Raw genomic sequence first — 72,089 nt, forward strand, 5'->3', positions numbered from 1 at the left:
ATAAATGAATTAGACGAATTAAGGAATTATGCATACTCTAACTCAGAAATTTATAAGGAAAGAATGAAAAATTTACACGACAGATACATTAAACCTAATGAATTTCGAGTGGGAGATCAAGTTCTATTGTTTAATTCACGACTTCGAGTATTTCCGGGCAAACTAAAATCTAGGTGGTCAGGACCTTTTTCCATCACCCATATTTTTCCTCACAGTGCAGTAGAAATTAAATCTCGGAATAGAATCCCATTCAAAGTCAATGGCCAGCGGCTGAAACTCTATCAAGGATCCATTGAGGATGAAGAGGAAGAGATCTCGCTTCAAACGGCTGACGAATAAAGGCATCCACATCATACCTGGTATGTTACGAACAAGTGGGTAAACATCGAATTCGGTAAGTCTTTTAACCAAGTTTTTGGGAAAACAGGGCACTCACACAAGCACTTAAAAAAAATTCAAAAACTTTGCTCGGCATGGGGCCGTGTCCGCTGGACACGGGGCCGTGTCCGCGCAACTGTCGGGATAAAACCCTCTTTTCATATCAGTTACACTATTCCACACGCCCCGTTTCCCTGAAAAACGCTCTGGTTCAGGCGATTTTCCGCAGATTTTCGACGTCTCCTCTCATTCTAACAACATCAAGGTATGATTCTATCATCATTAGTAGTTAGAGTAGTTTCTTGCATGTAGTTAAAACATCAAAAATTTGGGGAAAAATCTAGGGTTCTTAAAGTTCATCCGGATCAAACCTCAAATTTTTGCAATAATCTGTTAGCATTAGTTTAGATTAGTGTAATGGGTAGTAAATACACTTGTATTGTTGATAGATTTGGCCGATTTCTCATGAAAACCCCATACCCTTGTTTTTGAACCGAAAAAGATGAAATTGAAAGGGTAAACGGTTTGTTTTGGGAAAAATGGCACTTGGGGTTTCATTTTTGGGGGAAACCGCACCTACTTGGCCAAAAATTTTCAGATTTTCGGAACTGGGTCGAAAAATGCAATTTTTGAGTAACAGACGCCTGGACACGGGGTCGTGCCCACTGAGCACAGGGCCGTGTCCAGCTCACTGTTTGCAGTTTCTTCCGAAAATCTCACTGTTTCATGCTAACTTTTGGTGTATTCTTTCAGATGTCGAAGAAGTTCACAAGATTCAACGCAAATGAGCTCGATGCTAGGGCCAGATATGACATACTTCAAACAAGACCCGAAGAATACCCAAGGAAAGCATGCACGGACCTCTTAGCCATGGTGAACCAACTTGACCGGTTCAACAACCTCGTTACTGGCCCACTAAAGGTTGCCCTAACCACTCGACTACGATCGGTACACGAGTGCACCATGGAGTTCTACAGCACCTTCACTTTTAACTCAAGGTGCCACCCTTTCGACAATGAGGGTGTTGCATTTCGGTGTGGTGGAACTAGGTACTCGATCTCTATGGCGCAATTCAGGCAATAGTGGGGCTGTATACGGAAGAGGATTCGGGAAGTGAAGAAAACACTGGGGGAATGCGAGAGTTGGATGAAAACGCACGCCAAGCCGCATGGGCTCAGATTGGGGAAGGATTCTACAATCCGAGCAGTACTAAGAGCACTAAGCTAAGGGATCCGCTCTATCGCTACATTCATAGGCTCCCTGCTTACTCTCTTAGTCAGAGACATGACAGCAGCGGCGTTGTTGGGTTGAGAGATTTGGTAGTCCTCCACTACATTCACACCCGAAGACCCCTCGATGTTCCATTCCTCCTACTCCGGAACATGCATCTGAACCGGCTTGCTCATGCACCAATCCCTATTTTCTTCGGGGGATGGGTGTACCGCCTCTTCAAGCACTTCACGCGCATACCTAGGTCTTTTGAAAGGAGCCCATGGTCAGGACGGGTTGATATACACATTTGTCGCTCCATGAACCTAATCTATGAGGCGGAAGATGGGTCGGTAAGCTTTCAGAGGATGCAAGGTCATGCATGGAACCCGCAAGAGGCGCTAGTCCTTCACGCTCCACCTCCCCAATACCAGCACCAACCCCACGGTGAACCGGGCCAGTCCTCCTCACAAGGAGGTGGTTTTCCTAACTTTCAGAGTTTACATGATCTTTTGCAGGAAAACCTTATGTGCACCAGGAACACCTACAACCTCGCCAACAACACATACCACCGGGTCGGAGCCATTGAAAGGAACATCACCGATATCCAACATGACATCGGAAGCATCCGGGAGTATATGGCGGGGCATGAGGAAGGAGGTGATGACAGTGATGAAGACATGGACTAGGCGGGTGGAGCAGGAGTAGGAGCGGCTGGTTGGTGATCCCACAGGTTAAATTCCCTTTCTATCGAACAGTTTCCGGCCTGCGTGCCGAAGTGTTGAACAATTTACTTTTCCTAACTTATTTTTATTTTCTGCTTTTGTTTTTAACTTGATGGTTTGGATGTTTAACTTGGTAATTTAGGACGTTTGGTATTGTTTGGTGTGGTATTTACTAAAACAGGTACAAACGAGGCTTAGAGTGCTAAACATTAGTACTACTAAAGCCAGGACAGGAAAACCGGAGAAAGAAACTTGTTTTTCAGCCTTGCAGACTGTCCACACGGGGTCGTGTCCGGCCGACACGCCCCCGTGCCCACCTCCCAGATCTGCTGTTTGTTTAATTTCTGCAGATTTTTGCCAGACACGGGGTCGTGCCCAGCCAACACGCCCCCGTGTCCATCTTCTGTAAGTTTTCGTTACTGGCAGTTGAACATGGGGTCGTGTCCAACCGACACGGGACCGTGTCCAGGATGCCAGTAACCAAAAATTTTGCTTTTAACACCATTTTACACATTCAATCAACCTGAAAACTTATTTTTGGGACACACTAAGGACAATGTGTAATTTAAGTGTGGGGGGGATGCTAAAACCTTGAATCTTGCAAGTCCTAATAACAAGCCTTACACAAAACTCTATTGGAACCGCTAATCACCCCAATTTTTTTTTTCAAAAATTTTCATTTTTTTACTTGTCGAAGTTTAAGTTGGAAATTCAAGTTCTAACAAGGTTATATTTTTACAAGTTTACAGCCGATAGCGTCAGGATAAAAAGAACCAACATAAGAAAATTATGAAAAGGCATGACAAACTTAGTTACAATTTGATTATATACACTTGATCACATAAAAAACCCTTTCCCATAAAAGTGAGTTTTGAGCCTTTATCGAGCATACTAATACATATCTTTACACTAAATGCTCATTTTTCGTTTCTTGTGTGAATAGCCGCTTGGTTTGTACGACTCTAGAACTTGCCACAACAATACATTCCCGGTCCTTACCAACTTAAACCCGAGTAAGTAAATGATGGAGGCATTAGGACTAACCCTTTTTCTTTCTACACCATTATTTTTCATTTTTTTTACCACCTACCCAAAATCCCCCTAGTTAACCCCTTTGAGCCTAAACCTTTTCATTTCTTAACCCAAAACAATAACCCTTTTTACCCACCTAAACCTCTTTATTTTTAACCCTTTCTTTTAGTAACAACGTTCGGTTTTCTAATGACTCCTCCAATATATATATATATATATATATATATATATATATATATATATATATATATATATATATATATATATATATATATATATATATATATATATTGATGAAACCAAACTAACAAACAAGTTCATCAAAAATAACTTTGTTTGAAACAATTGGTTCATCAACATAAAATAAAAATATGAAAAATAAAAAGTCTTTCAAAAACCGACGTTTGTTACGATTTTCGCCCTTTTACTAACCACTAACCCAACCACCCACCTTTAGCCCAAGCCTAACCCTTCACCCAAAAAGTCCTCTTGATATTTACAAAGGTATATAGTTAAAAAGGAGGAGGATTGATTGCTTGGCAAGCTTATAGTAGGAGTAGGTTCCATGCCGCTCTCGAGTGATTCACTAAAAATACACCTTCGGCCGAGTTTTGAGTGATTCCCCGTGAGGTATGTGAACTTGTATATAAATGGAATTTAAAGAAGTATGTTATGCCCTAATAAGTAATTTATCTTAAGAAATGTTTTTAATAAATCATGACGAATAGGATTGTAAATAAATAAAAATAAAACCTAAATAGTCTTGAAAATCCCGACACTCTATGACAAGCCCAAAAAAACCTTCTCTTCTACCCATTCCATTTGGGAGTGAATAAAGCCACATTATAAAGAGTTTTGCGTGAGGACAAGCAAAGATTCAAGTGTGGGGGTATTTGATGTGCACAAAATGCAACATATAAATTACATCAATTGTGGCTTAAAACTAACCCTTTTTTCGTACTAATGTTGGAAAAAGTGTGCTTTTGTCTTCCTTTTGTATTTTCAGGATTAAATGAGCTCAAAACAACAAAAGAAGCAAAAAGACAGCTAAATCTGACATAAATACAAGAAAAGGAACAAAAGTGGCATGTCCGACCTCCCAACAGCATCTTCTCAAGCAAAACAAAGAAGACAGAAGACTGAACACGCCCCGTGCTCAGTGAGCACGGGGCCGTGCCCAAGTGCCAGTAGAAAAGACAAACTCATAGAAGCTTCTGTTGCCCACCACGGGGTCGTGCCCAGCGGACACGGGGGCGTGGTCAACTTCCTGCAGGCGCATTTATTGTAATTACGAATTACAATTAATGAAGAGAGAGTCAGATGGACACGGGGCCGTGCCCAGCGGGCACGGGGCTGTGCCCGAGCTTCTGTTCAGCCTATAAATAAGAGTGTTTGGAGCTCTTGCAACTCATCCCTTGGCACACCACCTCTCTCACACTTCACCCACCACCCACCACCACCATAACACCATCATCCACCACCATCATCCATTGTCCATCATAGAGTGTGTGAGTCGTCTCGGGATCCAAGATTGATCGTAAGAGTTCTTGACAATCAAAGGCCATGTTTGCCTAAGTCTCTTACATCACTTGGTAAAGATAAGTGTTTAGTGTAATACTTTTTATTTTTAATCGTTTGCACTTTTCAATTGGTTTTGTATTAATGACTTTAATTACTAGTTTCTTATGTTGAAGGTGATTCTTCCTTATCGTTTGTCCGTGGTGTCTTGGCATTATTTTACTGTCTATATAAAATAAAAGATTTTCACCATTCATATCTCTACGGTCTATATGGAGGTATGTTGGATACCTGGTCGGGGGTTAAGGGAACGGTTTGGTAAGAGTCTTGCCATTGTTCAGTGTATAGATCCTGCAAAGGACCTGGGTCAAATTTAGTAGGACCTCCTTCAATACCTAAAGGTATTGGATGGCGGGGGTCCAAACTCTTTGATCCCCTCATAAGTTAAACTAATATTAAAACTTTAACCCAGCTACTTAGGATTGTATCCCTGCTGACTCAGACTACTTAGCTGGGGGTAACGTCTCCTTCAAAAGAGGGGCCTACCACATTATGCATTAATAACTTAATTAATTATCTTTTAATAATCCCACCCTTTAGGATTGTATCCTTGCTGACTCAAACTACTGGGTTGAGGGTAACGCCGCCTTCAAAAGAGGGGCCTACTACAATAACTAAGATAATCTCTTAAACAAGTGCAAAAGTGAGAAAATAATCAACGGTTACACTACACACGAGTCGGATAGTGATTCATCTTGTCTATCTGTTTTTGTTTTTATTTTTATTTTATTTTTCAGCATTTTAGTTAGTTTTATTTTCTTAGTTTAAAACCTTTTTCTACATTTTGATTTGGTTAGACGTTGAGGATAAACCGGTACTAAAAGCTCTTGTGTCCTTGGACGACCTCGGTATCTTACCAACACTATACTACGTCCACGATGGGTGCACTTGCCCATATGTGTGTTTAGTGTTAGTAAATATTTTTTATAAATTTAAAACTTGGCTGAAAAGTGTAAAAAGGGCTTAAAATATATACCTAAATTATATTACACCTAATGCACATCATAGAGACATCGTGATAAGCAAAGTGAACATAGATCAAAACCTAGCAGACCCGTTTACTAAGCCCATGACTCAGGACAAGCATGATCAGCACATGGATGCTATCGGGCTTAGATTAGCTAGCATTATGTTTTGATTTAGTATTTGGATGTATGAACTTTTAACAGTTGTACTTTTGAATTGATTTTTGATTTACTGGTTAAATGCAACTTTGAATCTTATAACTGTGTTCGATTTTAATACGTTTAATCCATGAATCTTGCATTCTAAACTATCCGTAGTCGGTCAGACTCGTGGGAACGATTCTGAATTAAGACTATTTTGACTTTGGACTCAAGGAGTTGACTTCCAAATTCACAGACCTCATTGAGAATGACGTTGGATGTAACTCGCATCAAATCATCTCCATGGATCTTAGTCATAAGATGATTTGATATTGGTATACTCATTTAGTATCATTTGACCTGAGATACATATTATAACTTCCGTTTACCAAGGATTATTCTTTGATTATTGTCAACCACTGTCGCGTAACTGCCAGTCATAAAGGCTTTAATTGGGAATAGTTCTGAAGTTCAGTGGGAGTTGTATGTAGTCAATATGGGATTCTGTACTCTTACATGATATGTAACAGTTAGACATTGTGGCGCCCTCGTAGATTCAAACTGGTGAAGTGTAAGGCCTTACCCAAACTTACTGTGTGTTTCTTCGGACCACTTTGACTCTTAATCGAGAACAATAATAATTGAACACCATATGAGAATGAACTTAATCCATGTCTCATTGATTCAATTTATGTCTTTTACAGAAAGGATGAATGACAACAATTACCATAAGTCTATTGTCTTGCAATAGTAAGTTGTTACTAATGGCAAGGTGTTTTGGTTAATGACTTTAAAGTGTCATACCTTGTCGGGGGCAGCCATGTGCAGCTAGAGCGCCGCTGACTGTCTGCGTTGAGGATTTTATCGAAGACCGTCCAAGTGGGAGATTGTTGGATTTATATGTACAGGTTCGATAGGTCTACGCTACTGACCGAGCTATGACCCGTAAGAGTTACACCTTGGGCAACGAACATTAAATCCACTTAACTCGATTAACTGGTGATAACGAACAATTAACAGAACGAAATATATAATTCTCTAGAATAATTATATATCCACGAGAAACGGGATTTATTATTTATACGGTTATAAATAATATAACGTTTATTTACTTATTTAATTAAACTTTGTTTTTCGGGCTTCGTATCCATTTGGGCATGTAGTAGACGTGTTGGGCTTTAGTGGCCTAAGAGATAATTAGGGTTATTGTAGTTAACCTCAATATATACTATCATATATATTGTTTTAATTACATCTAATTTGGTACACACTTCTGCCGTAAGCAGAAACCAAATCAAAAGAAATCCTTTTTGTTTTGTGAGATCATCACAAAAAGAAGAAAAGGTTCCTCCACTCACAGAATAAATAAAGTGCCGCCCCCTTTTGTGGTTTTGTGTTATTACGACCGGCAAGCTACGCTGCTCGGTTCGTGTTCGTGTCTAGCACTAGTTCGTTGTACCTTGGTGTCTCACACGGTTAATTATTAACCACAAGGTATATTTAATCTCATCGGTAGATTAGTTATTTTATATTTCGTATTTGCATGTTTGTAACCATTATACTGTTCGATTCACTTTTGATGTTAATTATTTATATTTATTCCGTTGCGTTTTTATTAATTATATATTTAATTAATAAAATATGTCAAACCCGTTTTGATAAAAAGTAAAATTGACACCAATGAATCACAACAACATGATCCAGAAAAGAAAAAGGGGTCTATCGTCATCGTTATCGTCATCATCATCAACATTATCATCATCATCATCATCATCATATCTTTGTGATTAATATTGAATAGGGTCGGTTATTATGGTATGAAATCGAATCATAGCCTAGGTTCGGTTAAGTGGTGAGTCAGTTTGTGTAGCTTCAGCGCAACAATCAAAACATTGAGAATTAAGCCTATGTGGCTTAACCAAACACTCACTAATCTTACATTAAGCTTACATATGTTTTTAGGTTATTTGCAACCCAAGTAATAGCCAACTAAAAGTTCATTAAACTTGACAAAATATTAAACAAATTATAGTTATATTTTTGTGCTTGATATATAAGTGGTCCTTGGAATCTGAAACAAACATAATACATATGTATATCTTTTTTTCCTTTTATCTTCGAAAAAATTTATCTTTTATTCATCTTATACAACTTTTTTTTTTAATTTTACTTTTTCTATATTTGCAGATACACGATGAGGTTGTGAGTCTCGATGAACAACATTTATATATGACTCGAATTGGGAGTTCTGAGCTTCTACAAAGTATGTTACTTTATGATATTATGGTCTTCATCTTAAGTTTAGCAAATCATGAATCTTATTTAATACAAAGATTCTATTCATGATCTCAAAATGAATGGTATATAGGAAAAACCGTAATCCAAAGTTTTAACTTAATTTTACAGCCTTTTAATACGAGAATGCAGAAACTCAAAAGATGATCATGTGGCTGGAACAAGTTGCTGTTGCGTTTGTAAAAGGAGATATTAAATCACATGGAGCTTTTGCTATTTTACAAGGAAGAGATATGAAGTATTATTTAACAAGAGGTGAAATGACGATTTCTCAGTTCCATTTCTTTTCAATTATATTTCTCATTCTATCTTTTATACAGTTCATAAATTCAGGAAAAAGATTATACTAATTATGTTTAAAGTTTAATCTGTATTATGCTCTTGCATATAAAGTATATTGATGTTCCATTGTGTAATGCAGGGAGTGGTACTCTTTAGCCGACGTAAATAATACAATTGATGAGAACTTTTTGAAGACAAATCAAAGTAAAGAGAACAAATTATAATTTCCTAGAAGCCCAACCAAATTAAGAAGACCAATTTCTCTTTAAAGTATACAAGTCAACTCATAACGTTTCGTCGTAAATTTAGTTTTGAATTGAATGGGGTCAAATATAATACGTTCTTATTCCATGATATAAAGTCGAGTTAGTGTACGTTTCGACCCCGCCGCAATACGCTAGGGGTAAAACTTCAACCCTTGATATGAATATGTCTTTTAATTACACATGCCAGTTTTTCTTTATGCACGTTTTATGTTTTTTGTACGTTTCCTGTTTATGAGTTGGGTCATATATAAATATGTTATGATTGAACTGTATAAATTCGATTACCTTACATTTTGATCCAACCGCAATGCTATTGAGTTATATCGGATACGTCAAAACGCGCGTTTTCATATGGTGTACACATCACATAACGCTTATACTAATCCGTTCGATGTTCGCACTTTACCTGCGCCGCAATGCGCGTGGGTCTAATTACTAGTTTGTATGAGTTATTAAATAACGGTATAAAGTATAAACATTTATTAGTTATAACGAAAAATAATTATTTTGACTAGTTTTTTGTCTTTCACAATTCGCAAGGTATTATTTGGTTTTAATTCTTAACTTTGTATGTAACATGTGTAATATTTATTGTTATTATCTTTTGAGTTTAGTAAAGTTGCATGTTTTATAAATTGTATGGTTTTTTTCCGTGCTAAACAAAATCTATTCTACAGAAATTAGAATTTCATATACTATAAATACTTGCAATGAAATTCTCTTGTTTTTTAGTATTTATTTTCTATGAGATTGCAATGGCATTCTCTTGTTTTTTTTAGTATTTACTAGTAATAAGACCCGTGCGCGTTGTGACGTCGATACTTCGCAAATATCGAACGAATTAGTCCAAGCATTATGTGATGTGTTAACCATATGAAAACGCAGGTTGTGACGTATCCGATTGAACTCAATGTATCCTATAGTTGCATTGCGATTGGATCAAAACGTAACGTAAATCGAATTTATATCGTACAATCATAACGTATTACACGCGACCCGACTAACTTGAATTTATATCTTCAAGCCAAAAACTCTCGAGTGGGTCAAAGTGGCATTTACAAAGTTCATAAAAAGTTAAGTGGTTAAAAGTTGCATTTTCTAAACTTAAGGGCTAAGAAAGAATTAAGATAAAACTTGATAAAGTTTTGGGGTAAGAATGAATGTATAACAAAGTTGAGGCTGAAAAGGAACTACCACAAAGTTGGGGTGTTAAAAACAAGCTATTTAGTTTAGTGGCTAAATTTGCCATTTTATGAAACATTAAAAGTACCAAAGTCAAGGGTCTAAAATTACAACATCGTGAATGTTTGGGGGGAGGCAAAGCAGGTGGGGTTTGCACCGACTTTGCCATTTAAGAGTATGTATAATTTGCTATGAGATATTTTATTTGTTTATTGAAGAGGAAAATGGTAATTAGTTTACAAAAAGTTATATTCATCGTCTCACTTTGACTTTCTAGTTAGTAGAGAGTTGAAAACAAAAGAATAATTTTAAAAAGAAGAGGTAAAAAGTGATATATTGTCTAAAGCTATATGCAATTATAAAATTAACATAAATATTTGTAACTTAGGCTATCTCGTATGGTAGAACGCCTTTCGTCATGTGGTAAGGGGTTTGGCGTGGAAGGGTGGGGAACACCGCCGAAAGGGCACAGGAATGGGTGGGGTGGGGTGGGGTGGGTGTGGCTTGGAAGGGAAAACAACGTGGAGGAGGAATTGTGGTTGTGGGTCTCATGCCCAAGGGCTACTTTCTGATTTAGAAAACAAAATTCCATTTTAATTTTTTGTTTAATTATGTGTGTAATATGTAATTTAGGATTTTATAATAGTTTAGTCAGGGTGGGAAGGAATCCATTAAAAATGAGTTTTGCTTAGGTAGGCTAAGAAAGATTGTTATGATGATGTAACGTCCCAGTTTTAATAACCGAAGTGGTATAATCGGTTTGCATTGACAAGGTTACGAGTCCCAAGAAGACAAGCGATTACAGCCATGGCATTTATGATTTAACCGAATAGAAAAGACGTAGTTTCATAAATATGGAACATGGAGGCCATTTGGATATTATCCTAGACTTTTAAGGTGCTAGTATGTGTGGATTATCATACTTGGAAGGTACCTAATGAAATAAACATGTGTATATATATATAGAAACGAGATCGGGAGAAAACGATCAAAAGTGTGAGTACAATGAGAACGCTTCCTGGACCAACACGTGTCAGCCGCTTAGAAAAGGGCGGAGGGGCTTTTTTGTCCTTTCATCTTCTGCTTTTCCTGTTCCGCTTTTTCCCAATGTTATTTTAATTTTTGGTTTTTGAGATTTTTGACGTTAACCAAATTCAATAATTAATGGCGTTTTAATGGTTCCATTGTATCAACATTTTGGCGTTTATGGCGTTATTCACATCGTATTCCAATGGAACCCAGGGGGCAGGAAATCTATTTGAATGGCGTTTTCCAGGGCGTTTAAACAAGTTGGCCTGTTGATCTATTATTTTTTTATAAACATTTTGGCGTTTGTGGTATCTTGGCATTTTACTATTGTTAAATTATGTTTTAACCACAGGAAAAAAATACAAGGGAAGGAAATAAATTAAAAATCCTAATCGGATCTCTTTTCCAATCTTCAGTGTCATCAGTTTCTATCTTCTTTAATAGTACAAGAACTGTTATTAAATATATGGCGTTTTATGTAAAACTTAACAAACCCATGGGTTTGATTTTTTTTTTTTTGCCTGCTCGTCTGTTGAACTGTGTTTTTGTGTGGATGTTTGGGGACATAGATCTATGGCGTGTGAGTGGGTTTTTCGCTCTTTCTTTATCTGGATCTTCATCTTTTATAGTGAACCTACTCTTCAGTGTCATTGACCTCTTCTCCTCATCCAAACCTTCTTCAAGAATAAAAAATACAAAATGCCATATGACTGGCATCAGTATCTTTTTCCTGAAATTTTGTCCATCTCATGCAGCAAAATCTTTTCTAAGGTACTTCCCTCTGATAATAATTCATTCAGTTTATTTATTTGTTGGCGTTTTACAGTGGATGGTATTTAGTAGTATTTGGCGTTTGTTTTTTTTTTGTTTGATCAAATGGAAGTTGCTGAGATGTATCATTTTATAGGATGTCTTTTTGGCGCCTAAATTAGGCGGTGCATTATTATAATAAATTTGTCTTTTCAGATACTGTTTTGCAATTAATGTTTTTGATAAGCTTTTATCTCTGAAGTTTGTAACACGTCCCAACTTTCAAGTTTGGTATTTTAGATTCTTCGGTATTTAGTGATTTTGTATTTAGTGTTTCTAGTTAGATTTTCAAGTTTTCTTTTTATTTTTTTTCTTATTTTTATTTTTTTTTATTTGGGTTTTTTATAATAATTTTTCAAAGTAATTTTATTATAGTTTGGCAGTTTTTTGGTGGCGTTTTAACTGGATGATATCGTTTTAAACAAGCATTTTGGCTGTTTTGACGTTTTTATTATATATGACGTTTTTATTATATAACAATTAACGAAAAAGGAAAAAAAAGAATACATAAACAATTGATCTTCCAAATCTTCTCTGTCTCTAGTCTCTTTCTTTCTCTTTTTTGAATCATGTTAACTGGCTGGTTCGACTTTTGTATGATTCATTTTGTTTTTTTGTTTTTCAAGTAGTTTTTTGTGTTGCTGTTTGGAAGCACACAGTCTGACATCAGCATCTTTTTCTTGAATATTTGTCCATCTCATGCAGCAAAATGTTATTGAGTTTATATCCTTCAGCCAACAATCTTGAATTTTTACAATCAACGATGTTTGATTTTTTAACCTTTTTGGCGTTTTACCGATAAAAGGAACGCCACGAAATAAAATCACCTTAAACCTCAAATTTTGATCATGCTAAAATGAATAATGTTTTGCTGTATGAGATGGACAACATTGTTAATCCTCGGTTAAGAAAGATAACTGACAATGTTGTCCACCCCATACAGCTAAACTTTATTGACAACAAACCTCAATAATGTTTTTGTATGTTTTTGGCGTTATAAATTTGATGGAAGTTTAGGATAAGTCAATGAGATTTTACTAAATGAAATGGACTATATCCTCACTTTAGGATTTTGTCTATTTCATTGAGCGAAATCTTACTGACAGCCAAACTGAATTTAAAAAAAAAAAACATTTTTGGGGTTGAAGATATTTGATGTTTGGGTTTTTTGGCGTTTCTAAGGCAAATGGGTTATATGAAATATGGCGTTTGGGTTTTTGTGTGTGTTTTTAACTGAAGGTCTGAGATGTTGTATATATAGGATTTTTTTGGCGGTTTTTTAAGGCGGGATTTTACTATAATTAAGTTTGGCGTCTTATATTTAATGGCGTTTTACTTAGAATAGTCTGTGATTTTTGTTTTTGGCGTTTTATTTTATGATTTGGTGTTTTACGTGGAGTAGTCAAAAGACCCTTTTACCCTTAATGAAGCGCGTCCACGTAATAAAATTGATGTTATTTATGAAAACGCCACCCGCCAATCTAGTCCATAGATTGTTTTGATCGGACGATCGTTAAGCGTTCTCACCGTTCTCACACTTTTGATCGTTTTCTCTAAATCCCGACCCTATATATATATATATATATATATATATATATAACTTTTGGCTACATTTTGAAATCCAACTTAAGCTTTCGGAAAATCGAGGGACCTAAGTGCAAATCTTTAAAAAGTTATCCCATGATAACCCTAGCATTACTTTGGTGGTCGTGGATTGGATTTTTGCGGCAGTTGGCATTCAACGCACAAAGAAGCAAGGGTGTGTCGGCTCTCTTGATGAAGGAGCTTATCAGCATATCTTATAATTTTTATTTAAAATTTGAATTTTCTATTTTATCTTTTTTCATAGTTATAAATAGGGCATCTAGGGTTTATTGTTTTTCAGTTTTTAGTTTATTATTGAATAGAAAGAACTATGTTCTTGAACCTTTTGGTTCGTTTATCAGTCTTTGATTAGTCAATTGTTCTTGAGCCATTTGATTGCACGCGAAACTGCATCAGGTGGTATCAGAGCTTTGGTTCTCAAATGGCTCAACGTGAAGGCAAGTGTTTTCTTGTTCGAAGATTCGCCGACCGAGGCATCGAGAAGAACATTGGCGATTCACGTGCTCGTGGTGAAGATCGATACCCTACTCGCAGAGTCGCCGACCGAGGCAACGGTGGAGTCTATCTCGACCAACGGGATCTGATCATCCGACTCCAACGACGAGTTCGCGATCTCGAGTTACAACACGAGATTATGCGACTCAAGAAACGGATCTGGGATCTTGAGGCGTCACCGGTATGGGAGGAAACGGAACCAGAAGAACTCACCGGGGACGAGTTAACCGGGGATGAGGAGCATCCTACCCATCACGGCTTTATCTATCACTCGCTTCCTTGTTTTGATAAATACGAGGATGAAGAGGTGAGCCAAGAAGATTATTTATGGGTTACAAAAGCCTTGAATGGAGAAAACAACGAAGGTGACGATGAACATAATGGTGAAGAGGAGTTTCCTGTAGTTATTTTTGATGATTTTATAAAAAAGGAATACACCGTTGCTAGAGGTGATGAGGTATCTTATGGTGGTGATATGGTGGTTCATGGTGGTTCGGTGACTCCGATAGCTTTAGATGGCATTGAGACAATTAAGGAAACTAGTGAAGATTTGGTGGAAATTCCTTCTCAATTGCCGAAAGATGTGTTCGGTTTGAATATAGCACCCATAATCACGGGATACGGAGTTGGGAAAATCATTCAAATTGTTCATAATATTGTGGTTTCCATAATTGATGGTGAGAGAATGCCTCCTTTCCATGTTGATACCACACGTGGCATTCCTAAAAGTAAGGAATATTTACAGGAATTGCATTGTTTTAATTTTGAAGAGCATAGTGAGATGGTGGGGTCTACACCTAAGATTCCACCCAAGCCTGATCGTGGCCTAATTAATTGTAGTGAAATTCTGTAGCCAATAAGGCTATCCAACTAGATGTGGTGGAGAATGTGGAGGCAAGACCCATGCATGAGGATAGCCCACAAAAGTTAACACATGCGGCTACCATTTGTTGTAGGCCACCCATTTTGGTATCTGATGCTTGTGGGTTACGTTTAAAGCCCAATGTGGAAAAAGTTTCTAATTTAAATGAGATGCTTGCAAATTCTCTCGTGGGTTTACAAAATTGTGATGGACCAATTTTAGAATTAATTTGTAGGCTTGTGTTAAATAGTCCATCGAAGCTTAATGGTAGTCCAATTGGTGGGGATCCAAACGATGAAAGAAACGGGAGGTACATGCTATAGTTGGGTGAGATGACCTGTACAGTTGAGTTGTTTACACGAGTTTTTTTCGACGTTCCATACGACCCTGGTGGTACAATTTCAGAGTTAGGCGAAAAGGCCGATGAAGTTAAGCAGTTTAGACGGGTCATGATGATAATATTAAGTGGGTGTCGGGTTGATGTTCCTTACGATCCGGGTGGCTTTAGTCCAAAGGCAAAACTCGAGGACTAGTTTTTTCGAAGACGGGGAGAATGATGCAGGAGCTTATCAGCATATCTTATAATTTTTATTTAAAATTTGAATTTCCTATTTTATCTTTTTTCATAGTTATAAATAGGGCATCTAGGGTTTATTGTTTTTCAGTTTTTGGTTTATTATTGAAAAGAAAGAACTATGTTCTTGAACCTTTTGGTTCGTTTATCAGTCTTTGATTAGTCAATTGTTTTTGAGCCATTTGATTGCACGCGAAACTGCATCACCATCAATCTCCAGACGCGAACCGTTGATCGAGTAGGTCTCATTGCTTCATTTGGTGTTGTGTAGAAAACCCGGCCGTGGAGTGATTCCGGATGTGATCTAGATCGCGCTTTGGTTATCACGGCAGTCTCGAACGAATTCTATTACTGCGCATCAGATTTGATTCGTGGTCGTAGTTTTTATAAACGATCATGTAGTCTTGCGTAGAAGTGTGGGTGTTAATGAGGGTTGTCAACTAGGCGAGGTTGATGTGGACCGTTTAAGTGTCGAAGCTGCATTTTTATGCTTGGGTTCTTTGATGGTGAGTTCGGTTTGGATATGCATGAAAACCCAAACATGGTTGCGAAGGGGTGACGGTTTAGATGTTGACAATGCAACTGTAGGTTGGTTGGGGTTTTATTTTGTGTCAGACTTAGAGTAAACACAACAAGCTTCGGCTGATGTGTGTTGTTCTTGTTTGGTTCAAGAATGTTGAAGCTATATATGGGAGTAGAGGTTGATGATGATGGGTGGTTATGTACGGGGGTTACGATAGTGGTGATGATGACGACGATGTGGTGACGTAGGCGGTTGCGATGGTGATGATGATGCGTGAAGGTGTGTGGCGTGCAATGAAGGTGGTTGTCGTGGTTGGCTATGGTGATGATGGTGGTTGGTTATGGTCGGCTAGGGTATTATGATGAAGATGATGAGGGGGCGTATGGTGAAAGTAACGTAGAGTTTCTATGTTTTTTTCTTTGGTATCGAGTTGCGATGGGAATACAGAAAGTTACATATAATATGTATTAGCATTATACAGGTGTGTGTTAGAGTTGATGATGTTGTATATGCATGGCCTTTCACGCACGATGTATTTTAGTTTAGGTGTTACTTTTTTGAGTGATTAATATGTTGCATAAAACTTTGGAATGAGAACATGCATGTAGAAAGTGTATGGTGTGGATGAGTAAGGTATTCTTGTTTGGGATTGGTTTTAATTAAAACTAGAGTTTTGCATGTTAACGGTGGGTGCATGGATTCATGCTAAATTAGATAGGGTAATATAATAATTAAATAGATCATGGGAATGATGATGACGATGATGATGTATGAATAGGAGGAGCTAGCATTGATGAGCAGGGTTCGCGGATTCGAACGGGTCATGAGTGAACCGAGCTTGATAGTGCTCGAGTTACGGTTTCGTATGGATATAGATACGCAGATTTGGACGGTTCAGGTGATACGTTAATTATATAACTGGAGCGTAACCATGAGTTATTCGCTTACCGGCTTCATGACGCAGTACGAGACGGTTAGCTTGCGTATTTGGAATCTTCGCAACTAGTGAGTTCTAATCCCCTCTTTCTTAAATATTTTCGGGGCTAGCATGCATACTTTTCACATGTTTTCATACGTGTCATGAGTTTTATATATTAATGAGTTATGCGATAAAAATGTTTTATAAATATTTTTCCACAAACAATATTTTTATCCGACGTAGTGATTAATCTAGCTTTATTAGTCCTGCGTAGGCGTATGTTGTTTTACTTAGGGGGTGTTTGTTTTTGCTTATTACATCTGCAAAAAGCTTATGTCTGCCCGCCTGCAGACATAAGGCCTTAAAGACCGTTTGTTTTTTTTTTTTTTCAAACAGATCTTAAATTAGCTTCAAACATCTTAAAAAAGAAGCTTTGAAACAAAGCTTCAAACATCTGCACATGTCTTCTTCTTCCATTCTCACCTGCCACCGCCACCACTCCTCCCCTCCCACATCACCCACTGCAACCACTCCTCCCCTCCCACTCACACACCCAACCCCCTTTCTCCTAGCACCCCCTTACACCCACATCCATCAGAACCGTAGAGAGAGAGAGAGAGAGAACGATGAGAGAGAGAGGGCCTCCCTGTTCACGGCGACCTCCCTGTTCACGGCGACGGCCCTGTTCACGGCGACGGCGGGGAAACGACGGGGAGAAGGTCCGGTGAGTGAGAGAGAGAGAGATCGGTGAGAGTTCAAACAAAACCCCCAAATCGAACGATGACGGCGGTGGTTTGATCTGATGACGGCGGTGGTTTGATCTGACGGCGGTGGTTGTGGTTTCGCGGCAGGAGACAGGGGCTAGGGTTTGCGGTGGGTTCTTGGAGTGGGGGCTAGGGTTTACGGTGGTTGTTGGTTGTGGTGGTGGCAGGTGGACGGTGGAGGAGTGGTGGCGGATGATTGTGATGGTGGTGGTGAAGGTGGTGGTGGTTGTAGAGAGAGAGAGTGTGTTTGTAGAGAGAGAGAGCAGAGAAAACTCTTGTATGTGTGTTGTGTGTGTGTGAAGTTGTTTTTGAAGAAAAAAAAAAACAAACCCTTCTCTTTGCAGACTGCAGACATTTGGGCCACATCTTCTCTTGCAGATGCCTGCAGATGTGGTCTGCAGACTACAGACATTTTACATCTGAAAAAACAAACAGCACCTTAGTGATGTCGAGGTCGTATAGGTATGGGGCGTGGTAGATGTTGATATTTAAAGCACTACTTGTGTCATGATAAATTTTAATTGATAACTCTATCGTAGGTTCCGAACCTTAGTGGTAGCGGGAACGTGAAGGTAGTAGTTGTCGGGTAGTTAACGTGCGTTTAACCTTATATGTGTATCTATGTGTTTTATGTGAATTAGCATCCTTGGGGTGCTTAATGCGAATTACTTGTGATGGCGGCGGTACCTTCTGGGTGGCGTCAGGTCATGAGATACGGGTTACTTGTGATGGCGGTGTTACCTTTGGGGTGACGTCAGGTCACGAGATGTGGGTTACTAGTGATGGCAGCGCTACCTTCGGGGCGTCAGGTCACGAGTTGTGAGTTATTTGTGATGGCGGCGTTACCTTCAGGGTGGCGTTAGGTCACGAGAAACATCATTGAGAAGTTTAAATGATTAGCCCTTGTGGCAACGATGAACCCTTCGGGGTATTATGCGGGTGACGGACTCTTCAGGGTCAAATTGGAGGAGACGAAACCCTGACGAGGGCAAACAATGATAGCCTACGGGCTATGTGCTTATATGTTTTATGTTAGTTAAATGGTGGGTAAATGATGATTATTTGTGTACTTGACGAATGATGCTGAATGATGTGGGTGACGAATGATGTTTTATTATGCGGTTGTCGAGTGATGTTAGATTGTGTAGTTGTCAGACGAGATCAGGTTACAATTGAGTTTTTAGGACATTAATTGTTATGTTCTAAATACGAGTCGTTTGATTCATGGTCCTATGAATTAAGATGTGTTGCGGGTTATCCTTTGGTGTTTAAGTAATCTGATCCATATCGAAAAGGATTACTGGTAGGATGATTAGACCGAGGATATGGGTGGAGTTTTGGGTGACGAGTTGGAGTCGTTAAAATGATGTTAACGTATTTTAATAAACATTGGTGATTTTACAACGATGGTGTTTTGGTTTTTAAATAAAGCATTCACGATGTGTTCAAACTGCTTTTAACTTAAACTATTAGAACTCATTCAGCATAACTGACTTTTGCATGTATGTTAGATTGTCTTGCAGGCGTATGATTTGAGTCTGGGTTGCTCTTGGCTAGCGGATGAGATTACTCGTGTTATGGTGGAAGGCATTCGGTTTGTTAATGACAAAAAAAAACGTTTTGTGTTTAAATAAATTATGTACTATTTTTAATTGAAAATTTTCGCTGCGTATATAAATAAAGTTTTTTTATATAGTACATTGTGATGTGACCCAACTGTAGGGTGCTCGGTTTGGGGCCTTACAGATGACATGTGACACTTCTTATAAGTAGGAATGAGTGGCATTTTGGTACTAAACATTTTGGTCCTTATAAGGCTGAAGGGTGTGTGGGTCATGGATGGGACATGATTCGTCATGTACGAACATAAATGGAAGGCTACACCACCCCCTTGCCTAATCCACCATGGTTCGCATGAATTAAACCATGACAACCATGGTCCTCTTTTCTATTTTTCAAAATTTCCTTTCCTTTTCTTTAGACAAAAATAAATTAAAATAGATAAGGTGATAATGGTTTGTTTGACAGCTCGTACGTTTCACCTCGCCTTATTCCCCTTTACGTCTCATTGTACGTTGTAATTGTGCACGACTTATATAAGAACTTGGTATTAATATTAAATGTTTAAATATTTGGACTATATGTATATATATGTGTGTAAATGTTAAAGGGTTATTATTATTATTTATCAAAGCCGCACACCATGTGCAGTCGCACACTTCAATCCATGTCGCACACCTCTTTTGTGGGCCTCTAGTTGCTGAGCCCAGACTCAATTTGGGCCGCACACCCCACCCCGTAAGGATTACACATCAGGTCGCACACCAGAATGTTTAAAAAACCACACACATGTAAATTCACATGTGTGCGGCATGAATGACAGCTGGATCCCAATACAAAAGTGTGCGGCATCTTGTGTAGGTTATAAATACATACATCAGCCAAAACCCTACACCTTTCCCCAAAAACATTCTTGGCGGCTGCCTTTTCCGGAAACATTCCTCCCACAAATCAACCAAACATTCCTCTCTCATTCTCCTCATATTCTCCAAAGATCTAGGACATTATCCACTACCTGTTCATCATAGAAGCTGCATCTTCTTCTTCTTGATCCGAGGCATCATTCCTTCTAAAGCTTCCGAGGATCTCTTCTCTTCCTCCTTAACTCGCTCACTCCCCTACCTCACATTCCGGGTTAGTATAAACTTTCAAGTTTATTGTTAAAATTTGATGTAGATGAATGATTAGGGATGTTGTCTTTGATTCATGAATATAGGTGATTCTTCGGTAGTTTGTCACTAAATGAATGATGTGTTCAAAGAGGTGTTATTGTTGATGTATGGGAATGTTAAAAAGATATAAGTTTTGTATGATTATAATGTGTTAAGGAATCTTGTGTAATATGATATATTCAAAACACTTGGGTGACGATAATCGGATATTGTTAGAAATGATATAGGGTGATTCACAGTTTCCTTTATGAATGATTTGATGATGTTTGTTGAATAATGGATAATTAGGATTTTAGATATACTTTCAAAATGAAGTCGTATGATGAAATGATGATTGATTTACATAGGCTCATGTTAGTGAATGGTTTAAAGAAGTGATTAAATGATGGCTACAAGAATCTTCTTGTGATTGGTGATAAGAATGTTAGAATTTTATGGTGAATGATATAAAAGTTACAAGCTTGAATTGTTTGTTTGATTTGAACAGCTGGAATGATGTGAACTGTTTGATTATTCTTGCCGCACACCCACGTACAACCTAGAATGCATAAGGTACATTATCGTAATGCACACCGCACACCTCTAATGGCCGCACACCCTGGCTATACAATCCTCAGTGCACAACGTACAAGTACAAGCAGGTAAGGCCATATCGCACACTCCTTAGAACCGCACAATCCCTTCGTACAAACCTTCATGCACAATGTACTGCACCTCTTCTGCATGACCGCACACTTGTCAGTAAGCCGCACACTCCTGTGTGGGCCGCACACTGACAAGTGGGCCGCACACTGTCTACGTCTTGGGCCAAGTCTTAGTAGGCCGCACACTCGCAGTGGGCCGCACACTGATGAAGGCCCAAACCCTTATTAACCGCACATATCCGTTGTCCACTTTAATGAATGTTATGATACTTGTACATGTTGGTATAATATACAATAGTTGATACGTGTACATTACTTGTATACGCTGAAATCGACTCTTTTGACCACTTTACGATTTTATTTAGCCTTTCATGATCAAAGATGAAATGTAGAATACTCAAATATCTTTCCATCCCAAAAATAATCAACTCAATCCGAGCTTCCTAGAATTAATTATGATTTTTTCAAGATCAGCTCAGAAGTCAAAATGCTTCCAATCAACTTGCTGTCAAAATAGTTCTGCCGACTTTGGACACTGTTTTGACCCGTTCAACACCAGAATTTAACAAACATGTTCAAACATAAAACATAGTATGTTTTAATAGCTTTTTGAGCATATAAGGCTCAACCTCACAGGTTGTTCCAGTAATTTTATATGATTTTTTTAAAAACTGTTGCCCAATAATTTTTTAATCCCAATCAGCTTTGTTATCTCTTCTTGTTCAAGCATTTCATCAAGCACCTTGTGTGCAACACACAACATCAAATTTCTCTAGCCCAGTTAAGGGTTCTAAATCCTTAAATTCTAGCATAATTAACAAGGTACTAACATCAAACTTTAAATCTAATCATGCGTTCACTAATTCAAGTAGCTAGATACCACAAGAACAACAAAACATGGCCAATTTCATCTACCTTGATGAGTGCATCAAGTTTTCGATAAAACTCTCTTTACCAAATCATAAATTTAATTCATACCTAGAGTTAGATGAGCAATGCAGGGTAAAAATCCAGAATTTCAAGCTTCTAACACCCCATTTTAGTGAGGAAATGCTTGATTTGGGACAATGGATGAGTTTAGGGTTCCTCCCTTCTCCCTCTTGCAAATATCGACATATACACACAATGTGTGTATGTGTTCTTCAAGTTAAAATGCAGGGAATTATTAAGGTTTGGTCATTTGACGCTTTTGGTCCCTCAACTTGCATCTTAACTTAATTAAAAATGCCCACACTTAACTAACCATAACATGTGGTACATATTTTAACTAGGTTATTACCTAGTTAAAATCTCTATAACATATATCTATATATATATATATAATATGTACTATATATATAAAACTTTATGTTTTAGTTATTCATTTAAATAAAAGATTACTACTTTAATATTAAATTAAAGAGTTTACGTTTTGGGGTGTTACATAGTTACAGGTACACTTTGGGTTTCGGGTATGGATTGTGAAGATTATGACAGAAAACGGGATTGTGGCAGAAAAAGGATCGTGGAGAATTTTGAACTGAACGCTTCACTTGCGAGTAGTACATGAAATCGGGTATGGGTAGTGGTGATGACGGATGCAACGATTGTGGAGAAGGCATGATCGGATAGTACTCTACTTCACCCGTTTGTAGGTTTATTTGATATGGGTTTTCAGGGTCCATCAGTTGACGTTGAGCAAAACACAGGTGAATCGGGCTAAATGCGTTGATGTTGTTGTTGTTGGGAAACATGGTAAGAAGTGAATTTTTATAGAGATGTAACACCCGTCTTATAAATCAAGGTTTTAATAATAAAATACACACTTTAATGCTAAAATGTGACTTTACAAAAACTTGTTTTACCAACATTACCATAAATTACAACGTTTCAAAAACAATTTATAAGTGTTTACATAATTCACTTATAATAACACAATTTAAGATTTGATGTGGAAGCTTCATTGAACGTGTGTTCGGTTCTTGCTCGACGCTTGATCTTCATCTGGGGCTCTCGACATTCACCTATGATCAAAACCAACTTAGAAGTCCGTTTTGATAGTAAAATAACAAATACAACAAGGAAATTGGGCCAAATAATCGAAATAAATCAAAAATAAATTTTTTTTAACAATTCAGGCCGTCGCCACGCGCGACGGCCAAGGCCTTTGGCCGTGGCGTAGTGCAACGGACCTATTTTGACAGAATGTTCATGCTGGTTGCTGCATATTCCCAGCATCACCCGATTTCACGGAAACGAGCATAACTCTCTCGTTTTTAATCCGTTTTACCCGATTCTTTTTCCTACGTGTCCGTAATTTAATTCTCCATCATATGGAGTTAAAATCCAACATCCGACAAAATAAATTTTGAGACTTCTAAGCCTTCGACTCATTACCTTTTTACCGAATTTTAACCCGTTTATGCATTTTATCAAACAAACATATTTGTTTGATCCTTAATTCACATGCCCTCTTCAAATTAATGTTATCTACCACGATAGGTTCTAGTCATAGGCTTCTTACACAATTTAGACCCGTTTTCGCTCGTATGCTTATTTTGACCCGTTAAGGGTATTTACGCATTTTAGTCTAGAACTTGCTCTTTTCTTTTGACACTACAAAAATCCCATATCTAATTAACTACGAATATTCCACCACAACTATTTTGTGGTGGATTTAACATAATGAACCCCTTTTTCCCAATTTTACCCATCGGTTGGTTATTTTACGCAAATGACCATTTTTGTGCATTTGACCCACGAATGTGTATTCCTATAACTTTTATTCATATTTAATGATTCCATAATCTTAATGCAAGTTCCTAAATAACCCCTATGAGTCGTTTGCCCAATATACCCTTCAAGGGTGTTTTGGTCAACTTTAGTCCCTCACTTTACGACGAAGGACTTTCGCTAAATATTTGACCAAAAATTGTATGTTTAACTAAAAGCTTATTTATACGTACCTGGCTCGGGTCAAGGTATTGACTCGTTTACATAACTTTTGCTTTAAATCTTTCTAGTTAAAGCAACGCATGCTTATGTTATTTCCTGTGATTACAAAACTCAACAAGCGATTGTCAAATGTAATTGTAAAATGGTGTTAACAACACCATTCAACCCATTTAGTCTAACTGACCATTTATCCGTATGTGATGGTGTTGAATTACCATTTCATCCCTTTAAACCTATCCCAGTTTTCCCTTAAACTCGTTTTTATTTGTTCGTCATTACATGACTAATTTACCTTTTTTTACCCCTTTTACCATAATTCATGATTTCTTACCATTTCCCTTGTTCCGACTCTCATTGAATCGTGTCGGAACATCATATACCAACCACTTAGTAGCATTCATATACAATACTTGCAATTAAGTAATTTGTAAATAATGTAAACGGGCGTAAGCTTTACTTATCTCGCATCCAAATTACGCTTTTCTTTTCCTTCTTAAATTCGTTTGACCCGCTTCCTTCCCCAAGCTTCCACCTAGCTTGTTACGCGTCAAACTATCATCATCGTTTTCAAGGTGGTTAGTTAAATCATAATTTAAGACGATTATTCCACCTTACGCATTTTATATGCAAAATTATCCTTCATCGTTTTCTAGGTCAGTTTGACTTTTTAAGAGTCAAACGCCCATTAGTGTATTAGTGTATGAAATGCATAATCAAATCCATTAACTAGTTTAGGCATTCCTTAATTATCCGGTAGGCGTTATCTATTGGCCACCGTTTTAACCAATGTTCTAACCAAATTTATTATATTTTCAACACTCTAACTAGTTCAAGCAATTATCATGACTAGTTTATTCATTCATTTTTGCAAGAACTAAGGGTTCTCCTTTATAAGTGAGACCCGTTTCATCATATTATTTAGCATCCATCCGAACCCTTAATAAAATCAAGTTTCTTCACATGATCTAGTATATAACACAATTTCATTTATCTATTTATATGAACAAAATTACCAATTTCATCACTACATTCAAGACCCATTTCGAATCATGTATGGTTAAGTTCTCAAACTTGAAATTTGTTTAAGTACCTTGCTTTTACTATCAATTATGATGATTCTAATCACTAGTTAGGCACTAACATCATCATATTACAAAACCCACTTAGCTCATGCTTGATTAGTTGACTAATCACTAGTTTATGGAACAAATTCAACAAGTTTGCACCTAGGGTTTTGTTTCTAGTTTTATACTCACATCAATTTCACTAAAACATTAAATTTTCATACAAGAATCTCATTCATGCATGATTATCAAAATCTCAAAATGTCACCAAATCATAAATTTCGACATACCTTATGATCCCCTTGACTTGGTGATCGTTTATATACTTTTAAATCAGAATTTGGTCTTCGATTGATCCTTTAATTTGAAGATTTGGAGGAAACTAGGGTTTCACCCTCTTTTGTCTCCTGGAGATCGATGCACACACACTAAGTATGTGTTGTGTTAATAATTTTATTAATTAAAATTCTTGTTTCCTTTTTACGGTTTTGGTCCCTCAAGTTTAACTCTAATTATTTGGAGCTACAATTCCATGTTTTATTACTTATTTACACTTTACTAACTAGGTTAATCACTCCTAGTTAACTTAGTGGGTTTGGGGAAATCATGACCCGTTTCATTTTGAGTTCCGTTAAACTCGGGCCTTTTATGAACTTTATTTACTCAAAGCTTTTATTCTCTTTTATCTAATATTAGGTTTATTTATTTAAATCCTAATATTTACCGGGTTAATCTTTACCACTAACGGCATTTTACCCGTTCTTTAGTATCAACATGGTTTAATTACCAATCCCGATTTCGGGGTGTTACAAGAGATGGTAGAGGTTTTGTAGGAGGTATGTATATAAATTGTTAATTAAGATCCAAAAACTGGGCCGGAATCTAGCCAAGCTTGTCAGACCTTGAAACCTACCAGAAACTGGTCTTGCACAAGCAACAAACCGTCAGGCTCGTCGCATAGGTGGAGGGTCCACTCTGCGACCACTCTCCGGCGTGATGATAAGTGTATGTTTAGAGAGAGAAAATAGAGAGAGAAAATTAGGACGAAGGTTCAGAGATGTCGTACTTGAAGTGTACTTAGATAATGGTATTTATACTTGCTTGTTAGATAATGTCATTCGTCCATGACGAATCTTTTGTTGTGCGTCCTGTATGGAGGCCTAACATTTATTATGTTCTTCTTGATAGAGGAAATTGTTTTATTTTTCGGTGGCCGGACATGTAGTCCGGTTATGTATCTATAGTTAAAAAGTTTGGTTTTATATGGTATGGTTGTTTTCTTGAACTAAAAAGAAATTATGACAGTTTAACGCTCATCATCATTAATGGCCCACCAACTAGTCGTTGGCAACTACCCAACGAAACACTCGATAGACCCCCTTTTAGCGCCTAGGCACCGGTGTATTGGGGGCACCATAGCCCAACCTAGCTGGTGGTGCTACTCGACACCGCCTGGCTTTATCATAGAAATGGAGGTTCATATCATGCAAAATACATGTATTAGCATATAACAAAAATAGATTTAAAAGTATATTATTTCTTTTATAATGCTTTGTTAAAAAAACATATAATGCTTTATTAGAAAACATAAGGAAATTTACTTTTTAAGTCCCTGTGTTATAGTGGTTTTAACCATTTGAGTCTAAAATTAAAATGATTAACGTCTTGAGTCCCTAAGAGCTTTTTTCTAACATTTTGAGTCCACTTTTTTAACTCTGTTTGAATATCTGTTAGTTTCTAATAAAAAGACTAAAATGCCCCTATATTAAAAAATAGAAATAGAAATATAAATAAATAACAATCCTTATCTCACTTTTACAAACACTCAAACCCACTCATCTCTCTCTCTCTCTCTCTCTCTCTAAACACCACCAAGAACCATCATACACCACCATACAACACCTCCTCCTAGCAACTACAACCACCTCACCTGCAGGCTGCAACCATACATCACCATCACCACAATAAACAACCTCCGACCCACCCCCAACAGCACCATCACCACAATAAACCACCGCCATACACCACCTCCGGCCCCACCTCCGACACTACCATCACCACGATAAATCATCAACATACACCACCTACGGCCCCACCTCCAATAGCACCATCAACACAATAAACCACCACCATTGCCCTACCTCCGACAACACCGTCGTCACCAACAAAGCCGCCACCACTGAAACCCTAAAACCGCCACCACTGAAACCTTAAACCGACATCACCTCCGCCACCACTAAAACCCTAAAACCGCCACCACTAGAACCCTTAAACGACATCATTATCGTCACCTCTCCGACTAGATCTGGTGGTGGTCTCGATTGTTTATGTTTTGTTTCTGTTTCTATCATGTTAGGTGAGTTTGGTGGTGGTCTTAACTGCTTATGGTGATCTCAACAGTAGTGATTGACGGTGTGGAAGGTGGTGATAACGGTGGAGGTGTTGTTTGCAGGTGGTTGGGGGTCAACGGAAGGTGGTGATAGTGGTGGAGGTGCGGTGGGGATGGTGGTGGTGCATGTGTCAACGGTGTTGGTAGGTTCTGAGGAGGGATGGAAAGGTGTGTGTGTGTGTGAAATGTTTGTGTGTGCAGGTGTGTATAATAGTATAGGTAATTTATTTTACATATAATATTAAAATCTTTATGCATTAGACACTTGTTCCTTATACTTTTGTGCATATAAGAGTTGTACTTTGGGTGTAAATGACTAAATTGTCCTCCTGGTTAACCGACTTTGTGGATGGTGTTAAAAAAATGGACTCAAAGGGTTACAAAATAAACGTTTAGAGACTCAGGACATTAAACATTTTAATTTTAAACTCAAATAGTTATAATCACTGTAACACAAGAACTTAAAAAATAATTTTCTCAAAAACATATAATGCTTTTATTTTTGGTATCAAGGTATTCACACGCAACGTAAAAAGAACTATTAGAAAAAACAAATAAATTTTAGCATTGACATTCCAAGTCTACTAAACAAAAAATCACTTAAAAAGCAACGCGCTCATCACACGAGTAGCAAAGACAGCCAGCAACTCTAGCACTGCTGTACTTCCCTTCATCCAACTGCTTCACTTCCCTAACAGAATCCCGTCCCACACGCGCCCATTCCCGCGTGACCATTCTCCGCCTATAACCCATCCAAAGCACGCAAAACTTTAACATCCAATTAACTTTCAACAAATTAAAAAAAAAAAACCAAATCGAATCAAAATTCTCACAATCAACAAACTAACACATTAAAATCCCCAATTTTTTATACGTAAACCTCTCGTTTCGATTTACAAAAACCCTAATTTTCCCGTTGATCGCACACATTCTTCACAGGTATCTCCTAATTGATTCCATTACTATTATTATTATTATCTTCATACGTATGTATTCGTAAGGTTTTATGTGTTCAGTGTTCTTCAGATCCGTTGTTTACTATTACTATTTTTGTTGTACGTTGTCGATGTATGAAGTTACGTATAATAATTTGTGGAATTGTGGTTTATTGTATGTTATGGTTTGGGGATTGGTGTTTTGGATGAATTTTGTGATGGAATAATGCTTGTTTTGGTAAGGATTGTTGTGTTGTGGTGTTTTTGTTTGTGATTTGACAATGTAGTATGGATAATTCAGGTTAATGTATTAATTTTAGGAGTTAGGAGCTGAATGAGCATATGTTTATGTGAATGTTTGCGGCTGAATGGTCGTACATTGTGTTCGGTTAGTAAGAGGTGAGTAGAGTGTTTGTTTTATATTGGTTAGCCGATTAGGAAACCCTAGGTGCTGGAAGAATGTGTTATTTGAGTGATGTAGTATTGTAGTTTACTGACTTGTTAAACATACATTAGCTGCTAATTTTGTTCCTACTTTCCTTATTATTTATATATGATTTTGTCATAGTTATCAAAGGCATTAGGCGCACTCAAGGCGCATAGGCCTCGCCTAGGGCCTAGGCGCAAAGCGCAAAAAAGGCGCTCGCTTGCTGCGCCTAGGCGCAATTTTCAGGCGAGGCGCAACCATACAGCCTTGTGCCGTCAAAGGCACTCAAGGCGCAACCATACCGCCTTGTTTCAACTGAAATTTTTGTTACAAGACAGCAGAACTGCTACGCGTCTCTGTTCAGTTCTCGAAACTTTTTAATTGATGCATTGATAAATATAAAGTTCATCGCGCCTCCTATTTGCCCATCATTAATAGCAGTTAAAGTTTCTACATTAATCAAACTAGTTCTTTGTGCTTAACTGCCTTTCTGTAAAAACGTATAATGAAACATCTTGAAGTTGTTCTGTGTTTAATGGTAGGCAACTAGGCAACTAGCCATCCGGTTGAAAGCTAAAGGAAAATTTCAAATTTGTATATTGGAGCTATACATTAATCGTTAGTGAGTTGTCGTTGTCTAATTCTATATCTTTCCAGTGATAGATGCGAAGATTGATATTTCTTTTCTATACTTAACACTATATGATTGGGATTTAGTGTGATCGAATGTTGAAATCTTTATGCTATTTCATCACAGGGAATGTGTCTTGAGCATCATGGACATGGATGATAAACTCGTTGCTAAAGGTGAGAACTTGACGTCTTCATTTTCTTTCAGTTGTTTATTTTTTTTTTCATTTTCGCAATTTTGTGCCACTTGCTAATGTTCAGTTCCTTGCATTACAAAATTGGAAGGGAAGATAGAGCTGGAAGATAGCAATCTAGCTTACCAAACTAAATCATCAAATTAAGTACTTATTATGCTTTTGAAGACTTAACTGATTTATCTTCTAGATAGTCAATTAATCTCAGTTGTATGTTTCATTACGTTAGTAACCAGATATAACTGAATTAGTGAATAACCGTATGAAAAGCTGACGACCATCCAGTAAGTTCAACATAAAAAAGTAGTTATCTTGAAACCTTTATGAGGCTAAATCCTGCCGTTCCAAAGGGCGGAATGCTAATTTGATAAGATCATAAGAACAATGAATGTTAATAATATGAATGAATCCACAAATATTCTTCTAAGAGCAAGGATTCCTGACCAGTTTTGGGATAAAAAAATTTATTCATGTCGTTGTAGTCCTTAGAGGAAGGATCAGGTGATCAACCTTCTTGTCGGTAAAATTAGTCCATCTCTCTTGCTATATTCCTTAAGCTCGTTTTGACTTTGAATCACTTTCCTTATAAAGGATCAATGGTGTATCTGAAAGTTCCAATTTTTTTATGTTCTTTTATTAACTCCACAATCATCTAAACTTCAATAATTGATGAATTAGATGTCAATGTGCATAAGTGCATTTATGTCGAGTGCTTTGGTCTTATCTTTTAATCGAATTGAAACTTGAATGGGGGCTGCTATATAGATATTTGACTATTATTTCACATAATCTGGTAAAGGTATGGTACTAAATTACATAAACTGCTATGGTATGAAAAGCGATTCGCGTTCTTGTGCCACGATGATCTTTGCTGAATATATGATGCTCTCATATTGATCTAAAATCAAGTTCGGAAGATAGTAATTAAGCATGCACTATGGAGAGAGTAAGAGTATACTCTCTCTCTCTCTTCTGCATTTTGTATTTGATTCAGAGAAGTCATCTATGTCTTAAATTGATTTACGTTACATCAGTTTTCTCTTTGCCTTCTTTATATCCTTTAAGTCCCATAAGGCTAAAACTCTATGCCATAAAAAGTGGTCTTTGAGATTATAGCCCTTTTTCAAATCTCTCTTTATTCTAAGTGTTATCTTCCATCCTGTGAAGCTTCACATAACATTTCTTTGCTAGCTTTTAACCACGGGAAACACATGTATAATTTATCCTGTTTGAAACAGACCTATAATCAACTAATGCTAACCAGTTCATGATGTAATTGAGATTTTGAGGCACTTTTTCCTGGAATCCTTGATCAAATGTAGGCTATATTGTCTCTTGGCAGTAGTTTAAAGCTGTAACTCGGCAACTGAATACTAATTGGCAAAACAAATGTTGTATCTCTAAGAAGGCACTTGACAATTGACATACTAATGTGTAACCCTAGGCATTAAAAGGATTAGGGCGCAATGGGCGAGCCTGTCACCTAAGATTAGGCTGTTTTGGACTGGTTCCAGGACATTTTTAGCTGTTTCAGACCGGTGCAGACGGTTTTTGTTTCTATTTAAACAGTTTTTTTCCTGTTCAGTGCGCCTTGCTGCACTCGAGGAGGTTTGGCTGAGCCTCTCCTAGCCGCAAGGCGTGCGTCTTTGACTACATCATCTCATATATTCTGTGGGCAACTGTACAGCATTATCTGTTCCGAAACGATCAAGATATATTCTGTAATATTGAACAGCTGGGAAACTGGACACATTTATTAGGAATACTCAAATAAGCTAGTAAAATTTTGGTATAAGATCACTGTTATTGTAACAAATCGGTTTCACTCTTCTTTTTGTTTATTGGGAAAAAATCAAAGCCATGTTTGGTAAGAAGAGTGGGATCCTATGCCTGTTTTCTTCCTAATTAATTCCATAATATCTATTTAATGGTTGGCGTTGAGGGCCAACATACAAAGCCCTAGAAATCATAAGAGACTGAAGCCACCGCCTCCACCAGCATGTTCTTTTTCTAGCGGCTGCCCTTTGTTAATCATTCTATTCCTTTTTGTATCATTGGAAAGCGTTGTTTCTGGACTCATAGGTACGCCTATAATTCGTTTATTGAAACTCTGTAAGATAAATTCATCTCTAATCTTTTAAACAGTTTTGACTTTGACAACATTCTTAAGGGTGTATGTTGCTTGAATGCTTGATTATCTTCCAGATCTGTATGAATAAGAAATTTGTTGCTAGGGTTTGGATTATGTTGTTTGTTATACAGTCTACGCCCTAGATTCTGATATTTGATTAGCAGAGAGATGAAATAAACTAAATCTTGATCTGCGTGCTTGGTTTTTGCAATCTGGATTATTAGACAGGACTTTTCTGTGTATCGTCTTTAATAAACTGAATCTAGATCTGCTTGATTCTTGCAATACATTCTTATTTTTTGTAAATGCTTAATTTCTTTAGCCTTCTAAATTGAGATCTACATGGTCTCTTCATCTATGCAGTTAATATTGGTGATATATCGGTTATCGGTCCCCATGTAAAATATCAGTGTCAAATATCGGTTAGAATATTATCGGTGATAGTGACCGATTTCAGTACCTTTCTTCTTAGTTCTACCATTCGTCTTTCTTCTTGTTGCTGCTATTAGTGTTTTAAATCTTAATTGTTAGTGTTAAATGTTGGTGTTTTAAGTCTTAATCAGTTCCTACTTGCTACAATTGTTAGTGTTTTGCAAGTTGCAAAAGGTTCATTTGTTAATGGTAGGAGAGTATACTTAATTGTTAGTTATATCTCAAATACCGATATCTGATATTTTACCGCATTAACTGCTTAGCTCTTCATTGTGTGATTATCCGATGAGCCCAATATTCCAGTGTTACCATAAACCCTGACATCGTTTCACAACTATAGAACACATGCTTAACTTTTATAGAGGATGATTTCCAACTCATTTAGGGTGGAGGGTATAAGGGTGTTTGAGTGGAGTCACCGATCGGTGACCACCCCCACTTGATTGAGTTGGGTGTTTGAGTTGGAGAGAGGTTGCCATTTTCGGTGAGTGTTCACCGATTTGTTTGAGAGGAGAGGAGAGAGGAGAGACCAATCATGTTTTTTTTGTTTTTTGTTTTTTTTTTTTTTTTTTTAATTGAGGGGTGTTTGACTATACCTAGTGATTGAGTGTAAAATGGGGAGTAGAATGGGGAGTTGACATGGCAGAATGCATAAGGATTTCATTCAAACACCCTAAGTTGTTTGACTATACCCTCCACCCTTAGTCACGGCCTGACAGGCATTGCTTATTTATTTAATTACTTAGGAGTTGACCAGCTAAGCAGTTAAAATTTTGGTTTAAAGAACACGCCATTAAAGATGTATATTGTTTGGTTCTAAAAAATGTTCTTTTATTCTAGTTTCTGTTTCTAGAAGAACGACACTCAATTGATGCTTCAAGAAGTCTAGAGCTGGTCAACTCCTGTGTTATTTATTTGGTAACGAGAATTAATCATCTTCAACAAGAAACATGAATAAGAAACTGTTGAAGAATCAGGATTCCAAGAAGGTAACCGTGAGTCCAAAAAGTCAACCTTCAAGAAAACAAAGCAGAAAAGGGGAAAACCCTATACGGATTCCACCGATCACAGAGCCATGTTCTGATTCTAGATCCTCAAGTACTTGGATTTGCACGAACTCCGCCTGTAGAGCTGTACTTTTCAATGCTGACACTTTCTGCAAGAGATGTTCATGTTGCATTTGCCATTTATTTGACGACAACAAGGATCCTAGTCTTTGGTTGGAATGCACATCTGATTCTCCCGAAAGTGAATCGTGTGGGCTATCTTGCCACATTGAGTGTGCCCTCCAGCGTGGCAAGGCAGGTGTTGTGGATCTTGGCCAGTTGATGCAACTTGATGGGAGTTATTGTTGTGCTTCATGCGGTAAAATTTCAGGGATACTTGGGTAAGTCTCCCTTCACTTTACCATTGAATAAGTATTTTTAGTTTTTTTTTTTTTTTTTTAAAAAGTAGCGTTTTGACCCATTTACTTAAGAAGGGCTTGGTTTGGGTTGCATTTGATCTCAAGTCGGTAAAAGATTTTTTTTTTTTAAAGATTTGGATTTTTATTGTTAGAATATTGTATATATAATCGTCCTGACTAATGAATTAATTTTTTTAAACATTTAAAAAACAAAGTTAATGTTTACGGGTCAACCCAATTTGATCCGCCCTAAAATGACTACTTTAGCCTAAATTCGTTTTGACCCGTTAACCGACCCACCGATCTTGCTGCCACTATTTTTTTTCCTAATAGAACATAGGGATCCGTTAAAGATTTTATTTTTCATGGATTGGCGTTTAACATTCGTGTTTTCTTATTCTTTTGTGGGGTATATACTTATTCTAGGTATTGGAAGAAGCAACTGACCATTGCTAAGGACTCTAGGCGTGTTGACAGCCTATGCTATAGGATATATTTAAGCTTCAGGCTTTTCGATGGCACAAGAAGGTTCCAAGAACTCCATGACATTGTTAAAGATGCAAAGAGCAAATTAGAGACCGAAGTAGGTCCACTGAGTGGGGTCTCTTCTAAGATGGCACGAAGCATAGTAAGCAGACTTTCTGTTTCAGGTGAAGTTCAAGCACTGTGTAACGCTGCAATTGAAAAGGCTGATGAAATTTCCGCCACACTTTCCACTGCAAGCCTGGATGATAAAGGCTCGGTCCCTGCAGCATGCAAGTTCATCTTTGAAGAAGTAACATCATCTTCTGTAGTGCTTGTTCTAATAGTACCTTCTACAGCATCGTCCAATAGTATAATCGGTTTCAAGTTATGGTACTCCAAAACTACAGAAGAGACCCTTGCTAAAGATCCCATTTCAACTTTCCCTAGATCTCAAAGAAGAATTTTGATTTCAAATCTGCAGCCTTGCACCGAATACTCATTCAGGATCGTATCGTACACCGAAAATGGTGATTTGGGTCACTCAGAGGCCAAGTGTTTCACGGGGAGTGTTGAGATATTACACAAGAACTCTGCTGGTGTTACCCTTCGTCATGATGAAGGAACCTCGGGTGCCAAAGATGTTGAGTCAGACTCCGGATTTAAAGTTCGGGATCTCGGGAAGATCCTACGGCTAGCTTGGGTCGAAGAACGAGGATATTTGGATGATATATCAGGTGCAGATTTGAGTGGGCTTGGTCGAATGGTCAACCCAGAAACTACAAAAGCTGAAGAATTACCATTTACATCACATGGACTTGACTTGAATATCGCCACAGTGCCTGACTTAAACGAAGAGGTTGCTCCTCCAAACGATTCTTCCAGAGATGAAGCAGATCATGGAAGCGGTGGATCTGAAAACTGGGCCCAGCATGGGCCCAATGGGGAAGTGCCAGCTGTTGATTCCCAGGCTGAGGTGTCACGAAAAAGGCCCGCTAGTACAGAGATCCATGATTGTGATAGCGTGTTAGTAAACATCTCATCACCCTTTCCAGCCAACAAAGGTGGAGCAGGGAACTTGGATGAAAACTTTGAATATTGTGTGAAGATGATTCGAATGCTCGAGTGTGAAGGGTACATCAAACAAGAATTTAGATTAAAGCTGTTAACATGGTTTAGTTTGAGGTCAACCGAGCAGGAACGTAGAGTGGTCAACACTTTTATTCAAACACTAATAGACGACCCGAGCAGCTTAGCAGGGCAGTTGGTTGACTCATTTGCTGATATCATAAACAACAAGAAGCCTAGAAATGGATTCTGCAGTAAACTATGGCACTAAACAAGGACCGACAGACAGACTTGTGATTTAAGTTACTATTGGGATTGCGCACATTTTTTCTTTACCGAGGCCCCCGAGAAAGCATCTCATATATTCATAGCCGATTTAATCAATATGTTAACCTTTTCGTCTTTTTTAATTTTTACATTTAAATTATTCGTATTTATTTCATACAATTATGTCGCGGACAGATGTAGCTGGTCATTGATGAATGCTCAATTTCCTTGGTAAGTGCTCGCCTTCTGGTCTCAGTTTGGACTATTTTAAAGATTTTCATCTTTCACAGACTTGTTTAACTTGCAGTGTAAAGTTACAAAACTATTTACCTGATCCTTGGTTATTGGTGGGTTAGAATAGTTATAAAACATATTAAACTGTGGCACTAAACAAGGACTGACAGGCAGACTGGTGATTTAAGTTATTATTGGGATTGCACTTATTTTTTCTTTACCGAGGACCCCGAGAAAGCATTTTATATGTTCGTAGCTGATTAATCCCTGCTAATCCAGATTAAACGATAGTCGGTACTCCACCGCCCGACTAGAGCCTAGCGATTCTTACAACACTGGTTTTATGTATGATAATTCCCATCAACATATTGACCTCCGAGAGACTCAGAAACACCTCAAAACTCTGATTATAACAAGATATAATTAGTTATTATTTTTTGAATGGATGTTTATTCCTACGTGAATTACATTATACGTGGATCTTGTTTGCGTATCATAACCTCGCTACGGAGTCATCACGTCAAATGTGTGTTTATTCCCTACATGATCTATATCATAGTCAGTCATGTTGTCCCATATCAACAACTAAAATACCTGTCAATTCATGTTTTTACATGAAAACAATCTATAGTTTATATGCGAGCTTATATTCGTGTAAAACGTTTACTTCGTGTATTTGAAAAATGAGGTATGAATCATATATGGCTAAATATGGAATCGCTTAAATTGAACTTACACGGAAAACCATATATTTGGTGCCTTGTTGGAGGATATATGAATCATTATTTAGACATGTTAAACAACAAGATTATACATAATTTATTACAATCTTGGAACTTAAGACACACCAAAACTCTATTACAAGACGGAAATGGTGGTGACAGTGGTGGATGACGGTGGTGAGTGAGAGAGAATGGATGTCAAAGGATGGGGAAGATGGAAAGCTTGAACATCTATTTATAGTGTTAGGATCTGAGTTTCTTAGATTGTGTTTGTTTAATTAAAATGAAGATGAAACAGAGATGCATTGCAGCGGAACTATGAAATAAACTTTGAACACACAATCAATGGAAGAAAAGTTTAAGCAAACATATTTATCATTAAACCGAATGATTGTATTTATTACAATAATCAATTACAATAGCATGCGTGCACAGATCTCCCCCTCAGCCTGAGCTCACTGATTGTTCGTACTGAATGGCTTAGAAGAAGAGAGCTAACAGAACAGTACATGGTATTGTTCTATTTATAGTACAACACAACCACTGAGCATCTTCGGCTGACGTCACCATGAAAGTGACATCTAACTTCCTAACAAACTACAACCACTGATCTATACAACCACTGATAATTAAACTACTGATTACATAAACAAAGAATAAGTAACCACTGATTCTTCATTCCACTGTTGTATGCTAAGCACTGATGTTGAGCATCAGTGATTTCTTCAAAGGATGACCAGATCTTTGGAAGAGCAGTGCTTTGGTCTCTAACAGTGCTTGGGACACATCAGTAGATTGAGCTTCAGTACTTTAATCTTCATCAGTGCTTTGGCTTGTCAGCAGTTGTAAAACAACAGAGCTTGTAGTCTACCAGTTGTTAGGGCCACTGTCAAGGGGAAAGACATTTTGCAGACACTGTTTATGATGATCCATTGTTCTGAACCAGTTTTGGCTTTATCAACTGTTCCTTTGTAGGGTTCAATCCCAACAATCTCCCCCTGGAACAGATGATGCCAAAACACTTCATTATTCAAGATCTTTATTGTCTCATCAACAATTCCCTAACTTGCCCTTTGAATTGTAATTCAAAGTTCATGGAATCTTCACCATCCTCATCCCTGCACAGTTGAAGCTCTAGGAGATCTTGGAGATCAGCTACACTCTGGCCTAGTGCATTTTCCCTAGATATGTGCTTAACTTCTCCATTGGACTTGAGCAGGGTCAATACGTGGGTCTTTTGATCAGACTTACACTTTAGTATTTTTGAGTTCAGTGGGTTTCTTAGAAGAGCTTTTATTTTTGATGAGTTGGGTGAAGGAGGCCTGCTCATGACTCTTTTAGCAATGTCTTGAAGCTTTGCTGAGTCAGGATTTTCTGCAATCATTTGCTGTAGAGCCACTTTCATAATGTCAGCTTCTTGTGCCTTTTCTTCTTCTTCCATCTGTTTTTGCTTTTTTCTATTATTTAAAGCAATGATGTAGGTATCAGATGATGTGAACAAGGTTTTTAAAGAGAGGGCCTGCTGCTGTGGCTCATCAACTTTCTTGTCTCTGTATGCTGGCTTATTTGGAACAGTGGGATCTGTTTCTCTTTTCTTTTCAAGCTTTGCATATACCATGTCAGTGTATTGCCTTGACCATTTTGCTATGGCTTTGGCTGTACCAAACTTTGCTGCAACCAACTCTTGCTTCTTTCTTTTGTACTCCAAGGTAAGATCTGCAATTTTCTTTTTATACTTACTCCAGTCTGGTGCTGATCTTTTCATACTTGGATCATTTCTGATTCTTTCAATTCTGTTTGCTTCAGCTTTGAGTGCAATGAGTGGCCAGTCTTTGAATTGTTCAACCTTTGCAGGATAGAACTTATCTCTCATGATCAGCTCCAAGAGATCTTGTCTCATTTCCTTTTGTAGATTAGGATTTGGTGGTAAATTAGACATCTCTTTGCTTAAGTCTATTGCATAATCTTCCAGCTTCATGACTTTGCTCAGCAAAAGTTGCATTCGACTAGAGATGCTATTATCACTTTCTCCCTAACCTTCATACTTGGCTTGCAATTCAGCCTGCCTTGCTTTGAGTTTTAAATACTCATATAAGTTTTTAGGAGGTCTGAAACCAGTGAGAGATGGAAATTTTCTTTTGGCAGGGTCATCCACTGTGTAGAACTGTCTAATTTCATTTTTGACTGCAGGCAGTTCCAGTGGGTAACTTGCTGCTAAAGGAACAACATTTGCAGGATCATGTCCTTCAAGTATTTTTGGATCTTTGATTGGGTTTGCCAATGTTGGAGGAATGAATGATTGAGGTTTAGTTTGTTTATAGGGTGCAGATGAAATAGGATCAGGTGCTGGTATGTCATCATCATGCACCTGAAACTTTCTTTTTCTTATGTACACCTTTTTGGGAGAAGGTGTTTTTGTTTGAGGTTTTGGAACAGAAAGGATTATGGCTTGAGAAGGAGTGTTTGAAGTGATGGGTGACTGACTAACAACTGTTGAGACAACTGGTGTCTCAACCACTGTTGTCATTACAACTGTTGATGTGTCAACTGTTGTCTTCTGCTTTTTGACAGGTGGTTTTTGTGATGGTAGTGTTGTTTTTGGTGTAGTAGATTGAGTGGTGGTTGGTGAAATGATAAGGGCATTGGTTGAAACAATATCTGTTGAAACCACTAAAGTATCAACAACTGTTGATACAACAGGTGTCTTAACATCTGTTGGTTTTATGGTTTGAGGTGAGGAACTTTTGGGGATTCAGGGATATGTTTAGTGGTTTTGGAAGGTGTGATTTTAGGTTGGCTGACCTTTCTGGTAGTCTTTCTTCTGTTTGAAGTACCCTGCACTTCCTTTGCCATAAAAACTTTCTTATCCTCTGCAAATCTTTTATCACCCTTTGTTTCTATTCTCTTTTTTCTCTTTGCTTTTTCTTCAGCAAAGGCATTGAGAGTCACATCAACCTTCTTTGAACCATCTGGCTTGGGAATCTCCACAACTGCTTTAGCTTTTGGATCAGGCTCTAAGTGTAAACCATCTTTTCCCTTCTTTCCTTTCTCCCCCTTTTTGGCATCATCAGGGTTTTCAACATAGACAATGGTAGGAGGAGAAGTACCAGTGGTTTGGAGTAGATGAGCTTTGATTGCTTTAATGTCAGCTTAAGTATCCTTATACCTTGCTTCCATCACATTTCTGATCATTTGTAGCTGAATCTCATGCTGTTGATCAGCATATTTCCTTTGTTGATGAAGCACAGGTTGGAAAAGTTGCCATAGTTCATTGGGGGTTGGAGCAAATGTTGAAGCAGTGGATGGAGCTTTTTGAGATTATAACAACTGTTGCAGCATATTTTTGATATCTGCCACAGATGTTTCAATTTTGTCTACTCTCTCTGTCAATTCTCTATATTTTAAACCATCACCCAAGTGAATGGGATCATCTGATTTCCCACTAGCAGTGGTTGTATCAGTAGTTGGACTAGAAGAAGTTTCCACTGGTTCATCCACTGATGCCCCTTTTTCTTGGTACTAGGGACTTCCCTCTACATCAACCATCTTATTTAACACACCAGTGGGTAAATGAAACACACCAGTGGTTAATATGACAGCATCAGTAGTGGTTGCCTTCAAGGGAGACTTACTGGTGAAACCACTGTTCAGGTGTAAATCAGTGGATTCAACACCTGTAGTAGCTGCTCCACTTGAACTACCACCAAGAGTTACTTGTAACTCTAGGGGTGTAACCTCCTCAGCTGTTGATGGGTTGAAAGGATAGAGGAATCAGGCTCAGTCACTTGTTGGAGTATATTCTCAGTGATAGGTTGTTGAGAAGAACTAATTTGTGTCTGATCTATATCCAATGCATTCAATAGAGGTATAAAAGATGGTGGGATTTGTGAAGTGAGGATAGGAGTTGAAAGAGAATTTACCCCAGGAGCAGGGCTGTGGAAGATGGATTCAAGTGGATCCAGAGCTTCATAATGTGGTGTCCCTGTATATACAACCTGATCCTTTTGTGAGGATGCAGGAGGAGTTTCAGGCTCAGGTTTAGATCTTTCTACCATCTGCTGTGAGGAAGTAGCAGCAGTGGTTATTGGTGACTTTTGTGTTGTCACAGGAGTTACTTCTGGGATCTCATCTTCCAAAAGATCCTTTTTGGATGGGTTGGTGGGCTTTTTGGAAGTTTTCTTTTTGGTATTTTTGGTGGATTTTGGTGGGGGTTTCACAGCAGTGGTTGTGCCGCTGTGATCACCATGAACAGTGGGCTGAACAGTAGAAACCTGAGGAGCAGATGTGGACGCATCCAAAGTTTGCTCAGGTTCCTCTGTTTGTGTTTTCAAATCCTTTGACTCTGACATCCTTGTAAAGGTTTCAGAAGAAAGACTGTTTATTTGACAAGGAGCACCCTGGATGAGCACTTGTGCACTATCCTTTGGTATTTTCTTTTGTAGATAATAACTCAAAAATCTAGGAAACAACAAAAATGGTTTCTTCTTGTCTTTTATATTATTAACATTTTTAACCATATCATTGAAAATCTTTTGGGAATAATTAAAATCAGCTTCTGCCATGATAGCATATCGCAAGTATTGGATGTTTAATGGTATTTCATTGAAAGCTGTAGTTTTATTTGAAACACACATGAGTAGGGTATGAAATAAAAATTTCATGGGAAGTGGGAAATTCCCTTTTGCAAAGTTGCTTTATTCATTTGTCCCTCATACCTCCTTTCGGCCAGATCTGTCTGGTACTCATTTTTAGGGAAGGAATTATTACCTGTATGGTCGTTCATCTCAAAAACCTCAGAGATTGTTTGTGGTGTGATGGAAACAAGAATTCTTCCTACTTCAGATGTAATAGCCCAGGGATTTTTGTCCTGAACTTCAACTTTTGCATTTTTCCAGAATTCATGTAGGGTTTCTTGATAGATTGGTGTGTTGCATGTCAACAAAGTTTTGTACTATGAAGAGGAAAGAGCATCAATAAGGGAGTGAAAATCTGTGTTTTGGCTTGTTTTCTCAAGGGTACACAGATAGTTATGAGGTTTTTTGAGTGAAAGTGTCATGGTGATTCGAAGATAGTTGCGAGACGAGAAAGAAGATGAATGATTCGAAGGATTTTGATGGAAACTGCTTTTGAAAGAACTTTTGAATTCGATACGGCAGTGAAACCTCTGATTGGGGTTTTAATCAGGATTTTATAATGTCACACCCTGACTTTTACGGAAGCGTATGATGTGTGGCTTGTTCAATATCATTGCATTCAATTATAATAAACAACTATATGATTAAAACATGATGTTCATCCATTTCATAAGTTTAAAATATTACAAACACGAGTCATTAAGTTTCAACCAAAAATCCTCAAGTTTATATTTCAAAAGTGGATGACATCAAAACTCGAAATTTATGTCTTGAAAACAACACCAGCGCCCAAGATCCATCCTGTTTCCTAAAATACATGTAATTTTGAAAACATCAACAAAAGTTGAGCGAGTTCATGTGTTTCTGTACGAGTTCGAATAATCTTGTAAACATTTGTAATCATTGTAAGTATGCCTTTGTAATTCGGTATGAAAGCGTCTATGACCAGATCAATTAATGTGTAGCTAATACATTAATATGTGTGACATGGTGCAGGAAGGCTCATGTGACACCCCAGGATAACCGGGAAAACATTACAACTTGACTAGCTTCCTCAGTGAGTGCCATCAAATTTCGGGACGAAATTTCTTTCAACTTAGGGATGATGTGACAACCCGAAATCTAGAACCTTCGTTGTGTCTTGATGCGATATACTTGTACGTTATGTGACTAGTTAACCGATCAAACTTAATGATAACGTGAACTTTTTATGTGATATGTACTTGTTATGTGTGCATTGTATATATTTATACGTGTTATATGCGAGAACAAAGAACCCGACTCGAGACCATGAGGTCTCGAGTGAATAGTGAACGAATGGGCCTTGGGCCGAGAACCTTTGGCCGGTTGGGCCATTTGGGCCGTAACCCCCACTCGAAACCCATGAAGGGTGCACCACTTGGAACTTGACTATATATACCACCCTTAGCCATTTTTTTTTTACCATTTGTTGAAACATCACAACACACACACTCTCCTATCCTCTCTTCCACTTAAACTCTAGAACACAAACACACTCCTCATTTTCGGATTTGGACTTGGATCGGCTCACACACACACCCGGTTGGAAGCTTTACACACACACCTTCGAAACCCATTAACCGGTTAGTGTTCTTAATGATTATTGTTGAATGCTTAGTGTTAATATGTTCATGTTATGTTTGTATGATGAGATTATGTGATAATATGGTAGTTAATTTAGTTATGCATGATGTTTTGAAAAGAAATCGGTTCATGAATGTTCTTGTTATGTGTTGAACTATGCATAAATGCTTGATGTTAAAAATGGGTTCATTGTATGTTAAAAAGGTGAATGATGATATTGGTTGCACTTGAATTTGATCCGAAAAGTTTGGGTGTTTATACTAAACAAATCGGCTAATGGATATGTTTGTCATGTAGGATGCATGCTAGTAAATTGTATCTTGATAGTTGTTCATGGTTTTGGTTGAATAAGTGTTGTTTATGTTATGAAGAACTTGAATATATGTTTGAATATTTGAAGAACACTTTGAATGATAGTTGAAGATATGAAAACCCTTGTGATTTTGATCCACTTTGACTAATAGCCTGATTAGGAAAACTGTTAGTGGAATTCTATTGGTTATTTCCTGATTTGGGCCTGATTACATAGTACCATTTGGCTGACTACATCTGCATCAACACCTGAACATGAAAATGACAGCATACCGACTCGCAATCACCCAGTTGCGACTCGCAACCACAGCGTGATGACTCGAGACCACGCGGTTGCGACTCGCAACCATAGCAGGACAAGCCGAGACCACAGGTTACGAGTCCCGTTGCGACTCGAGACCTCAGCATGATTAGCCGAAACCATGGTTGCGACACCGGTTGCGACTCGCAACCACCTGAGATCAGCACAAACAGCATGACTCGAGACCATGCTTGCGAGTCCGGTTGCGACTCGAGACCACACTTATGGGCCTAAGTTAGTGGGCCGGATTTATGGACTTCTGTGCTACTGTTGATATGTTGTTTGGGCCTGTTATCACGAGCCCAACCGTTTGGGCCTCACACTTGGACTTTGTGTTTGTATTTGACTGTTAACTGTGAACTGTGTATGTTAAACGTGTTGCCATGATTATTACCCGTGTTTGCCATACGTGTTGAACATTCGTGCACTGCTTGGTTTGAATCTGATTATAAGTGGTATCCATGTTAGGACGTAATTGACTACTTGCGACTTGATTGATCTTTCTGTGATTAACTGCCGAGCAAACCAAGGTGAGTTCACACCCTTTACAAAGCATGGGATTCCCTGGGTTGGGAACGGGGTTAAGGAACGTGGATTCCTCGTCCTCCTTGAGTAGGACGTCAGTGGTTCAGGAATATGATTCCTCGTCCGGATGGACGGATAAACGTACTAGACTAAAACTCTATCACGAAGTCCCTCCTTTTTGTATCGACTAATCGCCGGGCCAATGGCGAGCGGGTCATTAGTTAGATAGCGCTATTTAGGTCTGACAAGCCTCACACCGTGCCGCAGAGGACGGGCGTGAACTAATGGATCTGGGGCACGTCAATGATGATAGACATTGATGTTTTCAGGGCACTTAAACATGACTACAGTCAGCAGTCGATATGGTAACGAGTCTAGTGTATGCATGGGGTAGCCCCCACGGCCGAAATGCCTGATAACTAACATGGGGTAGCCCCCACGGCCGGAGTGCCGGAGTAACTGGGAATGAACATGACACGTTTTTAAACTATGGGGTAACCCCCACGGCAGGATGCCAGCTAAAGGAAACTGTTTTCGAAACAACTAAAACGAACACCCAACCGTGAACTCACTCAACTAGTTGTTGACTCGTTACTACATGCTTTGCAGGACCATAGGTACTCAGCTGGAGCTTGCATGGAGGAGGATCGTTGTGGGACACGGATTGCTGCGTGCTATGTTAAACTTGAAACTTTTGAACTTATGTTATAACTTTAAACTTATGCTTCCGCTTGCAACTTAAACTTAATTGTTTTGAAACACCAATCGTATTGGTTAAACTTTTATGATCATTATGTGCTTGTTCAGTATGATTGGTGGCTGGATCCTGGTCAGTCACGCCTCCAAGCGGTGGTACTCCGCAGGCGGGATTTTGGGGGTGTGACAGATTGGTATCAGAGCCATTGGTTATAGTGAACGTGGTTTTAATAAAGGAGAAACGTTTTTGATAAAACCAGACTATAACCGGTTTAATGCTCAACGGTCCACAACGACACTTCACTCCGCATGCAAGGCTCGACGTTCTAGGTAATATGATGTATGTATATTGCCTACTTGTTAGTTGCGTAGTACATTGCTCATGGTATGCTTGATTAGTATAACTACTGTTGTTTGAACACGTGCGTGCTTACTCTGTCCTACTATCGTACTTTCGCGAACCCCTCTCACACGTGTTACTCTTATTATGAAGAATCATGTCTGGACGCGTTAACATGACACAAGCCCAGTTGACGGCTTTGATCAACGAACGAGTTGCCGCAGCGCTCGCAGCTGCACACGCAGGAGGTATATCCTGCAGTCCGAAATTGTTCTAGGATCATTTGGATCCTACTCTCGTGAACCAACCTTTGTGTTAAACTCTGTCTTTCTTTCACCTACCTTAGGTCAATATGCTCAGGCACCGGTGTGCACTTTTAAGACCTTTATGGACTGTCGACCCACTACTTTTAGCGGAACTGAAGGAGCAGTAGGTCTCCTACACTGGTTTGAGAAACTGGAGTCTGTGTTCGAAATGTGTGAATGCCCTGAAGCGCGCAGGGTGAAGTATGCTACTGGTACTCTCGAGGGTTTGGCTCTCACGTGGTGGAATGCTCAAGTGCAGATGCTGGGGTTGGTTGCTGCCAACGCCACCCCATGGGAAAACTTCAAGGAAATGATCAGAGAGGAATACTGCAGTCGTGACGACATTCACAAACTGGAAGATGAGTTCTACAATCTCAAGATGTCGGGGTCAGAGATTGAGGCATACACTAAGAGGTCGCATGAGCTAGCCTTGTTGTGTCCTACTATGGTGGATCCTCCGTATAAGCGAATTGAACTCTATCTCAAGGGCTTGGTGCCAGAGATCCAAAGTCATGTGACTTCAGCGAACTTGACTACTATCCAGCAGGTTGTACAGTTGGCTCACCGTCTTACTGATCAGGCGGTGGAGCAGAACAAGTTACCGAAGCGTATAGGTGCTGCAACTACTTCTGGTGCTTCTAGTGGGGATAAACGGAAATGGGATGGAACTTCAAGCAGGGGTTCAACTTCGGTGCAAACTCAGCCTCAGCAGAGAAAGACGGATGATCACAAGAGCCCCAGTCAGCAGTCATCTGGTGGTCAAAGTCATGGTGGGTACAAAGGAAATCACCCCAAGTGCAATCGTTGCAACCTACACCACAGTGGGCCATGCACCAGGGGCAACTGTCATCGATGCAACAAGCCTGGTCATGTTGCAAAGGATTGTAGGAGCGCATACCCCGCCAATCAGAATCGTCAGCAACCTCAGCAGAACCAGAGACAGCAGCAGGGTAACAACAAAGGGTGCTTTCAGTGTGGAGCTGAAGGCCACTTCAAGAAAGACTGTCCCCAACTGAATCAGAACAACAACAACAATCAGGGGAATGGTAACAATGGAAACAACAACAATGGTGCTAGGGGACGAGTGTTCGTGATTGGTCAAGGTGAAGCAAGGAATGATCCCAACGTGGTGACGGGTAAGTTCCTTCTCGACGACTTTTATGTTACAGTCTTATTTGATTCGGGTGCCGATACTAGCTATGTGTCACTAGAAGTTAGTAAGATGCTTAAGCGTATTCCAACACCCCTGAGCGACAAGCACAGTGTAGAGCTAGCTAATGGTAAGAGTTTGGAAGCCTCACACGTAGTCAAGGGTTGCCAGCTTATTCTCGCTAACCAGACCTTCTCTGTTGATCTTATTCCTATTGTTCTGGGTAGTTTCGACGTTGTCATTGGGATGGATTGGTTATCCCAACACCGAGCAGAGATTCTTTGCAACGAGAAGATCGTTCGTATTCCTGGTTTAGGTAGTGAACCTCTCATGATTCGTGGCGACAAGAGAAGTGCTGTTGAGAACATCATCTCTCTTCTTAAGGCCCAGAAATGCTTACGAAAGGGCCACACTGCGATTTTGGCTCTAGTTACTGATACCACAGAAAAAGAGAAGAAGTTAGAAGATTTTCCCGTTGTACGCGACTATCCTGAGGTATTCCCTGAGGAATTACCTGGTCTTCCGCCCCATCGCCAAGTCGAGTTTCAGATTGAACTAGCTCCTGGAGCCGCGCCTGTAGCCCGTGCGCCTTATCGTTTAGCGCCATCAGAGTTGGAAGAACTCTCCACGCAACTACAAGAACTCTTGGATAAAGGTTTTATTCGTCCTAGCTCATCGCCTTGGGGAGCTCCAGTACTATTTGTGAAGAAGAAGGACGGTACCTTCAGAATGTGTATCGACTATCGTGAACTCAACAAGGTGACTGTGAAGAATCGTTATCCTCTACCGCGTATTGACGACTTGTTCGACCAGTTGCAGGGGTCGAGCTACTATTCAAAGATCGATCTGAGATCGGGATATCACCAGCTGAGAGTTCGAGAAGAGGATGTCTCTAAGACGGCCTTTAGAACTCGTTATGGGCACTATGAGTTTCTGGTCATGCCGTTTGGGCTGACGAACGCGCCGGCAGTTTTTATGGATTTGATGAACCGAGTTTGCAAGCCGTACCTGGATAAGTTTGTTATAGTCTTCATCGACGACATCCTGATCTATTCTAAGAGCAAAGAAGAGCACGAACAACATCTACGACTTATTCTGGAACTCCTTCGGAAGGAACAGCTTTACGCAAAATTCTCGAAATGCGACTTCTGGCTTCGAGAGGTCCATTTCCTAGGGCATGTGGTGAACAAGGATGGGATTCACGTTGATCCGTCCAAAGTGGAATCTATTAAGAACTGGCCTGCACCTCGTACACCAAAGGAGATTCGCCAATTCTTGGGATTGGCAGGTTACTACAGAAGATTCATTAAGGATTTTTCTAAGATCGCGCAGCCCCTCACCCTACTAACACAGAAAGGCGTTGTTTATCGTTGGGGAAATGCACAAGAGTTAGCTTTTCAGCATCTAAAGGATAGACTTTGTAGTGCTCCTATCCTTTCACTGCCAGAGGGCACAGATGATTTTGTGGTTTACTGTGATGCATCAATTCAAGGTCTTGGTTGTGTATTGATGCAACGAGATAAAGTCATAGCCTACGCCTCACGACAACTCAAAGTTCACGAGAAGAACTACACTACACACGATTTGGAGCTGGGAGCTGTTGTTTTCGCACTTAAACTATGGCGGCATTACCTATATGGAACCAAGTGCGCCATCTACACCGACCACAGGAGCCTAGAGCACATATTCAAGCAGAAGGAACTGAATATGCGACAACGACGATGGGTCGAATTACTGAATGACTACGAGTGCTCTATCAGGTATCACCCGGGCAAGGCCAATGTTGTGGCCGACGCCCTGAGTCGGAAGGACACTACGCCTAAGCGTGTAAGAGCTTTACAACTCACGATCCATTCTAGTCTACCTTCGCAAATACGAGCTGCTCAGATAGAAGCACTGAAACCAGAAAACGTTAGAGCTGAAGCCCTACGCGGGTCAAGGCAACGCTTAGAACAGAAGGAAGACGGTGCTTATTATGTAACAGGACGCATCTGGGTCCCACTCTATGGCGATTTACGGGAACTCGTGATGGATGAAGCGCACAAATCTCGCTACTCGGTACACCCTGGTTCGGACAAGATGTACCACGATATTAAAACTACGTATTGGTGGCCTAGCATGAAGGCCCACATAGCAACTTATGTCAGCAAGTGTTTGACCTGTGCGCGAGTCAAGACGGAATATCAGAAACCCTCAGGCCTACTTCAGCAACCAGAGATACCACAATGGAAATGGGAGCAAATTTCCATGGATTTCGTTACTGGCCTACCTAGATCACAGCGCGGAAAACGATACTATCTGGGTGATCGTGGATCGACTCACGAAATCCGCACACTTCTTGGCAATTAAAGAAACAGATAAATTCTCCACCCTGGCGGAGATATACCTCAAGGAAGTTGTTTCAAGGCACGGGGTGCCCACTTCTATCATCTCTGATCGAGATGCACGTTTTACTTCAGAACTGTGGCAGGCAATGCACAAGTCTTTTGGCTCACGTTTAGATATGAGCACAGCATATCACCCGCAGACGGACGGGCAGTCCGAGCGCACTATTCAAACCTTAGAAGACATGCTTCGCGCTTGTGTAATCGACTTTGGCAACAGCTGGGAAAGGCATCTGCCACTTGTGGAATTTTCATACAATAACAGCTACCACACCAGCATTAAAGCTGCTCCGTTTGAGGCATTGTACGGACGTAAATGCCGGTCACCCCTCTGTTGGGCAGAGGTGGGAGATAGTCAAATCACTGGTCCAGAACATGTGGTGGACACTACTGAACGGATTGCTCAAATACGACAACGCATGGCGGCCGCTCGTGACCGTCAGAAGGCATACGCCGATAAGGGCAGGAAACCACTTGAGCTCCAGGTTGGGGAGCGGGTATTACTCAAAGTTTCACCCTGGAAGGGTGTGGTTCGTTTTGGTAAACGAGACAAACTCAACCCACGATACGTTGGACCTTTTGAAATCATTGAGAAAATAGGCAAGGTGGCCTACAGACTGAACTTACCAGCAGAACTCGGTGCAGTTCACAACGTTTTCCATGTGTCAAATCTGAAGAAGTGTCTGTCAGATGAGACGCACGTAGTTCCTCTGAAGGAACTCACGATCGACGAACAGTTGAAATTCGTCGAAGAACCTGTCGAGATCACGGACCGGGATGTTAAGGTCCTCAAGAACACTAGAATACCTCTTGTTCGAGTTCGTTGGAACTCACGTCGCGGCCCAGAGTTTACCTGGGAGCGCGAAGATCGGATGAAACAAAAGTATCCCCAACTGTTTGAGAACAGTACAAACGCTACTGAGGCTGAAGCTACGGAATTTCGGGACGAAATTCCAGATCAACGGGGGGTGGATGTGACACCCCAGGATAACCGGGAAAACATTACAACTTGACTAGCTTCCTCAGTGAGTGCCATCAAATTTCGGGACGAAATTTCTTTCAACTTAGGGATGATGTGACAACCCGAAATCTAGAACCTTCGTTGTGTCTTGATGCGATATACTTGTACGTTATGTGACTAGTTAACCGATCAAACTTAATGATAACGTGAACTTTTTATGTGATATGTACTTGTTATGTGTGCATTGTATATATTTATACGTGTTATATGCGAGAACAAAGAACCCGACTCGAGACCATGAGGTCTCGAGTGAATAGTGAACGAATGGGCCTTGGGCCGAGAACCTTTGGCCGGTTGGGCCATTTGGGCCGTAACCCCCACTCGAAACCCATGAAGGGTGCACCACTTGGAACTTGACTATATATACCACCCTTAGCCATTTTTTTTTACCATTTGTTGAAACATCACAACACACACACTCTCCTATCCTCTCTTCCACTTAAACTCTAGAACACAAACACACTCCTCATTTTCGGATTTGGACTTGGATCGGCTCACACACACACCCGGTTGGAAGCTTTACACACACACCTTCGAAACCCATTAACCGGTTAGTGTTCTTAATGATTATTGTTGAATGCTTAGTGTTAATATGTTCATGTTATGTTTGTATGATGAGATTATGTGATAATATGGTAGTTAATTTAGTTATGCATGATGTTTTGAAAAGAAATCGGTTCATGAATGTTCTTGTTATGTGTTGAACTATGCATAAATGCTTGATGTTAAAAATGGGTTCATTGTATGTTAAAAAGGTGAATGATGATATTGGTTGCACTTGAATTTGATCCGAAAAGTTTGGGTGTTTATACTAAACAAATCGGCTAATGGATATGTTTGTCATGTAGGATGCATGCTAGTAAATTGTATCTTGATAGTTGTTCATGGTTTTGGTTGAATAAGTGTTGTTTATGTTATGAAGAACTTGAATATATGTTTGAATATTTGAAGAACACTTTGAATGATAGTTGAAGATATGAAAACCCTTGTGATTTTGATCCACTTTGACTAATAGCCTGATTAGGAAAACTGTTAGTGGAATTCTATTGGTTATTTCCTGATTTGGGCCTGATTACATAGTACCATTTGGCTGACTACATCTGCATCAACACCTGAACATGAAAATGACAGCATACCGACTCGCAATCACCCAGTTGCGACTCGCAACCACAGCGTGATGACTCGAGACCACGCGGTTGCGACTCGCAACCATAGCAGGACAAGCCGAGACCACAGGTTACGAGTCCCGTTGCGACTCGAGACCTCAGCATGATTAGCCGAAACCATGGTTGCGACACCGGTTGCGACTCGCAACCACCTGAGATCAGCACAAACAGCATGACTCGAGACCATGCTTGCGAGTCCGGTTGCGACTCGAGACCACACTTATGGGCCTAAGTTAGTGGGCCGGATTTATGGACTTCTGTGCTACTGTTGATATGTTGTTTGGGCCTGTTATCACGAGCCCAACCGTTTGGGCCTCACACTTGGACTTTGGGTTTGTATTTGACTGTTAACTGTGAACTGTGTATGTTAAACGTGTTGCCATGATTATTACCCGTGTTTGCCATACGTGTTGAACATTCGTGCACTGCTTGGTTTGAATCTGATTATAAGTGGTATCCATGTTAGGACGTAATTGACTACTTGCGACTTGATTGATCTTTCTGTGATTAACTGCCGAGCAAACCAAGGTGAGTTCACACCCTTTACAAAGCATGGGATTCCCTGGGTTGGGAACGGGGTTAAGGAACGTGGATTCCTCGTCCTCCTTGAGTAGGACGTCAGTGGTTCAGGAATATGATTCCTCGTCCGGATGGACGGATAAACGTACTAGACTAAAACTCTATCACGAAGTCCCTCCTTTTTGTATCGACTAATCGCCGGGCCAATGGCGAGCGGGTCATTAGTTAGATAGCGCTATTTAGGTCTGACAAGCCTCACACCGTGCCGCAGAGGACGGGCGTGAACTAATGGATCTGGGGCACGTCAATGATGATAGACATTGATGTTTTCAGGGCACTTAAACATGACTACAGTCAGCAGTCGATATGGTAACGAGTCTAGTGTATGCATGGGGTAGCCCCCACGGCCGAAATGCCTGATAACTAACATGGGGTAGCCCCCACGGCCGGAGTGCCGGAGTAACTGGGAATGAACATGACACGTTTTTAAACTATGGGGTAACCCCCACGGCAGGATGCCAGCTAAAGGAAACTGTTTTCGAAACAACTAAAACGAACACCCAACCGTGAACTCACTCAACTAGTTGTTGACTCGTTACTACATGCTTTGCAGGACCATAGGTACTCAGCTGGAGCTTGCATGGAGGAGGATCGTTGTGGGACACGGATTGCTGCGTGCTATGTTAAACTTGAAACTTTTGAACTTATGTTATAACTTTAAACTTATGCTTCCGCTTGCAACTTAAACTTAATTGTTTTGAAACACCAATCGTATTGGTTAAACTTTTATGATCATTATGTGCTTGTTCAGTATGATTGGTGGCTGGATCCTGGTCAGTCACGCCTCCAAGCGGTGGTACTCCGCAGGCGGGATTTTGGGGGTGTGACAGCTCAAACCTAACGGATTTTGTATCGGGCTTCCGGCTGTAAGACATAGTCACCACCTTCGGCCACTTCCGGCCCAGGGGTGGGGCTCGCAACACCCAAATAGATCTATCACTCATGTCCCTCGGTCCTACTACGAGGATTAATGGTCTTAAGCTTTGTACCCACCACTCACATTATCTAACAGTTCATTCCTTAGATAACCATACCATTTGTAATCATTTGCAAACAATTGTAACATGTATTTCACCCCCGAAGTTATAAATCGAAAACAGTTAAAAGAAAAGGGGGACATGAACTCATAGATTTATGTCCTGTCTCCTGTATACCCAAAGTATGTATCCTTACGCCGTACTACAACCTACACACGTGTTATGGTTTATTAGACGGCTGGGTCGTGCCACGACTTTTAGTCTTGTTGGTTATGACTTAGTATCTTTGTGTTACATCTTTGATGTACTTGTATTATTCCAAAGTATATAATTATTTGGAATATTTGTTAAAATAATATATATTGGTATATCAAGTATTTATACCTATGTATCCTCCCAAGGATGGGTATAATTATACTTGTGTATTTTAGACTTGTGTATTTTTGCCAAGTATTGGTGGCGTATTCCAGTGTATTTATACGTACGAGAATACGCATTTTTATTGTATCCATTAAGTATTCTTATACTTAATTTTTGTATTCAATTTTTCCGGAATATTATTTTTAATAAAAATCACCGATATATGTATTCTTTAAATATATATATTTTAAGAAAGACTTTTATAGAAAATCATCTATAACTTTTTCCTTGGAAAAAATAATTGTATTTTAATATAACATCAAAAATAATATATTTTCAAGTTTAACTTAGAAAATATTTATAAATCCATTTTTCTCCCCAAAAATAATATATTCTAAATTTATTTAAGAAAATATATATTTTCTCCAAAAATATTATATTTTCTAATTGTTCAAGAAAACATATATATTTTTCTTTTCTCAAAATAATATATTTTCTTCTTGTCAAAAATATGATATATTTTGTAACACTTTTAGAAATCATATTTTCATTCTTTTGGTTTCCAAAATACCCTTTATCAAAATATATTTATGAATTTAATTCCGAAATATTTTTGTGGTTCACATTCCTTGTTCGGTTTGTCCAAATTTTGGGTATAAATTATATATTTATTTTCTTGGAATTTTGGTAATATTTTGTATTATAATTCTTGGTATTTTGGTGAGTTATATTATTTCAAGTCCTAAAATAATATAACTAATACACATAATATACAAGTAATCACACAAATTGTGACATCTAAATATATATTTTCCTAAATACATATTTAGTCACTTTTATTTATCAAAAACCAACCTCCAATATTTATAATTTTTGTAACAAAAATTATGGCAAATTTTATATGAAAAACCATAGTTAAAATACACTTGTAAACACTTGTTTAAAAATATTTTTCTAAGTGTTTAAATTCTAGAAAAATTTTGCCATAGTTTCCCATTAAAAATAGAGGTTTCCATGCTTTCAAAGCATATCATTTTCTTTTAAAATCATCACAATTCATCAACAATTCAAACAACACTTACCAAGTGCCAAAATCATGCCATTTACACTACTTCATGAACTTGAAAATTTATACAAATGTGTAGTAACTTAGTATGGTGTTAAGTAAGCTTAGTTACCCTTTAAAGTGTTGTTATTTGTTTAATAACATCATTCTTGAAGATTTTAGATCTTCACAACTTGTAAAATGCTTTTCAAAAAATATTTCTTTTTGAATTTTTCTTGTTAATAACATGTTTCTACACTTGATTAATAACTAAAAATGTGATTAGTATCTTTAAAACCTATGTTTATGTAAATCTTGTAATTTAATTTAGTTTCTTGAGAAAACTAGTTTTGAAATCATCCATTTATTAGACTATTAACATGTATTCATAATCATCTTCCACAAAATCATCTTGGTTTTCAAGTTCATGATGAACACAAAGGATGTTCATCTTGGTTTTTCACAAGATCATCCTCTCATCTTGCTAGATCATGTGTTTAATCACAATCTAGCAAGTTTCATATGATGTTTAACATCATAAACACAAGAAATCAATAATCAAGCATACTACATACACTTAAAACAACTTGTTCTTCATGTTATTTAACTTTATGTTTATGTTCATCTTCATGTTTCTTTGAGTTTCAATAGATTAACACATTACATAACCCTTTTAACCATTAAAATAAGAAGTAAAAACAAGTTGTCAGAGCCTTACTACTAGCACAAGGGCTAGGGAAGAAACTTGTATGAAGATGGTGAAGATTCAAGTGGTTAATAGCTCCTTGATGAGGTCCTTCAACTTCCAATGCCTCCACCCTTCTTAGATGTGCTTGTTACGCCTCTAAATCACCTTAGAATGAGTTGAAGAAAGCTAGAAAATGGAGGTTGTTTTTGTGGTGCTTGGGCCATAAACAAGAGAGGAGAAAGAGAAGGATTTGGTGTTTGAATGATAGTGATGACAAGTGGGGAAAGTCTTATGGTTACATACTCTAATTTTCCAACATGATCTTTCATAAAGATTCCTTGTCTCATATCTTCTATACAAAGCAAATTTTAATAATCAAAAGAAATAGGGAGGTGGGGACCACCTCATAACCGTAAGTGTGTGTGTGTGTGTGGGGGGGGGTGTTTAGTTGGGTTTCAATTGTAAGTTAGGAGGTTATGTTGAAATGTAATGGAATTAGTTAGGGTTATATGTGTTATGTGTTAATAGGACGTATTATGATGTTCGGTGACCATAACTAGCTTCGTAATGCCAAAACAATGCTTCTAGTGAGAATTTGATGTTTCGGGTAGTGTCCAGTTGTTCGGTTGGTTACCGGTTCATTAAGGTGCTTAATTGCGCAGTTTAGTGTGCTTTATGTTACCTTTTATGACAGTTTTGATTCCCGACACTTAGGAACGTATTCTGGACCATTAAACCGCATTTCTGCATTATATTTAGTTGTTAAAATTCTGAAAATTGCTGAATTGTGTTGTTTTCTGCAGAATTATGCAGTTTTAGAATGTTTCGGGCACTTTCCGGCACTTAAATCATTACTAGGAAGGCAGTTTGTAATCCCTACTTTCCTACACACTATTCTAGTGTAACTCTTGGTTTCGGGCTTATTCTGTGTCTTATCATCATGTCTGCCTGAGTGCTGAACTCCCGTCAGTACTTCTAATTTGTCTGACAACTGTGCTAAGTTTGTTTCGTGCACTAATTGAACCATATAGTGTTGCATGCAATAATGATTGTTAGTACAATAACGTCTATAGCTTCCGTCAGCATGTAGTCATGTTTTGTTTGTGAATAGTTTATGTTTGTATGTATGTTTGTAAAGCAAGTCAGGATATGGCGCGTCATTTTGTTAAGTGCCGACTTTCGTTGACTATGCCAGCCGATCGACTAGCCCAGCCGATCGGACAGCCCAACCGATCGGACAGGCTGTTCGATTGGTCAGCAATGTCAGCCGATCGGCTAGCCCAGCCGATCGGCCAACACTCACTCTATCCTGACTGTGCCTATAAATAACTGTTCGAGCAACTCATTTGTAACTTTTGATACTTTCACTCTCTGGCAAATTCATGTCCGTCTGAACTTTCTAAGGAGCTTGTATACTTTCATATTCAATCAATAGAAAATCATACAGTAATTCAGAGTTGAATTTGTTCTCGTATATCTGTTGTGTGATTCAATGAATTCCGCGCATTAATCATATCCGATTCAACTAAGTTTCCGAAGAAGAAGATCCTATCCGAGGGACCAACAAGTGGTATCAGAGCATCAGGGAGCTGAATCGAGATCTACGAAGACGAATTCACCGGAATTCGAGCTGTGTTTGCTGATTTAGAGACAAATTTCGCCAGAAATTTGTTATTTCTGCCGTTTCGACTCAAATTTCACCGGAAATTTGACAGATTCTTCTACTTTCTACTCAGATCTAGCTTTATTTTTCATTTTGTCACCATAAAATCGGAAAAACTTAAAATTGAGAGTGATTTTACGGTTAAAATTTGATAAATCTGCTATAGATCGATTCGCAATCATCGGAAGTATAATCCTTCAAGTTTTCATAACAAAATTCGTTCAAAAACTTGTTCAAATTCGCCAAAAACTATGAAAAACTGTTCTTGGTTGCTGATGTCAGCCGTTCGGATGACCTAGCTGTTCTTAGACTTGCTGACATCATCAACTTATTTGTATAACCGTTCGGACAGTTTCAGTTAGATTGCATTCAGAAGAGTGTTGCTGACATCATCAGTGTTAGCCGATCGAACAAGCTATTCGATCGGACAACATTGTTGATATTTGATATCTTTTGCTTATGTCATATTGCTAGCCGATCGGACAAGCCGACCAATCGGACAGTACTTGATTGCTATTACAAGTCATTCATTTGACATCCAATCGAACAGGTCGTTCGATCGAACAAGCCGATCGATCGAACAAGCCGATCGATCGAACAAGCTAACCGATTGAGTGTATACCGTTCGATCGAACAAGTCATTCGATCCAAGTGCATTTGTGTTAGATTTTTGAAAATCACAAAAATATTTCTAAGTGTTTGATAAATTGTTGCAGGTACTTAAAAATGGATGAATTCATGAATCCTTTTAGTGACATGTATGCATTCGCTGGAAACTCTGGAGATGACACATCAAATCGAACTAATGGAAACTCTCCTAGCGCGAAGAAAACTTTATCCGATGCCTTAAGTGTGGAAAACGCGTATGGTACATATAACAAACCACCAAAGCTGATGGCGATCGAAGAGTATAACAGGTGGGCCAAAAGATTTGATGAATGGTTAAAGGCTTTCGCATACCCGAGCTGGAAAAGATTAAAGAACGGCTTCAACAATGGAAGAGTAGATTGTGAAAATTTGACAGAAAGTGAAGACATAGAAAATTTTGTGGCTGAGCAGAAGTGCATAGCAATGATACATCAGTCAGTGAGAGAAGACATAATCTCATTGATTGAATACTCAAACGCAAAAGATCTTTGGGAAAAATTAAAAGTTAAATGTGTTGGTACTGCTGAAATAATCAAAAACAAAAAAAAAATTACTGAGAAAAGAGTTTGATTTGTTCGGATGTCTAAAAAATGAGTCTGTTTCTAAAATGATTGAGCGATTTGGACATCTAAAGCTGGAACTGGCAAGACATGGAGTGATATATTCTCAAGAAGAGCTAGTTGACAAGCTGTTTGACTCTTTGCCAGAAGAAATGGACTGGTAATACTTTGCATTGATGATCAAGAATACAATCAAGTCAGAAGAGCTAACGGTTGATTTGCTGATTGAAAGACTAGAGAGTCATGAGCTGGAGATAAAGAAAACAAATAAAGTCAATCATTCTTTATATCAGCAAAATGTGGAACTGTATTATCCAAAGAGCATGATCCCGAAGACAGTATCCCCCAAAACAGCCTTTTCAGCAGAAAGTTGACAACCAGCGAATCAAGAAGGTTTTAACAGTGGTTTTCATGGAGGAATGTCTTCCAATGCTTCAAGTCAAGGACCATCTTCTAGTACTTCAAGTCAACAGCAATCAGCACCAAAAAATGTATTTTAATGCAACATCGCTGTGGATCTGAAAAATGGTCAAAATTTCAGTGAGGAGTCAGCAAAGCAACAGATGGTGTTCTTAGCCTCTGTTTTAGAGTCATATGAGAGTCTTGTGGCCGGGAAGATAGGCAACACCAACCTTACGAAAGAAGACTATGACCAAATCGATCAGGAGGAGGTTGAATTGATCGATATAAGGTGGTCTATGGCCAGTGCTGTAAGAAGGGCACAGCGTTTCATGGAGATAACTGGGAGAATTTCTATTGGTGGACCAACCACCAAGTTAGGCTTTGACAAGACAAAAGTAACGTGTTTCAAATGTAAACAGAAAGGTCACTTTAAACGCGAGTGTAGAAACGATTATCCTGACGATTCTGCTAATCCGTTCCGAGAAGATTACTACAAGAATGCAATCTATCATCAGTATAAATCGGAACCTCCCAGGATGAAGCAGATTGAAGACAAAGAAAAGTCTAGAGCTCTTGCAGTCATTCATGACGATGAAGGATATGACTGGAGTGAGCTATTGCCTGAGGAAGACGCAGTTTGTTATGTGTTTGCAGCAACAAAAATTGTTCCGTTTAAAGACAACAGAACGGAAGAAGAAAAGTTTGTGAACAGAAGAATGAAAGCCCAAATAAGAATGAGCAGAATCTTCAACACTTACAAAGAAGCCAAAAGGGCAAAGAGATGGGATGCCGACAGAGAATGCTACCTTGATCCACAAGGAAATATCGCAGTTGATCCTGATTCCATTACTGTTGATGCACTCATTCAACAATTTGCTGAAGAAGAAGCCAGACAGAAAGAATGGTGGGGTGGTGGTGAAGAGAAAGTGGAAGAGAAAGAAGAAAAAGAGAAGATGGTAGAAAAGAAGCAGCAGACAAAGAAGATTGATGATGGGTTGATAGATACATCACAGGAGCTCACAGCTGAAAACCTGATGAAGATGGCTAACAGAGTTCTTGCTGCAAAGGAACTGGAGGTAGTTTCTAGTTCTGGTACTAAGTCAAAAAGCCAGGTCAGTCAGATTGATACAAACCAAGTGTCAGGTAAGAAAGTTAAAATTGAAAGTGACTGCAAGAATTGCATGAAAAACTGCAAAGATTGTAGTACTATCGCTTACCTTAACAACAAAAAGGTTGAAGATCTGACAAAAAGAGTCAGAGAGGTTGAAGATCAGATCTTAAACCGGGATAAAATGTTGAAAGCTTCAAACGATCGAGCAAAAGAGTTAACTGAAAAAATTGAAAATGATAAAAGTGACATAGAAAGAAATAGGAAAGAAAATGAAAAACTAATTCATGAAAATCGTCACATCACCGAAAATTTTGAGAAGCTTAAATGAACGGTTAAAGATTCTGATGAACGAAATGGTAAAACAACAAAAGAAAATCTTCAATTGTCGGGAGTGCTTATGGTGAAAGAAGAGTTAATTAATCAACAATTGGATGAAATTGCTAAACTGAAGCTTCAATTCCAAGAAGCAAAAATTGAAAATGAACGCATCCAATTGATATTAACCAGCTACAACTCCGCAAGCTTTGTTTTGCAGCACATTGTTCCCAAACCCATCGGGAAAAACAAAGCAGGCGAAGATGTATTTTCGGATGGAACAGGGGTGGGATATCATCAAGTTCCACCACCAATTTTAAACAGTTATTCAAAGAAAAAGTCCGGGCTGCTAAATGGTGAAGAAGATTTAAATGAAATAAAACTTCCAGAGTCAATTGATATCACATTTTCTTCATCATCATCTGATGATAGTGTTCAGACTGATATTGTTAAAAGCATGGCTGAATGTGTTTTGGAGTCTGATTCAAATGAAGATGATGAGTGTTTCTTGAATAATTACATTCCGAAACTCAAAACCAAAAACAACTTAAATGACGAACCTAATCTTGTCATGTACAAGATGTTGGGATCGGATAAGTTGTATTCGGATTCCGAGTTTCCACTGGAGAATGTAAATGTTGATAAATTGACAAATGTGTTCAAATTGACAGAAATTAATCTGTCTGAGGTAAAAAGCTTGAACCAGACAAAGAGGCAAAAGAACTTTGAAATAGATAAATCTTACTACACAAAACCTGTTGTACCTTCGCATTTTCATAACAATAATCAAAACAGATGGTCGAATGGTTATCAGGGGGTGAGAATTATCCAAGAAAGAATGTTCAAAGCAAAATATTTGTAGTAAAGAAAGTATTTGTGAAAAGTTCGAGTTCGAGTTCTGATGAAGAACCTAAAATCTTTTCAAAATCAAAACAAAGAGTTCTTTGAGGAGAAGGCTTCACAACCTCAGTCTGAAGATTCAAGTCGGATTGTTGACTCCCGAACATGTTTTAAATGCAATCAAGTTGGACATATTGCACGAAAGTGTACCAACTTGAAATCCAAGACTGAAGTTGTGACAAATCCAAGAAAGAAAGATGATGTGAAAGGGAAAGCACCAATGTTTGTTGAGGAAAATGTTTTAAAAAATGAAAACACTAAATTCAAAACTGAACCTACTAAAAATGTGGTAACTAAAAACGACAAATTTTACAAAAGAGTTGCCTCATCTCAACAAACTTGGAAACCAAAAGGTGTTGAGCAGAAAGCAAGTTCTCCAAAACCAAAGGTTTCTGGGACTGAAAAATCATCATCTTCGACCAAGAAGATGTATGTACCTTTGGATTTGTTTGAGAAACTTCAGAAACAAAAATCAACTTCTGTAAAGAAGTATGTGGTGAAGAAAGACCAATCATCTGGTCAACCTTCGAAAAAGGATGCTCCTTTATACAAAGAGGTTGAGATTGGGTCTGAGGAGAGTTTGAAAATAAATGACAAAAATTTTCCACCGCTCTACACAAAAACAACTCGCATCAATGTCAAGTTACCCGAGTCAAAGGAGGCTTGGGTAGCATCAAAATCTAATTAAATACTTTTGAAATGTGCAGGGGCTTCCAAGATCCGTTTCACGTTGGATTATCGATAGTGGAGCTTCTCGGCACATGACAGGAAAGACAGCGTTGCTGTACGACGTGAAGAATATCAATGGAGGTTATATTGGATTCGCGGGTAATCAAGGTGGTAGGATTATTGGTGAAGGAATGCTATCCAATGGGATTGTGACGTTTGAAAGAGTTAACTACATTGCTGAGCTGGAGAATAATCTGCTAAGTATCTCGCAGATTTGTGACAGGATGTATACCACTCACTTCACTGACAAAGAATGCTTGATCTTAAAGCCAGGATTTGTTATCCCTGAGGAATGGATCATCATGAGGGCACCAAGAGTCAATGATCTGTACGTGTTGGATATGAGTGTAGCAACGACAACCATGGGCCAGGCTCATTGTTTTGTGTCGAGAGCGACTGAGAAAGAATCGAGATTGTGGCACCGCAAGATGGGGCATATATATCTAAGAAAAATGAATCACTTGGTGCATAATGATTTGGTTACATGAGTTCACATCAAAGGTTTTCATCTGGAAGGAGAGTGCATTAGCTGTGTTAAAGGCAAGCAGAAGAAAAAGTCACACCCCAATAAGCAAGTCAATTCAGTCTCAAGACCACTAGAAAGACTTCACATGGATTTGTTTGGTCCTGTGAATGTCAAAAGCATTACAGGATATTACTACTGTTTGGTCGTTACTGATGATTATTCCAGAATTTCTTGGGTATCTTTCCTGAAGTCGAAGAATGAAACGTTTGATAGTTTGATGGCGTTATTCAGAAAGATTGAGAATCTGTACCAGAGGCGTATCCGAAGAATTAGAAGTGATAATGGTACTGAATTCAAAAACAGCAAGATGGAAGAATTTTGTGAAGAACGAGGTATATTGCATGAGTTTAGTGCTCCGTACCCCCCGCAGCAGAATGGAGTTGCAGAACGCAAAAACAGGACACTAATCGAAATGGCACGGACTATGCTTACTGATTCAAAGCTTCCGATAAATTTTTGGGCAGAAGCTGTTTCCGCCGCATGCTATACGCTCAACAGAGTCCTCACTGTCAAGAAATTCAACAAAACGTGCTTTGAGTTGATCAATAACCGCAAGCCTGATTTGAAGTATCTTGAACCGTTCGGGTCACCCTGTACGGTAATAGAACCGTTTGGAAAGTTTGGTCCGAAGTGCATTGAGGGTATATTTGTTGGTTATGCAAGTCCTATGCGATGTGTCTTCGTTCCAAGTGAACAACGGATTATTGAAGCTGCAAATGTTGAATGTCAAGGTCATACGATGCCGCCGCAGAACCCTGGAGATTCATGGTGTTATCACTACGACACTCTGTGGGATTCGTTTGATGTGATGGAAGAACCTGAAGATGAAGAAGATTTCTTTGACGAGTTGGATATTCTTAGAGATTATGAGTCATCAGAGGAAAGATTTCCAGCTAAGTATTCTAGGCGATCACAACAAACTTCAAATGACGATGAAGCAGGTCCTTGTAATGCTGGAGAACATGATGATACTCCACAAACTCCCGATATTCAGACGGCAACAAATGATGATTTAACATCTGATATCGGTCCAACATTTAATCATGGTGATTCAGAGTTTGAGGGGGAGCAGATCCAGATTTTAGATCAAACAAATCCTATCAGTGAACAAGGTGCAAATCAAAATGTTACTAATCTGGAAGGCGATGTAGATGTTCTGAGTGAAGTAATGCCAAGAACTCTTTCATATCATCCAGAGGAGCTGATCATTGGAGAGCTGCAATCAGGCGTTCGCACTAGACATCAAATTGACCAAGGGCTTACAAGTTTTTATTCTACAGTAGCACCTTTACAAACTGAATTTTCATTGAGTTGTTTTATTTCGCAGATCGAACCACGAACTTACAAAGAGGCGCTTATTGAAGATTCCCGGGTCAATGCGATGCAAGAAGAGTTGAACCAGTTTGAAAAATTGGGTGTCTGGAAACTGGTGGATCTGCCTGATGGTCACAGGAAAATCAACACCAAATGGGTGTTCAAGTGTAAGAGAGACGACAGAGGAGTTGTTGTGCGAAACAAAGCTCGACTCGTGGTTCAGGGATTTAGTCAACAGGAGGGAATCGATTTTACTGAAGTGTACGCTCCTGTAGCACGACTAGAAGCAATCAGAATTTTCCTGGCATTTGCATCTTGGAAAAACTTCAAAGTATATCAACTAGATGTTAAATCGGCGTTTCTTTATGGGAAGGTCAAAGAGGAGGTATATGTCGGACAGCCACCGGGCTTTACCGACCCAATCCACAAGAACAAGGTTTATATGCTGGACAAAGCGCTGTATGGCTTACACCAGGCCCCGAGAGCTTGGTACGAGACATTGTCTCAACACCTTCTAGCCAACATGTTCATTCGTGGAAAAGTGGATGCCACTCTCTTCACTAAAGAGGTCGACGGACACCTTTTGATAGTTCAAATATATGTGGATGACATAATCTTTGGGTCAACGAATGAGAACTTGTGCAAAGATTTTGAACAAGTTATGAAGCAAAAATTCGAAATGTCATCGATGGGGGAAATGAAGTTCTTCTTGGGACTCCAAGTCGATCAACTACCTGAGGGAATTTTCATTCACCAGACGAAGTACGTTCATGATATTCTAGAAAAATTCGGGATGTCAAGTTCTACTCCTACTGCAACCCCATTAGCAACAAATCATGGGATTCACCCAGATCTCACCGGAGACAGGGCAGATGAAACGCTTTATCGTTCCATGATCGGTTCATTGATGTACTTAACTGCTTCAAGATCCGATATTATGTATCCAACGTGCCTCGCAGCAAGATTTCAATCTAACCGGAGAGCTTCGCACTTGATCATTGTGAAAAGGATATTACGCTACCTGAAGGGAACTCCATCGTTGGGGTTATGGTATCCTAGAAAAGGCGACTTTACGCTCAAAGGGTATTCTGACTCAGATTTCAGATGCTGCAAAGTCAATGCAAAATCAACAACTGCAGGATGCCAGTTCTTTGGACCTCGCTTGGTTACCTGGCAGTGTAAGAAACAAATGTCTGTGGCGCTATCCACATGTGAAGAGGAGTACGTGTCTGCCAGCAGTTGCTGCTCTCAGATCCTGTGGATACAGCAACAGATGCGCGACTACGGTTTGAAGTTTCTTAACACACCTCTTTTTGTTGATAATGAGGCCGCAATTAATATAACAAAGAATCCAGTACATCACGCTAAAACTACACATATAGAAATTCGTCATCACTTTATTCGTGATTGTTCCGAGAAAAAGTTGATACGAATTGAGAAAATCCACACCGACGAGCAAAAAGCTGATTTACATACCAAAGCATTTGATAAAACACGTTTTAAATATCTTTTAAAACTGAATGGTATGATGCTTTTATCGGTGTCGGATGGAATCATTGGCGTGGATGAGGATACCACTGTAGATGATGTTGAAAAACAATCTACAATGGTTTGTCGATTTTTTACCTGTTTTGGTCTTTAGGGGGAGATAGGTATATGTGTATATACTTTCTAAAAATCCAAAAACAATAAAAAATTGAAAAACCCAAAAACATGAGAAAATTCAAAAATTCAAAAACAGTAGAAAACCGAAAAAGAGCTTGTGTAAAAAGGGAAAATGATAGTACATCAGCTAGACAGTTACAGTATGCTAAAGATTTGTATATTTTTAAAAGGATTAAACAGTCTCACTGATGATGTGTCGATAGGTTTTTACACATTTAATAGATTTGTTTGGGATATAAACCTAAAATTTCAAACTTGCATAATTCGTGGGGAACACTACTTGGATATATAAGTAACCCCTGAAATCTCGTTTGAAAGGTCCCTCTTTCTGAGAAACTAGGTCTTTATACTCAGTGATATCTGGGGTATTATTCCGGGACTTCTGCTGAATGGAAGTTCTGACCTAGTCCCCGAATAATACTTTTCGCAAAATGCTTGAGACATAGCATCGCCCTCAGCAAATTGATGAAACAATAAAATTGATAGTCATTGCTGTTGTAACAAAAGATCCTCTAAAGGGGACACACCGAAAAGTCGAAGCCGTCATCTCTTTGCGTATACGGAAGTATCGACCTGAGCTCTCACGGCCCTCGCATTTAACCCCTTACAGATATCATCTGTGGTATACTCACCTGTAAGACTGAATATTGGGATCTGGATACGGGAGTATATTCAAGAGGTGGGACACATGAATGAGTTAAGTTCCTAAGACATCTAAATCGTATCCTGAATAAATTGAAATTTGTGTGAAAATTTAAAGTGGACCAGTATATCGACAATCTATGTGAATTGTTTAATTCTGAGTATGAATTTAAGCCTAACGGTACTTGTAACTTGTCGGCAGCTGATATGATTCCCTAACACGCTCACCAAACATATGTTTGTAATTAGCTTACTTTCACTACATTCTGTATTTTAGTTTCTGATCATTCATTTCTAGTTTAGATTGTACATTTGAAAATCCAAAAAGATTTTTCTTTTTCTGCTTTAATTTTACGACAAATCAAAGCAGAGAGTTGATCTTCAGATTCGCAGTCTGATGCAGATGCAGGAAGTTGTTCTGAACTGGAAAATGAGTTGGGAGCTAATTTTGACAGAACCAGAGAAAATGCAATGTCTATGCAAGTTCATTAACTTGAAACTTGTAATTTTTCAGAAAAAGTTTGTTCAAAATATCAGTATGTTTTGTCTCGGATCAACCAAGGTCATTAAGTTGAACTTGGTAGGCAAATTAAGTACCTAGGGTCATTCATTTGAACCTAGATACTTAAGTGCATTTCTCAAACACTGATAAAGTCAAAAGGTCAAAAAGTCAAAGTCGTTGAAAGTCAAAGGATCACTTGGATCGGACAAGCTGACCGATTGGCAGCATTGCCAGCCGATCGAACAGCCTAGACGAGTCAAGGAGGCCTATAAATAGCCGGTCAGAGTTCACTCAAACGGTTAACCTGTTCGATCGGCTAACTTATTCTCTCTCAAACTTTCACTGATTTTCTTGATTCACTGGTTCTCTTTGCAATTATTTCATTGTATTGTTGGTTTGCTCATCATTCTCAATGGCAAAGGTATGTTTTCACATCCAAATCTGTTCAATTTCACCATGTTCTTCGTGTTCTTCACTGTCGGTTCTTTGATCTTAGATTTAAGAAGATTTAGGAAGTTTTGATGAGTTTCAAACATAGGGTTTTGTTCGGAATGATTAGATCTAAAAGTTTACCGGATCAATTTGTGTTAAATCTTGCTTAATCTTGATAGATCTAGGATTATATATGTTCGGCAGTCGGCAAGCTTTTTGTGAAATTAGACACTGTTTAGGATGAATTAGACAAAGATGAACATAGGGTTTTGATCGCGACAACATTAGGAACATGGATCTGTGATTAATTTGTGATATTTTGCATATAAATTTTTGAATCATATGTGTGTTCATATCTGTTCTTGAATGAAGATGCCAGCCGATCGGCTAGCCCAGCCGATCGGACAGCAATCAAAGTGTGTCTACTTGTGTTGTTGCATAGGGTAGTTTATGCATTTGAAAATATGCCTTAATTTGTTAGTTGTTTGAAATGATTTGTAGTGTGCTAGCCGATCGGTCAGCATTGCTAGCCGATCGAACAGCATTGCTAGCCGATCGGACAAAATTGCAAGCCGATCGGACAGCATCATCATTCATTACATTGATTTCTATGCACATTGTCAACCGATCGGACAACATTTGCCAGCCGATCGGACATCATCTGTGAATTCCATTGCTAGCCGATTGGTCAGCATAGCAAGCCGATCGGACAACATTTTTTTTTGTTACTTCATTGCTGAAATGCTAGCCGATCGGACAGCATCTGCCAGCCGATCGAACAGCATCTGCTAGCCGATCGGACAACATCTGCCAGCCGACCGGACAACATTGCCAGCCGATCGGACATGCTAACCGATCGACCAGTTCTACATAATGAAGTTTCACTGCATTGCCAACCGATCAGACATCAATGCTAACCGATCAGACAAGCCATTCGATCCTCTAGTACTATCACATAGGAATTTCCAATGTTAGTAAAATTTTCAAGTGTTAAAAAAATTTTCAAAAACTCTCATCTTTTTCGTCCTCATGGATCAAGACCTGTACACCTTATTGATGTTATCTATATTTACAGGGAAGAGGAAAAGACACAGATAAAGGGCACAATGTTTATTGTGTAATTGATTCTGATAGCACAAAAGGTACTGTAGTTGAAAAGATGGCCAAATTTTTGAGAGAAAGCAGAGTAGCCAAGGCTATATCAGATAAAACAGTTATTTATGAATCTCATGTTAGAGCTTTCTGGAACACAACGAGATATGAGGAATCAGACAAGAAGATACATGCAGTCTTGAGAAAGAAGGATCAAAAAGGAAAAGACATAGATGTAGAATTCAAGTTTGATGTTGGAGATTTAAGGAGAGTTCTAGACTTGAAAGATTCTGACAATGATCCAATAATAATGTCTGAACGTCTTGCTAAAGGTTTGTGGTGCAGAATGGGATTTACTGGTCATATCAGTGGAAAGATGACTAAGACAAGTTTTTCGAAGGCTTATAGATACTTGCTGCATTGCATGGTTCATTCATTGTCACACAGGAAAGGAGCCTATGATGAAGTTTCTGATTACATTATGAACATTGTCACATGCCTGGTATTAAACAGAAAGTACAACATTTCTCAAGTGATCTTTGAGTATATGAAGGAGAACTGCCAGGCTAAAGGAGACAAATACATCATGTATCCTAGATTCGTTATGACGTTGATAAATGATAAGATCAAGGATCTTTCAAAGATCAGAAGTGATGTCATGGATGTGAGAAACATTACATATGAAACAATTGTGAGAATCACTAAAGAAAGTGATACAAAAACGAAACAAATGATATGCAGAATCAAGGATAAAGATTATGTTGCTCCGGAGAATGAAAAGTGGAGGCATGATAACAGTGATTCAGATAATGAAAATGATAAGATGAGCGAAATGGCTGAGAAGAAGACTAGATGGTGGTGTGTGAGAGATGGAAAAAGAAAGAGAACACCTAAGTCATCCCCTGCAGTTACCATTCCGAAGGATGGAGATAAGGGTATAGTGAAAGGGGGAGCCTTAAGACAGTTAGAATTTATGCTTATTAAATGTTTCTAATGTCTCTGTTAATGTTTGTTTTGTAGGGTCTTCTGGAGAACCACAGCAGAGATTGGTTGATGAAACCGTCTTGGAGCCATCTGTGGTCATTGAACAAGGAGCTGATCTTCTAAATCAATCTTTTGAAAGTTATCTGAAAAAGAATGAGGAAGCAGCAGCACAACAAGCTCAAGGATCGAGTGCTCATGTTGAGATGGTTACAAGAGTTGAACCAGAGATTGAAGCTCAGGGTAGTTCAAGCGAAGATGATTCTGAAGCAACTCAATCTGAATCTGAATTAGATTCAGCGACTCTTGGAAGAGGGAAAGCTCAGCTGAAGAAGAAGCCTTTAAAGAAAAAGAAAGGATCAGATGAAGAAGATTCACCTTATGATCCTGAAAAGCCAAAGAAACAAATAAAGAAGCGTAAAGCAGTTCAAGCTGGAGTAATTCCAAGGAATGTTAGAGCAAAGAAATCAGGAGCTGAACCACATAAAAAGAAAGGTGGAAAGAAAGAGAAACACATTCAGAAAGAAAAGATTCTCGAAACAGAGAAGACACAAGGTGTTGAGGTACCAAAAGAACCTGAAGTGGAATCAATAAAAGAACCAGTAGCTGAAAGAGAAACTGGTGGTGATGATTACGTAGAAGTCACTGGGTTTAAAGCTGCTAGTCCACGTCCTCCTCCACAAGACAAACCAGAATCATCTCAACAGAAAGAAAAAGTTGATTACATGTTTGAAGGATTTCCAAAAGCAACAGGAATTTACACAGAAGATATTCCTGAAGACGACTATGACATGTTCAACGATCTAGCAGTCAAAGAATTGTTACAAAAGGTCAACAAGCTGGAAAAAGAGAAAGCCAAGACTGAATTAGAGCGTGATATTCTGAAGAAGCAAGTTGATAATCTCATGAAAGCTCATGATCAAGTCAGAGCAGTGCTGATAGAATAAGAAGAAACGATGAACAAAATGAGGAATGAAGCTCATGATAATTCAAAGTTGTTTGAACTGTTGACGGTAGAGATTGCTTCGTTGAATGTTAAGATAAAGAACTTGGAAGATGTGAGTCAAACACTTAATCAGCTACTCAGTGAGATGAGTGAAGCTTCATCAAACGAAATGAAGGCAATGAAGCTAGAGATGGAAGCCATGAAGGTAGATAAGGTGGTGAAAGATGAACAACTTCATATGCTATACTCTGTCATGGAAAGTCATTTCAAGATGGATGTTCATGTTGCGTTCAACGAAATAGAAGTAAAAAGAACTGAAGAAAGGAGAATGGAACGTGAAAGACGTTTAGCTGAAGAAGCGACTCAAAAGAACAAAGGTGTGATTGATGACACTCAAGAAGCTGGTGGATCATCAAGCCAACCTGATATTGGTGGTTCATCATCACAACAAGATATTGAAATGGTTGAAGTTGTAGAAGTCCAGGAACAAGAAATAGTTGAAGATGAACAAGAAATGGTTGAAGCTGAAGAAGTTCAGGAACCAGACTTCATGATTGTTGGTGAGTCTTCTGAGCCTGTTGATATTGATAATATTCTCCGAAGGGTTGATGTTATTCAAAGAAAGAGAAAGGCAAAAGAAGTGTTGCTACTAGAATGGAAGACACAACAATTTGTACTTGTTGGTAATGCCTATCCTGTGCCTTACAACGTTCAAGAAGTTGCTCGTGAAATGAAAGTTAAAGAAAGGCGTAGAAAGGCAAAGAAAGCTCATGGAGAAATAGTTGATGATGACTCCGATGTAGAGTTATTTGGAGAAGATGAAGAAGAGGAAGATGAAGATAATATTGATGATCAAATGGATGATAAGCCTGATGATAGCAATGATAAAGATGATAAAGGTGATGATGACAATGATCAAGGTGCTTCCGGGTTGTTAATCAAAGATCCAATTGTTCAAGAAAGAATTGAAGAGCTATTGAATGATGAGATTAATGAGCAAGAGGATGATGTACAAAATGAAGCATCATCATCTGGAAAACAACATGTTGATCAGGTACTTCTCTCAAACCCAACTGTTATTTACTTGAATGCAACAAGAAGGAGAGGTTGAGGTTAGAAGAACTAGAGCCGAAATGTTAGAAGAGTTGGGGTTAGAAGAAGGAAAGTTTAAGTTTGATATTGAGGATGAGATTCCATAGTCACCAGCAAAAGACTTTGAGCCTAGATATGCATTTGAAGTAGATCATTATGATGATGTGATTGTTGAAGATGCTTCAGATTCATCCGAAGATGAAATTGATTTTCATTATGCTGGGATTGATGAGACGTTTCCTTCATTTGCTGAGATGTTCAAAGACAGAAATGAAGATGAGATTAAAAGAAAGATTGTTTAAAAGATCTCCACTGAAGGTGTTCCTGAAACTGTTCCGAGAGAGATTCTTGCAGAGGAAAGAAAGAAATGGTTCAAGAATATGCCTAAAGAAAGAAAAACTCTCAGAGCTCTCCAGTACTTCACTCACAGCAAAAATCTATCATGGGGAGATATTCTATCTTGGGGATACCTTGAAGATCTGAAAGTGTATGCCATCAGGAGAGAAGAAGGAGTTCAATACTTTGAGTTCTTATCTGATATTGCTTCTCTACCATGGTGGGATGTGGATGAATTGGTAAAGACAAAGAATATCAAACAGTTCTACTATGGTCCTGAAGTTCGTCAACATGATCAAGATCTGTGGAACTACATCAAATTGCAAGCAAAGAATGGTTATCCTGATTGGAAGCCACAGTATCCAAAGCAGATTGTCAGAATTTTGGAAAACGGAGAGAAAGATATAACTCTGGATGTAAAGCTGCCCAAGTGTCTGAAGAACATGCTTCTCAGAGCCATCGAACAAGATTTTCATGATTTATTTCAAGGATGGTTTTATAATGAATCAACGGCTGAGGCAGTTATCTCTCTTTATGACAAGACCACTGGAAAATCCCGAAGAATCAGTATATTGGATCCAATGTGGCTTGTTAATTGCTCGAAGAAAGACATTGATTGCTTATTTCTTAACAAGATCGTTTATGAGAAAAGAGACAAAGCTCAAGCAATGCAATATCAATCAATTGTATTTGTTTGCTTCGCTCAAGACATCAATTCTGGTAGATATTGGAAGAGCAAATGGAGAGACATAGAGATTGATGAGTTCTTGAAAAGATACAAGCGAAGCCAAAGATCTAAAGAGATAGCAAAGAGAGCTGCTGAGTTGGGTAGACGAAAAATGGGGTTTGTTCCACCAACAGATCAGACGCCAATTGAATCTGAAGAAAACAAGATTCCAAAATGGGATCGAAAGCGTGATTTTGACCCAGAGTACAGGAAATGGTGGATGAGTGAAGGTAGACACAAGAGACGAAAGATGTTAGAAGAAAGAGAAGAAAAGAGGAGGCAAAAGGCCAAAGAGCGAAGGAGGAACATGAAGAATTGAAGACTATGCTGGAAGGAACTACAACTACATCCGAGGGGGAGTCTGTTAGTACAATAACGTCTGTAGCTTCCATCAGCATGTAGTCATGTTTTGTTTGTGAATAGTTTATGTTTGTATGTATGTTTGTAAAGCAAGTCAGGATATGGCGCGTCATTTTGTTAAGTACTGAGTTTCGTTGACTATGCCAGTCGATCGGCTAGCCTGGCCGATCAGATAGCCCAACCGATCGGACAGGCTGTTCGATCGGTCAGCAATGTCAGCCGATCGGCTAGCCCAGCCGATCGGCCAGCACTCACTCTATCCTGACGGTGCCTATAAATAGCTGTTCGAGCAGCTCATTTGTAACTTTTGATACTTTCACTCTCTGGCAAACTCATGTCCGTCTGAACTTTCTAAGGAGCTTGTATACTTTCATATTCAATCAATAGAAGATCAGACAGTAATTCAGAGTTGAATTTGTTCTCGTATATCTGTTGTGTGATTCAATGAATTCCGCGCATTAATCATATCCGGTTCAACTAAGTTTCCGAAGAAGAAGATCCTATCCGAGGGACCAACAATGACAAATAATCTTGCAACATGTAATGCACTAGTATGTATATGACAGCATTCAGAAAAACTTTCATGTCATTAATTACCTCAGGCACAGTCATTGATGCACAAATTACTGTTTAACATTGTACGGAAATGTGGAAAAGTCCCAGTTGTCACATTCTCCCCAGTTAAAAGAATTTCGTCCCGAAATTCAAGCTGTGTTGTCGGTTGCAGGGGAGTTGTGAAACTAATGCAGATATT

At 38.8% G+C, this 72,089-nt stretch overlaps 1 protein-coding gene across 3 annotated transcripts; it reads left to right on the forward strand.

The window, feature by feature from the left end:
* Window positions 1-28,169: 28,169 nt before the first annotated feature.
* On the forward strand, window positions 28,170-35,639 carry LOC110940292 (VIN3-like protein 1). 3 transcript variants are annotated; one of them, XM_022181839.2, is made up of 5 exons: window positions 28,170-28,336; window positions 29,302-29,381; window positions 29,517-29,566; window positions 32,987-33,533; window positions 33,978-35,639. In XM_022181839.2, exons 4-5 carry the CDS (start codon window positions 33,097-33,099, stop codon window positions 35,350-35,352), a joined length of 1,812 nt encoding a protein of 603 aa, XP_022037531.1. In that variant the 5' UTR covers window positions 28,170-28,336; window positions 29,302-29,381; window positions 29,517-29,566; window positions 32,987-33,096; the 3' UTR covers window positions 35,353-35,639. The 3 variants fall into 3 exon arrangements, with proteins under 3 accessions (XP_022037531.1, XP_022037532.1, XP_022037530.1); XM_022181840.2 differs by having other exon boundaries at window positions 29,302-29,377; XM_022181838.2 differs by lacking the exon at window positions 29,302-29,381.
* Window positions 35,640-72,089: the final 36,450 nt, after the last annotated feature.

The sequence above is a fragment of the Helianthus annuus genome, chromosome 5 (genome assembly GCF_002127325.2).
Source record: "Helianthus annuus cultivar XRQ/B chromosome 5, HanXRQr2.0-SUNRISE, whole genome shotgun sequence".
NCBI lineage: Eukaryota > Viridiplantae > Streptophyta > Magnoliopsida > Asterales > Asteraceae > Helianthus > Helianthus annuus.

Bases quoted from the DNA above. Each gene is read 5' to 3' on its own strand.
- LOC110940292 (XM_022181839.2), top strand. From the start codon at position 33,097: ATGAATAAGAAACTGTTGAAGAATCAGGATTCCAAGAAGGTAACCGTG. The intron at 33,534-33,977 runs GTAAGTCTCCCT...TACTTATTCTAG, and splicing joins AAAATTTCAGGGATACTTGG to GTATTGGAAGAAGCAACTGA.